Genomic DNA, 57,794 nt, shown 5'->3' on the forward strand with positions numbered 1-57,794 from the left:
TTATTGATTAATTAACTAACTGCTAACTAACTACATTCAGTTACTTAACCAACAACAATACCCCCTCCCCTCAAGCTGGATGGATTGAACAGATTCAAGAATCCAAGCTTGTCTACTAAGGAGTCATGTTGAGTTCTTCCTAGTGCCTTTGTCAAGTATTTTCTTGTTGATCTTTAGTGTGGATATAGGTGGTTTTGATCAATCCTTGTTGAACCTTCTCGTTGTTGACACTCAATTTTGGCTTTCTGTATTCAAAATTAGCGTCTTCAGACTTTGATCGTTAAAGAACACGAAATAATTTTTTTACACATTCTTTTAGTTTTTTTAAAATAAATGATTAATAACTATCCTTATATTAAATTTTTCATTAATTTATTCTCATCTTTTTACTTTTTAATAATTTATGGATAAACAATCTTAGTTTCGTAAAAAATAGAATTCCTATCCATTTATTGTCATTGTACAATTTTAATAAAATTCTTAAAAGTAAGAACTTTGAAAATATCAGGCCAAAACTTGGTGTCAACTGTTCCGACTTTCTATATATGCAGACTGTGCTAAAAGTATAATTAATGTAAAAATAATAATGTATTGATATGTAACACAAAAAAATAAAAAAATAAAAAATGTAAATGATATTTTGGAAGATATACTATGCTGTAAAGAATAAATTGCAGTGCTATGTTGTGTACGTTTGTTGATGACTATAAAAATAGTGTGACTATTAAAATTTTACAATGACAATAAATGGATAAAAATTTTATTGTTTACGAAACTAAGAATGTTTATCCATAAATTATTAAAAAGTAAAAGATGAGAATAAATTAATGAAAATCTTAAAATAAGAATAATTATTAATAATTTGTTTTAAAAAAAACTAAAAAAATGTGTAAAAAAAATATTTTGTGCTCTTTAACGATCAAAGTTTGAAGACGTTAATTTTGAGCACAGAGAGCCAAAATTGGGTGTCAACAATGAGAAGGTTTAACAAGGATTAATCAAAACCACCTATATCCACACTAAAGATCAACAATCAGATATCTTGACAAAGGCACTAGGAAGAACTCAACATGACTCCTTAGTAGACAAGCTTGGATTCTTGAATCTGTTCAATCCATCCAGATTGGGGGGGGGGGGGTATTGGAGTTGGTTAAGTAACTGAATGTAGTTAGTGAGCAATTAGTTAATTAATCAATAATTAGCTTCATTGATCCAGCTAGCTAGAATGGCGTCAGAGTTAGTTAGAAAGGTGTTAAAGTTTGTTAAATGAGGTTAGTTATTGAGCTTGTTAGCTCGTGTACACATAGATGTAGCCTTGTGTAGAGTATACAAAATGAATAAGATTTTCAGATTCTCCCCAAATTCTCTCTTCTTAGCGTAAGTTTCCATATTTTTGTTAGTTGATTCATATGTATATGAATCTGCCAGAAGATCACTCTTGAGGTGATTAGCTCACCACAATGTTGTAATGGAGGTAAGGCTTTGACGGAAAAGAAGATTATTTTGCAATAATGGAATTTGGGTCAAAAATATCCTTAACGTATTGTAATGGCTTTAAAATATCCTTTCATTCACCTATTTGGCCTGATATTTTCAAAGTTCTTACTTTTAAGTATTTTATTTGTTAAATAGTTTAAAATTGCATTTTTACAATTTTAAATCAATTATATCAATAATTAACCTTAGATGAGGATTTATCAGTTTTTTTAAAAAAATTTTAGTTATAGCTATTTTTTATCATAGTTCGTTAATTTGCATTTTATATGTCATTTGTTATATTTGTTTATATTTATTTTAATATTTTTAACATAGTTTATGAATACATTAAATACAGAAATGAAGCTCCGGAGGTCGGTTCATTCTTTTTCTACATTAACGTCATCTCTTTCCAGCAAGCACAACCATATATTCTTAGATTTTTCTTTATTATTATTATTTTTAAGTTATTCTAATTGGTTCATTTCAAAATTTGGCTTAACTTTCTTATTTGTAAAATATTGTGGTGAGCCCCATCTTTAAATCTTTCTTTTTAGATCATTTATTATTGTTATTGCTTTTGTGTCATTATTTTATCATTTTCGTTGTTATTCACTATGTTCGAAGGATAGCTTTTTTTTATTTTATTGTTGTTGTTGCCTTGATTTTATTGGTTGTTGTTGGGCAATAATTCTAATTTTCCATTAGCATGCAATGTTTATTATTGTTATTTGGTTGTGAACTTCATGAACGGCTTTGTGTTGATTTGTTACAATCTTAGATGTTCGCTAGTTAAATTTATTTATAAAAATTGGTCAATGAAAAAATTTCTCTGTCAGTTTTTGAGATCTCTGTATTTTAAAAGACGAAAATTTTAATTTAAGTTTACATTATGTATTATATATTATATATTACAAGTTGAAATCGGCTGACGAAGATATTATCGTCGATTTTCAAGGCCTCCAATATTACCTTACTAATATTTCTAATAAGTGTCTTTACAGGTACCCAGCCCTGAATTACTTTTCGAGGAAGCTATTCGAATTTAATAAAGTTCGAATACTATTTTTAATTTATTATTGATGTTAGGCAAAACTTAGGCCGTAAATACTCATATAAAGAAATTTAATTGATTTAACTATTTAATCAGTTAATTCATATTTTTAGAAAATATTGAATAATTTTTTTCCTTTAAAATATTTTTCATAATTTATCCTCTCATTGATATTGTAAGTTAAAAATGTTATTTGTGTTGTAAAATAAGACTAAATTAACAATTTAATAATGAAAGAGAGAGTAAATAGGAGAACAGAAGAGGAAGCAAAGCAGAGAACTTGTCGTGTATCTATATTTTTGTGCGTCTGTGTGTGTACATTTTGTTGCCAAAGTTGGCAATATATAGGCAGAAATGGTGAGCAAATTGCCAAGAAAAGGTGGGCAATTTGCCCAAGTGGACATTCACATCCACTGCTCTAAGTGGACATCCATATATAATTGCATAATACTCCCCCTTGGATGTCCACGTGAAAACACTTTACAAGAAATAATATACATAGCGATTGTAAACATCCATAAATATTGTGTCTACATATCTGGTAATACGCCTTGATTGCTTCCTCATTAAAAACCTTACCAGAAAAACCCAGTGGGACAAAACCTTAGTGAAGGAAAAAAGAGTGCAGCGCGTATTTTACTCCCCCTGATGAAAGCTTCATTTGATATTTTGGAGACGACGCATTCCAACTTTATATCTTAATTTCTCAAAAGTTGATGTTGGTAATGCCTTTGTGAATAAAGCTGCAAGATTATCACTTGAACAAACTTGTTGTACATTAATATCACCATTCTTCTGAAGATCATGTGTGAAGAATAATTTTGGTGAAATATGTTTCGTTCTGTCTCCTTTTATGAAGCCACCTTTCAATTGAGCTATGCACGCGGCATTGTCTTCGAATATAATTGTGGGTATTTTAACATTATTTTCCAGACCACATCTTTCTTTGATGAACTGTATCATCGATCTCAACCACACACATTTTCTACTTACTTCATGAATTGTTATTATTTCAGCATGATTTGAAGAAGTAGCAACAATTGACTGTTTTGTAGATCGCCATGATATAGCAGTCCCTCCGTGTGTAAACAGATAACCTATCTGAGATCGAGCTTTATGTGGGTCTGATAAATAACCTGCATCTACATAACCAATAAGGTTTGCGCAACCTTTGTTAGTATAAAACAAACCCATATCAATAGTACCCTTCGGGTATCACAAAATATGTTTGATACCGTTTCAATGCCTTCGCGTTGGGGATGAACTATACCTCGCTAGCAAATTAACAGAAAATATTATATCAGGTCTAGTTGCGTTAGCAAGATACATAAGTGCGCCAATAGCACTGAGATATGGTACTTCAGGACCAAGAATTTCTTCATCCTCTTCTGGAGGTCGAAATTGATCTTTTTCTACTTCAAGTGATCGAACAACCATTGGAGTACTTAATGGATGTGCTTTGTCTATGTAAAATCTTTTTAAGATTTTTTCCGTGTAGGCAGATTGATGAACAAAAACTCTGTCTGCTAAATGTTCAATTTGCAGACCTAGACAAAGTTTTGTCTTTCCAAGGTCTTTCATTTCAAATTCTTTCTTTAGATATTCAATTGCCTTTTGTACCTCTTCAGGGGTTCCAATGAGATTTATGTCATCAACATAAACGGCGAGTATAACAAAGTCTGATTCTGTTTTCTTAATAAAAACACATGGACAAATAACATCATTAATATAGCCTTCATTTATTAAGTACTCACTTAGGCGATTATACCACATGTGCCCTAATTGTTTCAGACCATATAATGATCTTTGCAATTTTATTGAGTATACTTTCCAAGACTTTTTATATGTTTCAGGCAATTTTAATCCTTCTGGGATTTTCATGTAAATTTCATTATCAAGTGAACCATAAAGGTAAGCTGTAACTACATCCATTAGATGTATATTAAGATTTTTATGTATAGCTAGACTAATGAGATATCGAAATGTTATTCCATCCATAACAGGTGAATATGTTTCTTCATAGTTGACTCCGGGTCTTTGAGAGAATCCTTATGCAACAAGGCGTGCCTTGTATCTTACAATTTCATTTTTCTCATTTCGTTTTCACACAAAAACCCATTTGTAACCAACTGGTTTTACACCTTCGGGGGTTTGGACTACTGGTCCAAAAACCTCACGTTTAGCAAGTGAGCATATTTTTGATTGAATTGCCTTTTGCCATTCTGGCCAATCACATCTACGTCGACATTCTTCGACAGATTTAGACTCGAGACTTTCACTATCTTGCATGAGGTTAATTGCAACATTATATGCCAAAATATTATCCACCGTAATTTTCGATCGATCTAGATTTATCCCATCACCGGTAGAACTTATTGAAAGTTCTTCATTCACTTGAGTCTCGGGTTCACTGATTTTTTCAGGAATATCATGAATACTCAAATCTTGACCTTCTTCAGGAGGTTCTTGTGTAGTATCATCTTTATTATTTCTTACGCTTCTCTTTCTAGGATTTTTATCCTTTGAACCCAATGGTCTACCACGCTTCAGGCATGTTTGGGATTCAGAAGCTATGATACTAGTAGATGATCCTTTTGGGACATCAATTCGGATAGGCACATTCACTGCAGGGATATGTGATTTAGTTATCCGTTTTAAATCAGTAAATGCATCTGGTATTTGATTTGCTATTTTTTGTAAGTGGATGATCTTCTGGACCTCCTACTCACATGTGCGGGTACGTGGATCAAAATGTGATAGTGATGAAACTTTCCATGCAATTTCTTTTTCTTTTTCGGGTTCCTTTTTCTCTCCCCCTAATGGCGGGAAAAATGTTTCATCAAACTGACAATCTGCAAATCGAGTAGTGAGTAAGTCTTCAGTCAACGGTTCAAGGTATCGAATTATTGAGGGTGAGTCAAACCCAACATATATGCCCAACCTACGTTGAGGACCCATTTTTGTACGTTGTGGTGGTACTACAGGCACGTATACCGCACAACCAAAAATTCTTAAATGGGCTATATTTGGTTCATGACCAAATACTAATTGTGATAGAGAGTATTTATTATAATGTGTCGGTCTGAGACGTACAGGTGCTTCTGCATGTAAAATAGCATGACCCCAAACAGTAATTCGCAATTTTGTTTTCATTAGTAGAGGTCTTACTATCAATTGTAGGCGCTTTATAAATGACTCTGCAAGGCCATTTTGAGTATGAACATGAGCAACAGGATGTTCAATTTTTATCCCAATTGATAAGCAATAATCATTAAATGCTTGGGATGTAAATTCTCCAGCATTATCAAGGTGAATGGCCTTAATTGGATAATCTGGGAATTGCGCTCTCAATCTTATTATTTGTGCTAACAACTTCGCAAACGTCAGGTTGCGAGATGATAACAAGCACACATACCATCTAGATGATGCATCTATTAGGACCATAAAATATCTAAACAATCCACTAGGTGGATGAATAGGTCCACATATATCTCCACGTATATGTTCTAAAAAGCCAGGAGATTCGATGCCAACCTTCAGGGTCGATGGTCTGGCAATTAATTTGCCTTGATAACAAGCAGCACATGAAAATCCATCATCTGTAAGAATCTTCTGGTTCTTTAACGGATGTCCAGTTGAATTTTTAAGAATTCATCTCATCATTATTGATCCGGGATGACCTATTCGATCATGCCATAGCACAAATATATTTGGATCAGTAAACTTCTGATTTAGGATCATATTTGCTTCAATTGCACTAATTTTTGCATAATATAGGCCAGATAACAGAGTTGGTAATTTTTCCAAAATATATTTCTGGCCTGAGATACTCTTGGTTATACCAAGATATTCAATATTCATTTCATTTAATGTCTCAACATGATATCCATTTATGCGGATATCTTTAAAACTTAACAAGTTTCTTGGGGATTTAGAAGAAAATAGTGCATCTTCTATAATAATTTTTGTCCCCTTAGGCAGAATTATAGTAGCTCTTTCGGAGCCTTCTATCATTTTTGAATTACCAGAAATTATAGTAACATTAATTTTTTTTCTAAGTAAATTGGAAAAATATTTCTCGTCTTTAAATATAGCATGGGTTGTTCCACTATCAATTACACAAATATCCTCGTAATTTATCATTGATCCAAACATGATTTGAGGCATTTCCATATTTTCTTCAATAAGAAATAAAATACGTATTAATACATGGTATATTATACAAATTTTTATTTATTTACATTGATTAGAAAAATACAAACATCATATTTAATACAGATAAAAAAATATTTACATATTATTAGTCCTGTCAATATTCATATTTTCGTCTGGAAAATTAAAGAAATCAGGTACAACCAGATGCATAGGCTCAATATTATCTTCAGAGATAAAATTTGTCTCTGAATTATTTTTTGTCCTTTTTAATGATGCCTGATATAGCTGAACCAGACGTTTTGACGACCGCCAAATCCGCGACCAGTGCCCCACACCTCCACATCTATGACATATTGTTTCTGAATTATTCTTCGGTAAAGTTTCTGGCTTTTTACCCTGCCTTTTATATTGCTGGTTATTTCTCGGTGACAGCCGATCATCATAATTAAAATTTCTTCTTTGACTATGACCACGACCACGACTGGGGCCATGGCCTCTTTCTCGTTGGTTAGAATTTGTCTGATTCACTTCAAGGAGTGGCAAAGAACCAACTGGCCGACTATCATGATTTTTCATTAATAGTTCATTATGTCTTTCAGCAATAAGAAGGTGAGAAAATAATTCAGAATATTTTTTAAATTCTTTTTCGCGATATTGCTGATGGAGGAGCATATTCACGGGTGGAAATGTGGAGTATGTCTTTTCAAGTTTATCTTGCTCAGTGATCTCTTCTCGGTATAAATTTAACTGAGTTATAATTCTAAATAAAGCAGAATTATATTCAGTTATATTTTTGAAATCCATTAATCTCAGATTTAGCCAATCATGACGAGCATGTGGAAGCATGACCAACTTCAGGTGGTCACATCTTTCTTTTAAATTTTTTCACAATTTAAGGGGGTCTTTTAATGTAAGATATTGTAATTTTAGCCCCTCGTCAAGATGATGACGGAGCAATATCATGGCTTTAGCACGGTCTTGATTGGATGCCATATTGTCATCTTTAATGGTGTCTGCCAGACCAATTGATTCTAAATGAATTTTGGCATCAAGTTCCCAAGATGAGTAGCCTTTTCCAGAGATATCAAGAGCAGTAAATTCAATTTTGGAAATATTTGTCATTTTATAAAAATAAAATTAAATAAAATTCTTACCACTTTTGTTACCTTGAAAAATTAGCCGGAGCCCCGTGCTGATAACGTGTTGTAAAATAAGACTAAATTAACAATTTAATAATGAAAGAGAGAGTAAATAGGAGAACAGAAGAGGAAGCAAAGCAGAGAACTTGCAGTGTATCTATATTTTTGTGCGTCTGTGTGTGTATATTTTGTTGCCAAAGTTGGCAATATATAGGCATAAATGGTGAGCAAATTGCCAAGAAAAGGTGGGCAATTTGCCCAAGTGGACATCCACATCCACTGTTGTAAGTGAACATCCATATATACTTGCATAATAATTTGAAAATATATTTTTTTCTTCCATAACAGAAATAATTTTCTTTTCATACATTACAAAAGGTTTTTTTATATGGTAAAAGAGTTCTTTTTTGTTCATATTAATATAGACCAATTCTTTTAATATTGCATAAAAACTACCCCTTTTTTTATACATTTATATCGTCTTTCTCATATTTTTATATACATAGTTGACAATATTATACATTACTTACTTGGTACATACTCTTTTATACATATATTTTTATACAATTTTAGTACATATTTCTGTATATATATGTGTGTTATACTTGCAAATAATAATTTTATCTTCTCCATTTTTGATAAATTAAATCTAGCCGGGTACCACATTTTTTGGATTTCGCAGGATGCCTAACACCTTTCCTTTGGATTAATGTAAACTCTTACCTAGAATCTAAACTGGTTTTTCGTATATTGAAACGTGAGTCATAAAAGTCATGCATCAAATAGGTTTTCCTTATTTTCCTTAATCAATTAGGTGGAGACTCTATACAATAATTAATTCTTTTAGAGTCTATATATTGTGCTTTATCTAACCTCGGTAAAAATAGGGTATAACAGTTTGGCGACTCCGTTGGGCAATAAATTCAGGTTTTAACCATTATAGACCCAATTTTTTAATTTAGGGAGTTATTTGTATTCATATTTTTTTTTACATGTCAATTTTTTAAAAGTATTTTTTGATTCTTTTCGCACACTCTGAATTATGTATTTTGTCCATAAATTTTTGTTCATTATTTATACATAAATTCTTTACATTATTATCAATTTTTAAATTCATTATTTATTTATAGAGCGTAGTTGTATATTTATTGACACTCTATTTATTTTTCACTTCATTTTTATCGAGTCCTGATGGTACACTATCACACATTGAACATGCGATGAATTATCTTGCCCTTTTCCGGAATCTTTTCAAACTCCTTAGTTTCAAAGTCAGCATGTTTACATTACTACGCATCTTCTCGCACTTGTCCAAATATTCTTTATCAACTTAGGAGAATTTACTTTTAGAATCCTTAGGCCGTCCTACATATAGATTTGAGCCGGATGAATTTTTATATTTACTTGATATATTCTTATTTGATACATATTTTGTATATTCTATATTTTATCTTATATTTACTATACATTCTTTAGTTGTACATATATATTTTACACATTATTTTCAGTCTCGTCCACGTTGTTCAATGATTTTGGTTGACTTATGTTGAGCATGAATTTTTTTTTCAATACTTCACATTCATTTCAGTCTCTACGACTGTCTTTCAAAGTCATATCGTTTTTTTATATCTACTTTGATCTTTAAGATCATTCTTTTGAACTTTACTATCTAGTTCAAGAATTATTAACATTATCCTGTACATTCTTTACATTCTAAAAATACAATAGTTCGGAGCTGAACTCTAACTCATAGCTTCACCTTTTTTAAACATAATCATTAATCCATAGTAATCATACAATACACGCATAGGTATATGTATGTCTGACCTGCATTTTGACTTGATTTTTGTCCTGGCAAAATACATAGGCAACCCTATATAAGGATTCATTCTTTCACTCTTTCAAAATAATTTCTTCGGAATCTAAAAATTTGGGGCAAAGTTTTTTTTGAAACAGTTCAAATAGGCTCTCCAAAGTTCTGCTAAGATCGCAAATCAACAATTCTCTCAAATTCAAATCTCCCTAACATCGGTTTTAATATTGGCCTTACATTAAAACCATCACTCGACTTTGATCCCAAAACATAAGACATAGGTTTTTTTCGATCATCGTAGGTTATGAAATATGGAGTTTTGGCCTTCACTTTCAAAATCAAGAGTTCAACACTCCCTCAATCATTCAATTTTTCTGACAGCGACAAATAAGGAACAATATCATCCTTGAAACTAATGGGAGAATCACACTAATATTGATTTCAAATTGGGCGCATCACTTGGCCGCATGGACTAACTCTAATCCCTCTTAGTCTCATGATCTAGGAGCGACTCTAATTCTTTGTTATTTGACTCTTGCAGGTTAAATTTTCACGCCTCGGGAGGATACCCTAGACATAACCGGCATCAGAAGGCCATTTCTAACATCCAAAAAAACCACCTAGTCTAGTCAAACATTCATTCAATCACATTCTCTTGGCAGAAATTTAATTAATGAAATACTATTCACAATATGGGGCCCGAAGGCTAAACATTCATCAACTCAACAAGCAAATATACTAAGACTCCTCAAAATAACCGTTCGACCTCCCCACACTCCAATCTATGAAGCCTCTATCAAAGTCTAATAGGTGCCAATGACAAGTCCATGGCTACCAATAATCAAAATAAAGGGAACGACAACACACTATACAAGAAAGCTCAACATCCTCCGGAAACTAGGAGGACTCACCAACTATCTGGGAGTGTATGTGGATCTTCAACGGAGCACTGGTTCATGATCTCTAGTACCTGTCTCTGCATCATGAAACGATGCAAGTCAAATGGCGTCAGTACATGGAATGTACGAGTATGTAAAATGACCGAATACAATGAACATCAAGGAAGAATCAAATCAACTCAGAATCTCAACTCAAGGGAAATAACAACTCAATCAAGTGTCCTAAGTCTAAACAAGAATATGATTTAGACGGGACCAATCACATACCATTCAACTCACTCTGACTCAGAGTACTATCAAGACCTATTTCGGAGTTTATCTTAACCGACAACTATCACTTATGAGCTAGTGAAAGTACAACAAACCAACGTTGTTGCCGCGACCGTTCATACTTTGCCAGGGTATGAACGAATCAACCAATCATGGATCTAATTCAACCAAGTCCTATAATGTCAGGATAAATCTATCGGGGAAGCATCCGACTTTAACGGTTCAATCCTCCCTATGTTTGGCAACACAGGTATTAGGTTCGGTTTTGGACTATACTCTTGCCCAATTCGGTGCTCAATACTCCTCCCAAGACTCAATGCTCATAAAACCCCATCCAATCAACTCAATCAACTTATATCGACAAGTCTCATTACAACCTTGTCAACTCATAAACTCTATAACAATCAAATCTCTTTCAATCGTACTATCTGATCAATCTCAATCATCTCTTCAAAAGAAATTTAAATGCACATTTATAGCAACATATAGATATAATCAATCATTACCTCCATCCATTTGACAAATCTTTGTGACTTATCACAACTTCAAGACTTTAAATCGACATTTTAAAATCGACAACATTTTTAGGAAAATAACATCCTTTATCACAATCTAAATAATTAAAAGGTCAATAAAACATATTTAACAACTCATCTTTATCAACTCATACTCACATAAAGGCCCATTTTAAGAACTTTTTAGTTCAACAACATCAACACATATAGAGTCAAATAAATAGGGGGACAAAGCTCATACAAACATAACCATATCAAGGAAACTCCATTTTTCATGAACATCTAACCTCAAAGCAAGAGTATGGCACATGGGTGCACTCAACCCATGTTTTGGATAGCCTTACATATCTTAGAATAGACTCTTGAAGAAACCGTGTTGTTGGGTCTTCAATGGAAAGCTTGAAGTCTTGAAGCTCTTGGAACAATCTCTTGTTGGAAATAGAGAAGAAGAAGAAGATGATGATGATGATGAAGAGGAGAGAGTTTTCTAGGGCTTTTCTAGAGAGAGAGTGGGGGATGAAAATATGTTCCCAAATTGGCCAAGGATGATACATATATAACTTGGGTAAGTTCCCAAATTACCCCTCCTCAAAATTTCTGAAAATAGGCTAAAAATGCACCCTGTGCGATAGTGGCGCGTCGCGCCCTTACAACGCTAAGGCCATATTTTCTGGGTTCTGGAAATTTGGCCTGAAAAACCCTGCACAACCTTTAGTGGCGCGCCAAGCCAGAGCCCAAACTATTGAGGCATATTTTTGGTGCGATAGTGGCGCGTCGTGCCACTGCGGTGCCAAGCCCAGTTTTCCAGCAATTACAACCCAGGCCTGAAAATATCTACTATTCTAGTTCATCTTAGGATCATCATATCTTTTGACTTCGAACTCCAAAAATTACATTCTTGGTGGCGTTGGGAAGAAGACTCGACGACCTTTAATTTGATGGGTTGTGGGCCATCCAGATTGTCGTCTTTCAAAAGATAGGATTGTTAGAAGTCGACCCCTCATATGAACTCATCCTAAAACTTAGCCACGATGAATCTTTTGGACTTAGCTGGGTCCTAGGGGTCCTTCGTGACCCCACATCACCTCTAGCACTTCTCAATTTCTCAAGGACTCATCTTAACTCCTGCAAATACTCTACAATGCTCGAGTTTGACCCTACCCGAATACAAGAAGGGTCTGAATCTTAGGGAAACATTTTGAGGGGTGTTACATTATCTCCCCCTTGGGATTATTCATCCTCGAATAACGAGTAATCAAGAATGGACTCGGGGTACAAATCACAATCAAAATTCAGTCATTCAATCAATCAAATTCTCAATCAATTATCAATCAACACTCAAAATGCATAAATGAATTCAAATCGAGGAAATGGGCATTACCTTCAACATTCTCATCGGTAGATAAGAATAGATGTGGATATTTAGATTTCATGGCTTCCTCCGCTTCCCATGTGGCTTCCTCAACAAGTTGGTTTCTCCACAGGACTTTGACTAAGGCGATCTCTTTGTTCCTCAATTTGCGAATTTAGCGATCAAGAATTTGGACCGGAACCTCTTCATAGGATAAGCTGTCCTTAACTCCAATACTATCAATGGGGACTACCAACGAAGGATCGCCTAAGCATTTCTTCAACATCGAAATATGGAATATCGGATGAATAGAAGCTAGCTCTGAGGGTAACTTCAACTCATAGGCAACACTCCCAATCCGCCTCAAAATTTGGTAAGGACCAATATATCGAGGACTAAGTTTCCCCTTCCTTCCAAACCTCATGACACCCTTTATGGGTGACACTTTCAAATACACCCAATCATCCACCTCAAACTCTAAGTTTCTCCTCCTCACGTCGGTGTAAGATTTTTGGCGACTTTGGGCTGTCTTTAGCCTATCTTGAATAATTCTCACTTTCTCCATGGTTTGGTAAACAAGGTCAGGCCCAATCAACTCGGCTTCACCAACTTCAAACCACCCAATAGGTGATCTATACCTCCTCCCATACAAGGCTTCATAAGGAGCCATTTGAATGCTTGCATGGTAGCTATTGTTATATGAAAACTCTATGAGAGGTAAGTGATCATCCCAATTTCCCTTGAAGTCAAGCACACATGCCCTCAATATATCTCCCAATATCTGGATGGTGCGCTCTGCTTGGCCATATGTCTAGGGATGAAAGGTCGTACTCAAGTTCACCTTCGAACCTAATCCCTTCTGAAAGGATTTCCAAAATTGGGAAGTGAATTGGGCTCCTCTATCTGAGATGATAGACAAAGGGACCCCATGCAACTTGACGATCTCCTGAATGCACAACTTTGCATAATCCTCTGCAGTGTCAGTAGTCTTAACCGCCAAGAAATGAGCTGATTTCGTCATTCTATCCACAATCACCCAAATGGAATCATATTGCTTTCGATACTTTGGCAAGCCTATAATAAAGTCCATGTTGATCATCTCCTACTTCCATTATGGAATTTCTATATTTTGGGATAAACCACATAGCCTTTGATGCTCTACCTTTACCTATTGGCAATTCAGGCACTTGGAAACAAATTTCGCCATATCTCTCTTCATTCTACTCCACCATTAGATTTCCCTCAAGTCATGGTACATTTTTGTGGAGCCTGGATAAATAGAGTATCTGGAACTATGCACTTTGGCCATAATCCTCTCTCGAACATCATCGGCATCAAGTACACACAATCTACTTTGGTACCTCAACACACCATCTCCCCCTTTGGTGAAAACCATCACCCCTTGTTTGTGAACAACTTCTTTCAACCAGAAGAGGATGGGATCCTAATCTTGTTTCTCTTTTACCTCTGTTACAAGTGAGGACGTATCCCCATCTCAAACGTTTACTCCACCTTCATTGTTCTCTTCGAGTTGAACTCCTAATTGGGCTAATCGATGTACCTCTTTTGCCAATTCCCTCCTTCCCTTTCCCACATGGACAGTGCTATCTATGGACAACCTGCTAAAAGCATCAGCAACAACATTAGCTTTACCTAGATGGTAGAGGATGCTCATGTCATAGTCCTTGAGTAGCTCGAGCTATCGCCTTTGCCTCAGGTTGAGTTCCTTCTAGCTGAATACATATTGTAAGCTCTTGTGATCAGTGAATACATCAACATACACCCCATACAAGTACTGGCACCAGATTTTAAGCGCAAACACCACAGTGGCTAGAGATGATGCCTCAGACTACCATTACTCATCTACCCTCTATGGGTTCAGATCACTGCCCCTTACTGCTGGAGATGACTGATCAAAACCACCAACACACCAAATATTTCAAATTCCTTAACCGCTGGACAGAACAACCACCTTTCTTGGATACTGTTAGTAATTGTTGGAACAGGACCATGGAGGGTAATCCAATATGGTGTTTCCATCAGAAAATGAAGAGGTTGGCAGCCATTGGGCTGGGCCACCAGCTTGAGGCTGTTCTTAATGCTGGACTTCAGCAATGGTAGCCACTGCTTCTTCAGTCTGAGAATCTGCCTCTTTGTCGCTTGCGGCCTGGGCGGCTCGGTTCGGCCGAGCCTGTGGGCGTGGTGTTTTGTCCGTAGTTGGATCGGCAAATCGATTGGCGATTTGCCTTGCTTGGATTACTTGCTTGATTGAAAGAGTTTTCCCGTTGGACAGCTACTATGATCTTAGTACTTGGTCCAGATTGCAATTTAGTGGTATATATGCCAAAGTTAAAGAATATGAAGACAAGACTAGACATGCAGAGGAAGAGCTAATCTCTAGTAATTCTGAAGAGAACAGAACAAAGCTCCATGCCATTAATGCAGAGTATATAAAATACCTGAAACTGGAGGAATCCATGCTAAAGCAAAAAACTCAGTTGCATTAGTTCAAAGAGGGTGATGTGAATTCCAAGTATTTTCATGCCTTGATAAGAGGAAGGAGGAGGAAATATACATCCATAAGATCCAGAATGATGATGATAATTGGGTACAAGGTTAAGAAAACATAGCCAAAGCTGCATGTGATCACTTCCAAGCCATTTTCACTGGTGAGGAAACACAAATTCAAGAGCATACCCTCCAATGTATTTCAGGATGGTCACTGATGATCATAACAGAAACCTGAAAGCTATCCCTACAATGGAGGATTTGAGAACTGTAGTGTTTTTAATGAATCCCAATTCAACTGTGGGACCTGATGGAATGAATGGCAAGTTCTTCCAAGCATGTTGGAACATCATAAAAGAGGACCTCCTTAAAATGATTCTATCTTTCTTCTGTGGACAAGCTATGCCTAAATACTTTACTCACTCTTGTTTGGTGCTGCTCCCAAAAGTACACCATCCTAACAAGCTCTCTGAGTATAGACCAATTAGCCTTAGCAACTTCACAAACAAAATCATCTTCAAACTCATTTCCCTTAGACTGGCACATATCCTACCCAACCTCATTTCCCTTAACCAATCTGGATTTGTCAAAGGTAGGAACATTTCTGAAAATATTATGCTAGCCCAAGAGATTATACACCAGATCAAGAAGCCAAATGTAGGACGCAATATAGTTATCAAACTTGACATGGCTAAAGCCTATGATAGGGTATCTTGGTCCTATACTTGTCTAGTTTTGAGGAAAATGGGATTTGAAGAAGGTTTCATTGATATGGTATGGAGAATTATGACTGATAATTGGTATTCCATCATTATTAATGGTTCAAGGCATGAATTCTTTCATTCCACAAGAGGCCTTAAGCAAGGGGATCCATTATCACCAACTTTGTTTATCATAGGTGCTGAAGTCCTCTCCAGGCTCATGAATAATCTTCATAAACACCCCCAATATCATGGTTTCCTGATGGCTAAAAAGGGCCCTCAAATTAATCATCTCAGTTTTGCAGATGACATCATCATATTCTCATCTGGAAGATCTCATACCTTGAAGATTATCATGGAGACACTACATACCTATGAGCATGCTTCAGGCCAATTGATCAACAAAGACAAGAGTAACTTCATGGTACCCTCAAATGCCTTCAACTCTACTGTTAAAAGAATCAAGAAAGTTACAGGCTTCAAGCAAAAGAACAGCCCTATCACATATCTGGGGTGTCCTCTCTACATTGGTAGACAGAGGATCATCTATTATTCTGAGCTTATAGCTAAAGTTGTGGCTAGGATAGCTGGATGGCACGCAAAGTTAATTAGTTATGGAGAAAGAGTTACTTTGATTAAGCATGTCATCCAAGCACTTTCTATTCACTTGTTATCTGCTAGTTCCCCTCCTGCAACTACTATCAAGCAAATTCAAAGCATCACAGCCAATTTCTTCTGGGGGTGGAAGAATGAAAGGAGGAAATATCATTGGTCTTCTTGGAAGAATCTGAGTTATCCCTATGAAAAGGGTGGTATTGGAGTGAGACTAATATCAAATGTTGCCAAGTCTTTCCAATACAAACAATGATGGATATTCAGAACTAAGAATTCCTTATGGAGTGAGTTTCTCAAAGCTAAGTACTGTCAGAGGTCAAATCCTATAACCAAAAAATGGCATACAGGATAGTCTCTGATATGGAAGCACCTCATGAAGAACAAGCACAATGTTGAGCCTCATATCCAATGGCAGATACAGTCTGGTTCTTGCCTCTTTTGGTGGGATAATTGGTTGGGAGTTGGCCCCTTAGCTAATTTCAGGTCTGCCAGTAGTAGACAGAATAATACTAAGGTGTCTTCTTTCATGATTAATGGTCAATGGAATGCAGAACTGGTCTCTCAGAAAGCACCTCCTCAGTTTGTACCTAGCATCCTAGCAAGTAACATCAACTATCAGCCCCACAAACTTGATTAGGCCTCTTGGAAGCTTAATAGCAATGGGGAATTTAGTTGCTCTTCTGCCTGGGAACTTATCAGGGACAAAAGGAGTAAAACAAGAATTAACTCTCAAACATGGCACAAACACATTCCTTTTAAGTGTTCCTTCCTACTCTGGAGAGCACTTAGAGGGAAACTACCTACTACTGAAAAGCTTATCAGCTTTGGAGAAGCCCCAGCCCAATGTTACTATTGCCATAGAGCTGGTTTGGATACCATTGACCATATATTTGTTTCTGGAAACTTTGCCAGGAAGGTTTGGAGTGTATTTTCTGATTCTCTGGGTATTAGTAAAGAATACACACCCCTTAGAAACCTGATGATAAGGTGGTGGTCTAGTAATTACAGTAATGAGGTCCATAAACTTATCCTACAAGCAACTCCAATCTTCATATGTTGGAACCTATGGAAAAATAGATGTGCCATCAAATATGGAGAGAAGCAGTCCAATATTACAAGAGTGATCTACTCAGTCTTCAAGGATAACTTCAACCTTCTAAGCACTACCTACTCCTATATCAACTGGCCAAATAGCTGGAAGGAACTGGTCCTTCTTGTGGAAAAATGTACTAATAAAGTTAATGTTAGTACTGTCTACTGGAGGAAACCTTCAGCTCACATGGTGAAGCTGAACACTGATGGTAGTGCACTTCACAACCCTGGAAAAATAGGAGGGGGAGGATTGCTAAGGAACAATCAAGGAGATCTTCTCTTTGCTTTCTCAACCCCTTTTGGAGAAGGCACAAACAACCAATCTGAAATATTGGCAGCCATTTTTGGTCTGACTTGGTGTCTCCAATTAGGATATACTAAAGTTATCCTTGAAGTGGACTCTGAGCTAGTAATCAGATGGATAAAACACCTAAATCAACAACCATGGACTGTCAAAGCACAACTCCAGCAGTTGCAGGACATCAGCCATCATTTCAGGTATTCAAGTGCAGTCACACTTACAAAGAAGCCAACTTTACAGCTGATGCCTTGTCCAAGCATAGCCACAAGTGCACTACTCCACAGATATATCTCACTAAGCAAGAGCTACCCAAAGAGGCAAGAGCCTACTTTGAGCTTGACAAACTGGAAATGGCCAACTTCAAAAGAAGAAGGCTTAAGAGAATCAAGAAGCCACCATGACCTTTCAGCCTCATTGGTCCAACTTACTCTTCAAATTACATATTGTTATGCATAGCTTTAATCAATTTGAAGGTTCTATAGTTAGGACCATGGTAAAAGGGAACACCTCCCTTGTTTTATGCTTTCTTAGAATAACCAAATTTCTTTTACAGGTTAGGATTAGAATAGAACCTTTCTTCTTTCTCTTTCTCCTTTTTGTCCTTGTAGGTATAAATACACAGACACCATATCATCCAACTAGTGGAGGGCCAGTGAGGTGTATACTGGAAATTCACCACAGCTGTTCCAAGGTTGGACTTGCCTTAGAGACTCAGCAGTCATACAACACCTGCACAAACAAGCATTTCAACAACAACAACAAAGGCCAGGCACTCAAAATTCCTGTACATGCCACAACTGCAACAACAAACAAAAGCACCATGCAACATCAAAAGGAATCCATACTGCACAGGATCACAACAAATATTGTAGGGGCAAAGCCCAAGAAGTCTCAGTTCAAACGGATAATTGGAGACGTTAGTCGAGCGACCTTGAAAAAGTCAACCGACTTAAGTCCCCAAATGGAGCACTTCACAAATTGGAGCTTCCAACTTGTACAAATGACCTCCAAACTTTGCAGGAATACAGAAAATACTATATTTGAACAACCCAAGAAGTTTCATCTCCAACAGATAATTGGAGACGTTAGTCGAGTGACCTTAAAAAAGTTAGTCAACTTAAGCATTCCAATGGTGCACTTCATAATTTGGAGCTTCTATCTTGTCCAAAAGACATCCAAATGTTGCAGGAACACATCAAATATAGTAATTTAAAAGTCTAAGAATTTTCACCTCAATCGGATAATTGGAGACGTTAGTCGAGTGACTTTGAAAAAATTAACCGATTTAAAGCTAACAAGCTCCAAAGAACTGTTTGAGGTCTTTTCTTTTCTTTGCTTTGTCTTTGTTTTTGTATGTAGGTGCAGGTACCCTAAGGAGCTGATCATGAGGAATGATCTCCTCCTGAAGATAGCTTGCAACAACATACAACTGAACAATTCCACTATGAAGACACCAAGTAGCTGGCTACAGGTTTGCAGCAGCCTATACTTCCCCCACATTTGTGTGGGTCTTTGGCTACTTGTTTTTACAGGTCCACAGATATCCAAACAAAGAGAGACAAATGCTAGACATGCAAGAGACTTACCAGCCCCCAACAACAATTCAAACATGACAGATTCCACCCTTTATTACTTGCATCAGCCCAATTATATCCAACATACTTGGAATTCCTTGTGTGGTTATTTCTTGGTGTGCAGGCACATAATACATCAGCAATGGAACATTCCAAACTTCAAGTCACCATCACTTAAACATCTAAGCCAGAGCTACATCCCCTACAGCAATATACAACAGAACATGGTGATAACCAAGAACCTACAGCAGACTATGACCAAAATACAGCAGGGTCAGATGTGCAGGGTGTTTTGCAACCTAAGGACCTACACCAAGGCATCCAAACTTTGTAGGAGTACAGTATATATTATTTTGACAAGGTCCAAGAAGTTTCAACACAAACGGACAATTGGAGACGTTAGGCGAGTGACCTTAAAAAAGTCAGTTGCCTTAGGCCTAAAGAGGGTGCCTTTTTTCCAACTTGTGCAAAAAGCTTCCAAATCTTGCAGAACTAAAGAAAGGGCTGTTTGTGTATACCCCAATAAGTTTCAACTCAATCGGATAATTGGAGACGTTAGTCGAGCGACGTTGAAACCCAAAGCTCTCTTGGAGGTCCTTTCCTTTTTGCTAACTGGTGCAAGTTCCTTTTTGCCTTTGGTTGTTTGTTGTATTGTTGCAGGTTGCTGGATTGACTCATCAACATGCACTAACAACAACTACATAAGAGACAACACAAATACAACTATCAAATCAAATAGAAAGCCCCTTGCACAATGCCCCTGTCTGGTTGGATATTTGTTTTTCTGTGATGTTTTTTGTGCAGGTACAACAACTGTTGGGGAACCTTGGAAAATTAAAGGCATTAACATAGAGACTACAGCATTCCAAGAGAGGACCTCACCAACACACCAGCCCTACACCCATACATATTCCATCCCTGCAACACCTACAGCAGCCCCATTGCATCCCAAAATTCTTGAATCTCCTTGCTTTCTTAATTGTTATGTGCAGGCACATAAGATACCTTCAAATGAGCTACTCATCTCTCCATTGGAGGCAACAAGAAGCTGTCTACAGGTTTGCAACAACCCCCACTACTATCACACTTGCTTGGTTCTTTGTTTGCTTGTCTATGCAGGTAAACAAAGTCACAGACAAAGGGACATAACAGCCACTACTGCAAGGGCCTTTCCTAATCCCACCAACTATCCATGCATACCTGTTGTATTCATCCAACACCTGCAACAGCCCCCTTTCATCCAAGTCCTTTGGGACTCCTTGACTGCTCTCGTTGATGAGAAGACAAGAAGATGGAGCTCCAACAAACACAATGCTGATTATTCAACTTTCACCTGGAACTCTCTGTTTGTTTACTTGCTGCTGTGCAGGCACATTGAACAACAACAATGGCCCCTTCCAAAGTCCAAGGCACCTTCAGTCAAATATCTAGGCCAAGGCTGCATTGAACTCTTGCTTGGTTTATTTGTAGATATGCAGGTACCCCCCGGATCAGTAGACAACACTGGAACCATCCAACCATCTGTTCAAGTCAGGGCTGCACCACATACAAAATGCATATTATACCTATTCTGTCCCTCAGGTTCCTTAACTATAATCCCAAGCAAGCTGGTTGCTATGGCTATATTTACTTCCTATCATTTCATCCCCCTTAGCTGCGATTGTTGTTGCTGCAAATTTCCTTGGACCTACTTGGTACAACATGTCTAAAAAGAGCAAAGATGAAAAGAATTTCCCCAACCCATGTGAGATAGAAGGTTCGTATACTTGTTCTTCCTCAATATAGCTATGCCTGAGTCATAGCATAATTGAATAGGACTAGTGCAGGCTGCTTTCTTATATTCTCATGGAAGGGAAGAGTCTCCCTCATTTATGCTTTCTTAGTTGATTTGTACCGAGAGGAGTCCTCTTACAGGTTTACTGCTTTCTAGTTATAGTTAGTCTCTTTTTTGTATCGGGGATGAGTTAGCCGACCTTAATAGGTTAGCCGACTTATGAACCACCATAGGATCAGAGGTAAGGTTTATGTCCCCTCCTTGTATTTTATTTTGATTATTTATGTTAAGGATTAGGGGTGTTGCTCAACCCCTGACTGTGCATGAGAGGTGGGAGCCTTGTGTAGGGTCTGTTCCCATAAAAAAAAAACACCACAACTGCCAGCTCAAGGTCATGAGTTGGGTAATTCCTCTCATAAACCTTAAGTTGTCTTGAAGTATAGGCTATCACCTTCCCCCTTTGCATCAAGACACAACCCAAACCAATTTTGGATGCATCACAATAGACCACAAAGTCCTCTGTTCCATCGGGCAAAGCTAGAACAGGAGTAGTAGTTAGCTTGGTCTTCAATTTCTGGAAACTCTCCTCACAGGTATCGGACCATTGGAACTTAGCCTTCTTTTGAGTCAACTTAGTCAATGATGATTATATGGATGAGAATCCCTCTACAAACCTTCGATAATAGCCAGCCAAACCCAAGAAGCTTCTTATCTCTGTCGGGGATGTGAGTCTAGGCCAATTCTTCACCGTTTTAATCTTTTGAGTGTCAACCTGAATACCATCTCCAGATATAATGTGGCCTAGGAAGGCCACTGATGCAAGCCAAAATTCACATTTGGAGAACTTTGCATACTATACCCACTCTCTCAAGGTTTATAAAATGACTCTAAGATGATAGACGTGCTCCTATTCATTCTTGGAGTAGACCAGAATATCATCTATGAATACAATCACAAACATATTAAGATATGGTTTAAACACCCAGTTCATGAGATCCATGAAAGTTGTGGGGGCATTTGTCAACCCAAAGGACATGACCAAAAATTCAAAGTGGCCATAACGAGTCCAAAAAGCAGTCTTCGGAATATTACCTTCCCTCTTCTTCAACTGATGGTAGCCGGATCTCAAGTCTATCTTTGAGAAACACGTGGCACCCTAAAGTTGATCAAATAAATTATCTATTCTGGGGAGAGGGTATTTGTTCTTTATGGTGACCTTATTCAGCTTCCTGTAGTCAATACACATTCTAAGGGACCCATCCTTCTTTCGCACGAATAAGACTGGAGCACCCCATGGTAAGACACTCGGCCTAATGAATCCCTTATCTAACAAGTCATTCAACTGTTCTTTCAACTCCTTCAACTCAGCTGGGGCCATTCTATAAGGAGGAATCGAGATAGGCTGGGTATCAGGAAGAATATTAATCCCAAAGTCAATCTCCCTATCAGGAGGGACTTCAGGCAGATCTTCAGGAAAGACATCCAAAAACTCATTGACAATCGAAACTGACTCAAGGGATGGAGACTCAATATTGTCATTTTTCACTCAGACAAGGTGATAAATGCACCCTTTTGATATTAGCTTCCTGGCCCTAAGGTATGAAATAAACTTACCCTTAGGCACAATAAGACTACCCTTCCACTCTATGACAGCCTCATTCGAGAATTTGAATGTGACCATCTGAGTTCTACAATCAATAGAGACATAACAGACATAGAGCCAGTCCATGCCAAGGATCACATCAAAATCAACCATGTCTAACTCAACCAAGTCAGCCAAGCTATCTCTGTGATGAATTGACACAGTGCAATCTCTATAGACTTTCTTAGCTACAACAGAATCACCGACAGGGGTAGCTATATAGAAAGGCTCACTAAGACATTCAGGGATTTTATTGAACTTACTAGTCACGTAAGGAGTTACAAAGGATAGGGTGGCATACAGATCCATCAAAACATAACAGTCAAGAGAAGAGACTCGAATCATACGCGTCACGATATTTGGAGAGTTCTCCTGATCTTGGTGACTACCCATGGCATATAGGCGGTTTGTACCTCCACTCGTACCTGAAGTAGTGCCTCTCTAATTACCCCTAGCTGGCGGTGCAGTGGTAGAGAACTGGGCTCTGTTCCCCCATGCTGGACACTCCTTCTAAAAATGGTCTATTGGGCCGCATTTATAACAACCAACCCTTCCCGCTCTGTATTCTCCCAAGTGGAGCCTACTATACTTGCCGCATGGTGGCTTCCCTTGCAAACCATGACCCATGCTAGCTTGTGATTGAGAACCCTAGGGTCTGAAATTCTGGCGACTCTGACCCTGCCGATCGTACTTGTTTTGCAGCATAGGTGCACTGGTGGTAGATGAGGCATAGTTAGGAGGCCTCTTCTGGAAGAAGGACCTGTTGCCCTTGTTTTGCCTCTGTTCACTCTCATGGCCCGCAAATTTTACCTTTTTGCTTAGGTGCTCTTTTCTATCTCTTCTTTTCTCATCCTCTACCTATTGAGCATACACCATTAATCTGGAAATATCCATATCTGAGATCAACAATGCTGTTTTGCACTCCTTCTTCACATGCCTCCCTAATCTGAAGACGAACTTACTCATCTTTGACCTCATATTTGGGATCATTTATGGAGCATACCTAGACAACTGGATGAACTTCAGTCTATACTCCTTAACTGTCATACCTTCTTGTTTCAGATTTACAAATTCCTCCTCTTTCACTTTCCTCAACTCTCGAGGAAAGAAGTGGTCAAGAAAGGCTCCCTCAAATTCATCCCACCTAGCAGGTTCAGCATCCTTACCTCTACCTTGCTCCCATTAGTTATACCAAATGTTTGCCACATTCTTGAGTTGCTAAGACACCAACTCAAACACCCTCAATTTCCGTAGTATGCATAGCTTTCAGAATTTTTCACATCTCATCAATAAAGTTTTGAGGGTATTCATCAACCTTAGAACCCATGAATACTGGCGGATTCATCCTTAGGAAGTCTCTAATTCTAGTGGAAACACACATCTCTTGGGAATTAGAGCTAAGAGTCGGCGAACTCTAGTTACCATTTCATCCAGCCATTAGTTGCGTAAACATTGCAATTGCCTCTTGAAATTCTGCCTCTGATGTGGTTGTAGGCGGAGTAGCAGGCACTTGGGGTGCCTCCGCATATCTTGCAGGTCGGCCTCTAGCCCTTGCCGGGCGTACCTCAGACTGAGGTATCTCTGTATTTTTGGTATTTCTCTGGATGGCAGTACATTTTGGAGGCATTATCTATAACATACAAATGCACGAATTAGAAAGGAGTTTTATAAAGTTAACTCTATCGCACGAAGTCAAAGTATGAAAGAAAGGAAACAATTCCTAATGTTATATAGCCTCTTGATTATACGTGTGGTGCACAACACGCTCATAAGCAAGACTCTACTAGACATGGCTTCATAGACTCCTTAGGACACTTGAACTCTGTGCTCTGAAACCATATTTGTCACGCCCCGGAAGGGTACCCTAGACATAACTGGCACCCAAAGGCCATTTCTGACCTCCGAGCAAACCACCTAGTCCAGTCACACATTCATTCAATTACATTCTCTTAGCGGAAACTCAATTAATGAAATATCATTCACAATATGGGGGGCCGAAGGCCAAACATTCATCAATTCAACAAACAAATATACTAAGACTCCTCAAAATAACCGTTCGACCTCCCCACACTCCAGTCTATGAAGCCTCTATCAAAGTCTAAAAGGTGCCAATGACAAGTCCATGGCTACCAATAATCAAAATAAAGGGAACGACAACACACTATACAAGAAAGCTCAACATCCTCCGGAAACTAGAAGGACTCACCAACTATCTAGGAGTGTATGTGGATCTTCAATTGAGCATCTGTTGATGATCTCTAATACCTGTCTTTGCATCATGAAACTATGCAGGCCAAATGGCGTCAGTACATAAAATGTACGAGTATGTAAAATGGTCGAATACAACGAACATCAAGGAAGAATCAAATCAACTCAGAATCTCAACTCAAGGTAAATAACAACTCAATCAAGTATCCTAAGTCTAAACAAGAATATGATTTAGACGGGACCAATCACATACCATTCAACTCACTCTGACTCAGAGTATTATCAAGACTGATTTGGAAGTTTTTCTTAACCGACAACCATCACTTATGAGCCAGTGAAAGTACAAAAACCGACGTTATTGTCGCGCCCGTTCATACTTTGCCAGGGTATGAACGAATCAACCAATCAAGGATCTAATCTAACCAAGTCCTATAATGTCAGGATAAATCTCTCGGGGAAGCATCCGACTTTAACGGTTCAATCCCCCCTATGTTTGGCAACACAGGTATTGGGTTCGTTCATACCGTGGCAAAGTATGGACGGACGTGGAAACAATGTCAGCTTGTTGTACATCATTGGCTCATAGGTGATATTTGTCGGTTAGAGAAACTCCCTTATTGAGTGGATTGTGCATGATATAATTGTTTTGACTGAGATTGTAAATGATTGAGTTGAATTGTAAAACATTGCTAAATTCTAATTTACATATTTATTGAGTTGAGTCCTTTGACTTTATTGTTGATTTGATTGTATATGATTGGATTGGATTGGATGTTATGTGATTGGATTGTAAACGATTGGATTAGATTGAATTGGATTATACATGATTGGATTGGATTGGATTGAATATGATTCGATTGGATTGGATGGTATGTGATTGATTGTACAAGATCGGATTGTATACGATTGGATTAGATCGAATTGTATATGATAGGATTGGATCAAATTGTATGTGACTAAATTGAATTGGATTGTATGTGATTGAATTAGATTATATATGATTGGTCTCTGTCTAAACCGTATTCTTACTTTAGACTTATGATACCTTGATTGAGTCTCTCTTATCTTTATGATTTGAGATATCTGAACTGATATTATTCTACCTTGATGTATGTTTCATTTTGCTATATTACATACTCGTATATTCCATGTACTAACGTCTATTTGGACTTGCATTATTTCATGATGCAGAAACAGGTTTAAGAGATCATCAATAGGCGCACTATTGAGGATCTGTTCACACTCAGCTTATTGGTGAGTCCTCCCCTATATTCGGAGGATACCACTTATATTATTCTTGCGTTGAGTTTAGACTTTTCATTCTGATTTGAGGTAGCCATGAACCTGTCATTGGCGTCAATTAGATAGTAGTAATAGAGGCTTCATAGACTAGATAATGATGGGTCGATTGAGTATTTTATTTTCTTGAATTGTTCTTGTCAAACTATTTAATGACATAAATTGGAGTTCGATTTGTTGGCCCATGGCCTTTCTTCCTTGAGCTAGATTGATGATTTGAGTTGCCCACTAAATTATTTCTATATTTTAAGCCTTTCGCTAATTGATTGAATGAACGGATGTATGATTAGACTAGGTGGTTCACTTGGGGACCAGCAATGGTCTTCGAGTTCCGGCCACGTCAAGGGTACCCTCCCGAGGCATAACATATATGTACTATCTCTCTCTTGGCCTGACCTTTTGGAGTGCACTGAAGATATCTGAGTTACAAAATAGTAATCAAGGTTCAAAGTTGTCAAAGATAAAAATTAAAAATTCCTTCAAAGTTTAGGATGTAAGAATGACTTCAAAAGAAAAGAAAGTCGAAAACTTCCACAAGTTCAAGCAGGCAAAATTGCAACAAAAGAGAAGAATACTCCAAACAAATAGGAGAAACTTCAAAAAATAATGAGAAGGGAAAAACTTAGACAAGTTAAGATTTAAAAGAAGTCCAAAATACGCAAGAAAGGAACAACAATGAGAATCAATCGCTAAAAGTATAAAAACATTGAAAGCACAAATATAGTGCAATTCTCAAGAAGGAATTAAGCCACTTTTATCCCAAATTAATATCTTACCCTTCCTTAAGCCTACATTACAAGCCCTACAAGATTTCATTTCAAATGTTCTCACATTAATGGAGATTTACGTGAAGTCCAAGCCTATGGTATCATAATTGCATGTATAAATATCTTTTTGAGCGTGAGCGTACTTTTCAAAATGTCCTAAAATTAAAATATTCAAATATGTGAAAATTAGGATTTTCTTTGTGGTGAGGGCACTTGAAACATGAGGGACAAATATAATTCCAAACTTTGTTTTGAAGACAAACAAATTGTGTCGACACATAGGTATGTTTGAGGTACCACTTGAAACTATAAGAATTATTATGCACAATGTTAATTGCTGGTACAAACTGAAGTCAAGATGTGATTCTGTCTTGTTTACTTTTCAACATTTCTTACACAAATAAAAACAAAAAAACTCATGTTTTTTGCCTCCAGATACAGGCATTTTAAATTCAAATGCAGGTGTCCACCTTCTAATATAGGTATTTCAACACATCTCACAGGTGCCCACCTTCTAATGTGAGTATTTCAATACATCTCACCGGCGTCCACCTTCTAATACGGGCGTCCACCTTCTAATGCGGGTATTTCAATACATCTCACAGACGCCCATCTTCTAATGTCGGTATTTCATTACATTTTATAGTCACTCACCTTCTAATACGAAAATTTCATTATATTTTATAGGCACCCACCTTCTAATACGGGTATTTCAGTACATCTCATAGGCATCCACCTTCTAATGTGGGTATTACATTACATTTTATAGGCACTCACCTTGTAATACGGGTATTTCAGTACATTTTGCAAGGACCCACCTTCTAATACGGATATTACAGTATATTTTATAGGCGTCCACTTCCTAATGCGGGTATTTCAATATGTTTTTATATGCACCCACCTGCTAATGCGGGTATCCACACTCTAGCTTTTACATTTTTGTCGTCCTTCCAATAAAAGGCCTTTTACATTACATGCTTGCCTCGCCAGTCGAAGGCCCTTTATATCACATTTTCAGCCCTCCATTTGAACTAAATTCTTTCTACTATTATCACAAAAGAAAATATCATCATCACGATTCAACACTGGACAATTTTGAGAGTCAATCAAAATTTACCACAATTTTGCCTTTTGAACTACATTAACTTTTCTCATGACACTCGAAATATGTAGGAAGCTCGATGCAGAGTTCGATCATCACAAGGAAGTAATCATTCTTTCTCTCCAGCAAGCGGACAATCTTTCTTTCCCAACTATCACAACTCGATATTAGAGCAATATTGGAAGAGACATCGGGAACATATAAAATCTTTCACTAGGACCAGAGTTGTCAACTCCAAATAACAAGACGAGAGGTTATTTGCCTCAACTTTCAAACTATACATGGCCTGATCCTCATGCGGCTCGAGGTATGAAGGCAACTCCGAATCAGAGTTTAATCAATTTATTCATTTTTTTAAATAATATATATATATATATATAAACTTTTGTCGAGCAAAGTTGGATGCATGTCAATATTTTCGCCCAAAGACTTCTACGTCATCTTCAGTCGAAAAGGGGTAAACTGTTGACACCCAATTTTGGCTCTCTGTGCTCAAAATTGACATTATCAAAATTTGATCGTTAAGAGTTGAAACGGCTGCCATGAAAAGGGATGCTGAACATTACTCTCGCCAGGTGATTAAACTCTTGCTTTTGCCCTTACTGATAAGATTTGGGACCTCCTGATCTTCCACACAGTTCGTCTTCTACTTAGTTTAACCTCGATTTTCAGCTTTTAAGTGGGTATTAACTTATCCAGTTAGATACAAATAGATTATCATCAGTTTTGGTTCCCTCTTTCTGGATAAGGACCATTAGTTTCTGTTCCAATAGTACCCTTCGCTTAGCTTAATTTGCAGTCCTAATATTTATTAGTCTCAAAAGCTAGAAATATAAACTAAACTTTAATAGTGTACTTGATTATATCCCAAAAATAAAAATAAAAAACTTGAGGTTCCAATGCCCAATTCAATGTTTACGAATAGTAAATTAAAATATAGAGTTTGTATAGTTTTTGCGGCGTAGTAGTAAATTAAGCCATGCCAAAGTTGGTGAATAGTAGCATGATCAAAATACTCATGCATGTTGTTTGAAAGCTATGTTGCTCTGACCCCTCCAAAAATTCTCCCGCATCCTTGTCGGATGCATCTTTGGAGGATCCGACACATCCGACAATATTTTTGAAGAGTCCGAGCAACTTAGCTTGAAAGAATTATGAGGGTGTTTAAGGTGTTTCTATCATGATTGGAATACCTATGCATGTTGCCTGGAAGAATTATGAGGTGTTTAGAGTGTTAGATTCCTCATTGACTTTTCTATGTTTAGGAAATCGTTTAATCCATGTTGGCACTGGGAGTTTCCCATTTGTCTAGTGTTTCCATGTTGATTATCAGCAATCAGCATAGGAAGAGGGAGATTTGCCTAATTTTAGATCAAGATTATGACTTGCCCCTCCAAAATCAGCCTTTCAACTAAAACCCTTTCCTCATGTGCTTAGCTCAAAATTGGTAACTGTGTCCCTTCCATTGCACTTTATAACAGTATAATCGTATGCCCTTGCAGCTTCTATCTCACTGTCAAATTATAGATATACTTCCCACCCCATACGTGTTTCCCATCGTCCATTTTATGCAGAGTGACCCCCCTATATTCCAAAAATTCTTCTTTGGTAAAGTTGTTCATCTACTTCATACCTTCTTCATAATCACTGATGTTAAAATGGATAGCTGCATCAACTCCTCATAATTTAATTGCAGCATAGTAAAAAATGTGCCCTAGCAGCAGCATATACAGTGTCAATCCCCCCCTACACACACAAAAGTAAACTTGTGCGCTTCAGTGTCATCATCAACGTTCTAAGACATACTTTTCCTTGCCAATGAACCTCATTTGAAGAGACAACACTAAACAATTGATATTTCACTTTATCGTAATTAATTTTCAATTTCACTTTATAGTTCCACCTATGTCTTGTTTTCCTTGTTTCTCCTCTCTTGTTCTTCTCTCTTAAGCCGAGGGTCTTTCGGAAACAGCCGCCCTACCTTTCAAGGTGGGGGTTAGGTCTGCGTACACTCTATCCTTCCCAGACCCCACATGGTGGGACTATACTGGGCTTGTTGTTGTTGTTGTTGTTGATCGTTAAAGAGCACAAAATATTTTTTTACACATTTTTTAGTTTTTTTAAAACAAATTATTAATAATTATCCTTATTTTAGAATTTTCATTAATTTATTCTCATCTTTTTCCTTTTTAATAATTTATGGATAAACATTCTTAGTTTCGTAAACAGTAGAATTCTTATCCATTTATTGTCATTGTAAAATTTTAATAGTCACATTACTTTTATAGTCATCAACAAACGTACACAATATAACACTGTAATTTATTCTTTACAACATAGTATATCTTTCAAAATATCGTTTATATTTTTTATATTTTTATTTTTTTGTGTTACATATCAATACATATATTATTTTTACATTAATTATACTTCTAGCACTGTCTGCATATATAGAAAGTCGGAATAGTTGACACCAAATTTTGGTCTGATATTTTCAAAATTTTTACTTTTAAAAATTTTATTTGTTAAATAGTTCAAAATTGCATTTTTATAATTTTAAAATTAATTTTATCGATAATTATCGTTAGATGATGATTTTATCTGTTTATTTTTTAAAATTTTTAGTTATAGTTATTTTTTATCACAATTCGTTAATTTGCATTTTACATGTCATTTGTTATATTTGTTCATATTTATTTTAGTATTTTTAGCATAGTCTAGAAATCAAGATAAATATTAAATTTTTTCATAATTTTATCTATCACACTAGTAACACAAATTTTTCATATAATTTTACCTAATCCACTAATCACACAAATTTTTTCAAACTCTCTCTTCTCACTTAATAGTTCCCCATACTTTTCTCCAGCAAAGGATCCATTTTGATTTTTCTGTCTTTCTCCACATATATTTTTCTCCTTCAACAACACACTGCCCCACACGATTTTTGTTGGATTTTCTTCTCCGCTCTTTCCATTAATGAAATGATGCTAAAATTAAATCAAAAATTACACTTTTACTACTTTATAAAAACTATTCTCGTTATTTCATCGGGGGAGGGGGGAAACTCCATTTTTCTACTTAGCCGCTTATCTCTAAACTCTCTCCCATTTTTTCTTACCAAAGCCGCCACCCCACCCATTTCACCTTTCTTCTCCAATCTGCCTCCACAAGTTCAACCAAAAAACCACTGGATCTTCTTATTCACCCAAACCATTGCCACCCCATACCTATGTCACAGTCATTTCCCCCTCACAACCCAATCTCCGGCGAGCAAACTCCTGTCGCGAGGTCCTCTTGAAAAGGAGAAATACTAAAAGAAAATATGGGGGAAAGAGCTCTGTGCAATTGATTCTTTCACTAAAATGGAAAAATCTTTGAACACATGGATATGAAAGTAAATGAAGCAATTTCAAAGAGCAGAATCGACAAATACTCCAAATTGGAAGCTATAAAAAGCACTTTTGCTAGAGAGTTTCGTATTGGAATAGCAACGTTTCTTACGATGGCTTATATAATCACTGTCGACACAAGCGTTTTATTGGATTCCGGTAGAATTTTCACCGATCTACTCATCACTGCCGATAAACCTAACACCAGAGCAGTCATTAGAACTCGACTCCGGCTAGGAGCACAAACCAATAATCAGATCTGGCCGGAATTGTGACATATTTGATCTCACCGAAAAAAGAAATGAAGCTCCGGAGGTCGGTTCATTCTTTTTCTCCATTAACGTCACCTCTTTCCAGCAAGCACAACCATATATTCTTAGATTTTTCTTTATTATAATTATTTTTAAGTTATTCTAATTGGTTCATTTGAAAATTTGGCTTAACTTTCTTATTTGTAAAATATTGTGGTGAGCCCCATCTTTAAATCTTTCCTTTTAGATCATTTATTATTGTTATTGCTTTTGTGTCACTATTTTATCATTTTCGTTGTTATTCACTATGATCGAAGGATAGCTTTTTTTTATTTTATTGATGTTGCTGCCTTGATTTTGTTGGTTGTTGTTGGGCAATAATTCTAATTTTCCATTAGCATGCAATGTTTATTATTGTTATTTGGTTGTGAACTTCATGAACGGCTTTGTGTTGATTTGTTACGATCTTAGATGTTTGCTAGTTAAATTTATATTAAAATTGGTCAACGAAAAAATTTCTCTGTCAGTTTTTGAGGCCTCTGTATTTTAAAAGACGAAAATTTTAATTTAAGTTTACATTATGTATTATATATTACAAGTTGAAATTGGTCGATGAAAAAATTATCGTCGATTTTCAAGGTCTTCCTTGTTTATAAGACATTTTATTATTATTATTATTATTATTATTATTATTATTATTATTATTATTATTATTATTATTATTATTATTATTATTTATACCTTACTAATACTTCTAATAAGTGTCTTTACAGGTACCCAACCCAGAATTGCTTTCTGAAGCTATTCGAATTTAATAAAGTTCAAATATTATTTTTAATTTATTATTGTATATATTATTGACGTAAGGAAAAACTTAGGCTGTAAATACTCACATAAAGAAATCTAATTGATTTAACTATTTAATTAGTTAATTCACATTTTTAGACAATATTAAATAATCTTTTTTAAAAAAATATTTTTCATAATTTATCCGCTCATTGATATTGTAAGTTAAAAATGTTATTTTAGTATACTTTTTTTTCCATAACAGAAATATTTTTCTTTTCACACATTACAAAATATTTTTTTTATATGGTAAAAGAGTTCTCTTTGGTTCATATTAATATATAGCAATTCTTTTAATATTGCATAAAAACTATTCTTTTTTCTATACATTTATATCGTCTTTTCTCATATTTTCATACACATAGTTGACAATAACATACATTACTTACTTGATACATACTCTTTTATACATGTATTTTTATACAATTTTAGTACATATTTCTTTATATATATATATATATATATATATATATATATATATATATATATATATATATATATATATATATATATATATGTGTGTGTGTGTGTGTGTGTTATATTTGCAAATAATAATTTTATCTCCTCCATTTTTGATAAATTAAGTCTAGTCGGGTACCACATTTTGTGGATTTCGGAGGATGCCTAACACCTTCCTTTTGAAATAATGTAAACCCTTATTTAGAATCTAAACTGTTTTTTCGTAAATTGAAACGTGAGTCATACATGTCATGCTTCAAATAGGTTTTTCTTAATAAATTAGGTGGCGATCCTATACAATAATTAATCCTTTTAGAGTCTATATGTTGTGCTTTGTCTAACCTCGATAAAAATAGGGCATAACACTCACTAATGAAGTGACAATCAATTTCTATGTGTTTACTGCACTCATGAAATACGGAATTTGCAGCAATCTGGATATCTGCCTTACTATCACAATGAACAATAGTTGGTCCTCTGAGCTTCACTCCCAATTCTTGGAATAAAATAGTAACCTAAACTATCTCAACAGTTAAAGTAGCTAGGCTCCCGTGCTCTGCTTCTACAGAACTCATAGACATTGCACTTTGTTTCTTTGATTTTCATGAGATCAAAGTATCACCAAAATTTAGAAGAAAACCAGTGACAGATCTTCTAGTATTTGGGAAAGTAGCCCAATCTACATCACAAAAACCTGAAAGATGGAACTTCTTATCTAAACTCATCAACAAGTCCTTTCCAGGTTCTGTTTTAATGTATTTGATCACCCTCAATACTGCATTTCAATGTGATACTTTAGTGTCTGCATGAATTGACATAAAGATGGTGTTTGTGAGATACAAAAGCTTCCCAACAAGCCTTTGATATTTGGTAACATCTGCAAATGGATCATCATTAGTATCAACCCTTTCATCATGTTCCACACTAGTCAGTTTCATATTGCATTCAAATGGTGTGATTGTTATCCTTGTATTAGCCATCCAACTTCAGAAATATAATGACCCTTAAGGTCAATTTTAGAAATTTTGTAAAATGATCATTTTACCTCTTCCTTTTGTTGTCCCTAATCATTTTTGATTGATACCGGGTGCTGATTTTTAGAAAATCTTGTGAGAAGCTAACTCTTTAGAAATTTTGAGTTTTCATAAGCTTTCATGTAAAATAGTGTTATTTGGGGTCAATCGGAGGTACAGGTCTCAGAACAGAATTCCATCGATTCCAGCAGCTACGAAATATCGAGATTGGCTTAGGAGACTTTACGGAATTAGTGTTGAGATTGTAACGAAGATTTGAGGCCTTGAGTTGAGAATTTGAGGAATTTTAAGACAAGGTTTGATTTGGTCAACTTTTGGAGTTTCTTTGCTCGAAATGGAATTCCGACGACTCTGTTGGGTTTTGGAGTGGATTTTTGGTGTAGAAGAAATGCTGGCTGAATTTTTAGAGGTCCTGAGCCCATTTTGATATTTTGAAGGTCTATGTTGGTATCAGAGCCCCAGGTTCATTGATCTCACTTGTACAGAGCTAATGTCTAGTAGAGTATCGTGAATGGGTGCGGAGATGTCCAAACCTTGTCTTCGGGAGGCTACAGGATGTCATTAGGCACATTCTCTATGTTATATCATTTCATGCAGTGTTATGTCTTATTAATTTTCTAAAATCTCATTTTTTCCACTCTTTTGCAGGGATGGTTCGTACGCGTGGTACCACGGATCGTGATAATGCACCAAGGCCTGGCAGGCCTAGAGTCCATCCTCGTAGGATAGGTAGGGGAAAAGCACCAGCTCCCGACTCAGAGATAGAGCCGAAGCTGGTAGAGGAGCATCAGGACACTCCAATTCTTCCTTAGCTAGAGGGACCACCACCAGCAGCACCCATTATGACCTTAGCACTATAGACAGTGATTGCGAAGCTCCTCACGGCTATTGGGGTTGTAACACAAGCCCTGACCCTAGTAGCTAGCATACCATCACCGCGAGATCCTCCCGGCCAGCTAGCACCTGAGGTTCAGCTACCTCCAATAATTATTGCACCCCCGCCAATAGTTCCAGAGGGTGTGATGTCATTATAGGATCAGAAGATGTTAGGGGTATTTTAAAGTCTGTCACCCTTAATATTTTCTAGACTTATTGGTGAGGATGCTATAGAGTTCTTCACTAGTTGTCAAGAGTAGCTCCATTCCTTAGGTCTTGTGGAGTCTAGAGGCACCAACTTCACTGCTCACCAGTTTAGAAGGGCGGTCAAACAGTGATGGCGCTCTTATTTGTAGTCTAGGCCAGTTGGGTCGCCACTATTGGCATGGACCTAGTTCTCAGAGGCTTTCCTAACTCGATACATCCTTAGGGGTATTAGGGACCGACTCCGAGATCAGTTTACTCAGTTGGAGCAGGGCCACATAACGATTGTAGAGTATGAGGCCAGATTTCATCAGTTTTCCTGACATGCCACTATGATTCTACCTACTGAGGAGGAGCAGGTATGATGTTAGACCTTACCTGAGGTTGGGGACTGAGCATTTGGTTTCTATGGGCCATTTTTTGTAGAAGTGATGGATCATGCCCGCACGATCGAGATTATTCGTCGTCAGGCCCAAAGAGGCAGCGATAAGAGACCAGACATCAGGGCAGCTATAGTGGGTACCAATCTAGAGGTCATGATAGTTGTGACAGGCCCCGTTAGCGATTCCAGCATAATAGGTAGCAGCAAGGTCAGTCCAGCTAATCAGTTTAGGCCGCCTTTCCAGCAATTGAGGGTAGTCATCCATGTTTGGGGGGTTCCACTGTAAGGCAGAGCTCGAGGGTATCAAGTCTGCTTTCTTCCTACCGCGAAAAAGTTATCACGGGTCATTCAGCTTTAGGGTGCTTCGATTGTGGCTTACTGGAGCAGTGGTCTAGGGAGTGTCCTGGCCGGGCTAGACCATTGGCAGTAACATCACCTCGCTAGTGTTCGGAGAGGTTCCCAATAAGGCAAATCAGGTGGTAGGGCAAATTTTCGTAGATGAGGCCGACAAGGCCACTTCTATGATGCTCGAATAAGGGCAGAGGCTGAGGTATCATATGATGTTATCACAGGTACTATCTTTATTTGTAAGTAGACTTCTTCAACTTTATTTGATCCAGGTTCCACATATTCCTATGTGTCTATATATTTTTCTCTACGTCTGGGTATTGCTTGTCACTTGAGATCTCGTTGCATGTTTCAACCCTGATAGGGGATTCTTTAGTAGTGGATCAGGTTCGTAGATCTTGTGCGGTGACTATTTAGGGGCATGAGACTCGGGCAGATCTTATTTTACTTGATCTGCTCGACTTCGATGTTATTCTGAGCATCGATTGGTTATCCCCTCATCATGCGGTTTTAGACTGTTATGCTAAGACCGTTACATTAGATATGCCTGCTATTCCCCGGTCTTTTGGTAGGTTATTTATAGTCGCTTACCTACTGGGATCATATCTTTATGCGGGCCCGATGGCTAGTTACGTTTGGGTGCTTGGCGTACTTAATATATATCTGTGATGTGTATAGCAAGGCCCCTACTGTTGATTCGGTCCCTGTGGTTAGGGAGTATACTAATTTCTTCCGCACAAACCTATCTGGCCTACCCCTAGAGAGAGATATTGACTTTGCCATAGATTTGGAGCTGGGAACTTAGCCCATTTCAATACCACCTTACCGTATGGCCCCCGCAGAGCAAAAGGATCTCAATATGCAGCTTAAGGATCTTCTAGGTAAGGGATTTATTCGCTCGAGTGTGTCACTGTGGGGTGCACCCATCCTATTTGTTAAGACGAAGGATGGGACTATGCGGATGTGTGTTGATTACAGGCAGCTGAACAAGGTGATAGTGCAAAACCGTTACCCCATTCCTAGTATCGATTATCTATTTGATCAGCTTTAGGGTGAGACCATGTTTTTTAAGATTGACTTGAGGTCTGGCTACTACCAGTTGCGGATTAGAGTAGTCGACATTTCTAAGACTGTTTTCCGGACTTGCTATGGCCACTATGAGTTCCTTCTAATGTCTTTTGAGCTTACAAATGCCCCCACAATTTTTATGGACCTTATGACTTGAGTATTCAGGCATTATCTTGACTCCTTCGTGATTGTATTCATCGATGATATACTAGTATACTCGCAGAGTATGGAGGAAAATGCATAACACTTGAGGGTTGTGCTTCAGACTTTGAGAGATCAGCAGTTTTATGCTAAATTCTCAAAGTGCGAGTTTTGATTGGAGTCTGGCATTTTTGGGACACATGGTGTCCATAGAGGATATCAAGGTGGATCTGGCGAAGATTGAGGTTATTTATGGTTACGCTAGGCCTACATCTGTTACGTAGATTTGGAGTTTCATTGGATTAGCTGAGTATTATAGATAATTCATTAAGGGTTTTCCACCTTTACAGCCTCATTGACTCGTTTGACTCGCCAAGATGTTTCCTTTGTGTGGTTCGAGGAGTGTAAGTCAAGCTTTCGAAATATTAAGGAGTGTTCAGTTCCAGAACATCAGTTTCATTTTGAGTTCTTCTTTTTTAATATTAAGATTGGGATTTGGGGCCTTGCACTGGGTGTCCTTGTTTCGGTTGTTTTCATCCTCCAATATTCAGATAGAGTATGTAACTCCTTTGAGGTTGGTGTTGTATGCTTTGGTTGGTAATTCTTGAATTGCATTAAAGGTTTACAGGATAGCTAAGGACTCGTAAAATGCCCTTAGTGGCTTGGAGAAAAGGATTTGAGAACATAAGATAAATATTTGAAATTTTGAGTGAGTTATATCTACCATGGTCGTATATTACTCATTTCAATGGTTTTGATTGTTTGATCATTTTTCATTATTTTTTCACCCCAAATTATGTTATAATATGATTTGTGAGCTTGGGGTGATGTTTGGAACCTGTTTGGGAGGTCAAATCCAAAATTTTGTATGCGGGTTCCATAATTCTCGTTTTAGACCCCAAAATTGGTCCGTCTTAAAAAATTATAAAATTAGTGTCTAAACGACTGTATTAACACCATGGTTCTATTTTTGACAGTGTGACAACATTCCGAGGCAGTTCGGAAGGGAAAAACTCCGTCACAAAAATTTAGAGCCCGCGTATTTAGCCTACAGGTAGGCTACAATTTACCTTTCTTTAGATTGAGTTGAAATGAGTGAAAGCATGATGAAATATTTGGAATTTGGATTGGGTAGTTTGGTTGTATATTTTAGTTGTTAGAAATTATGTTTTAGGCTTGTTATCGAGTTTTTCGGATATTTAGAAGCATGTGTATTTTGTCGTTGTTTGTTAGTATTATAAGGAGAGTTGAATGGCATGTTGTTGATATTGTGGAGTATATTGGACTTACTATAGGATGTAAACTTGTTTTAGATGCCCCGGCATCGCTCCGACGGACTTAGATCCTTGTAGAATGGTATAGTGGGCTAGTGTCTGGTAGTTTGGTCTTAGTTAGGTGTTACCCTTGCTCTTAAAAATATCCTCATCCATAAATCGGTATAATACTGACTTTTGTGATGTGTAGGCAATACTAGATTTCGTGATTATTGACTTTCGCTTTGGTTCTAGTTTTGGCAGCATATCGGTTGACTCATTTGGGAAAAGAGTTTTGGTACTGTTGTATTCTAGTTGGGAAGTAGAATGTTTGCCATCATGGGATAAATTATCTGTGAGCATCTGGGTACCAAGTCCCGGCCTCCATTCTGAATTATCGAGGAGAATCTGGGTACTCAGCCTCAGCCTTTACTGGCTTGCAAGTATGACGAGAATCTGGGTACCTAGTCTCGGCCTCGATCATACCGATGTATTACAGCGAGCATTCGGGTACCCAGTCCCGACCTCGACTACACTTATGTATTATGGAAAGCATCCGGATACCCAGTCCGGCCTTGGCCACTTTAAATATTTGGGTAAGCATCTGGGTCCTAGTCCCGACCTTGACCCCTAAGTCACCCCTAGATCGATTGACTCTTGGAGATTCTGGGTTTGAAAATGATACAGTACTTTGGCTCCTGATATCGCAGATTCTTGGTTCCTAGCCTTGGTAGTTGTAGCTATTCTATGTACTCGGCGGGCTTATGAGGGTTCATCTAGATTTTTATTTAACTTGTGCACGAGTGTCTCTGCTGGACTTATGGGAACCTAGTTGGGTATAGTTAACTATAGTTCTCATAGGTAGTACTCTTTTCCCTTTTTGATGCTTATATTGATTCCTATTTAGACTATTCCTCTTTTTCATATTGTTTTTATCTTTTATGCTCATTCGGCCTATAATGCCTACTCGGTACCTATTGTCTTGGTACTCATACTACACTCTGCATCTACTTTCGTGATACAGGACCGAGCACCAGCTACTATCATGGATAGATCGAGCCTGTTGCTGTCAGCTTCGGAGAATAGGGTGAGCATTTGATGTTTTTGGATCATTCATGTCTCCTTCAGTATGGATGACCTGTCTTTTGACTTTTGAGGCTAGCCAGTTGTTGTATATATTTTTGGTCCACTTTTGAGACTTGTACTCGTCTTTTATTTTGTAGAAGCTCTGTACTTGTGACTTCCAGGTTTTGAGAGGGAATTTTGTAACACCCCAAAAAATTCTTCACTAGGATTTGAACCCTTCTTCGTATACGTGTAGAATCGAACCCAACTATTGTGAAGTGTATGCATGAGTTAGGATGAGTTCCCAAGGAATTAAAGAGTGTTAGAGGTGATGTGGGGTCATAAAGGATCCCTAGAACCAAGCTAAGCCCAAAGAATTCGTCCTGGCTAAGTTTTAGAATGAGTTTGTATAAGGGGTCGACTTCTAGCGACTATATCTTTTGAAATAGGACGATCTAGTGGCCCATGACCTATTGAATTAAAGGTCTTCGAGTCTTCTTTCCATCGTCACCAAGATCGTACTTTTTAGAGTTCAGAGTCAAAAGTTATAACTATCCTAAGATGGACTAGTACTGTAGGAATTTCAGGCCTGGGTGGCAGCTGCTGGAAACCTGGGCTTGGTGCCATAGTGGCGCGACGCGCTACTATCGCAACAGGAACAAGCCTCAGCGGTTTGGTCTCTGGTGCGGTGCGCCTCTAGGAGATGTGCAGGGTTTTTAAGCCTATTTTCCAGAACCCAGAAAATATGGGCTTGGCGTTGTAAGGGCATGACGCGCCTTAAAACAGCCTTAATAGTTTGGTCCTTCGCGCGATACGCCAATATTAGATTTGCAGGTTTTAAGCCTAAATTTGACTTGGCGCCGCAGTGGCGCGATCCGCTACTATCGCGCCAAGAGTGTTTTAGCCTCTTTTTTTCCAGATTTTTGAAAAAAGGGCAATTTGGGTATTTTTCCAAAATTATATATACACAAGCCTTGAACGTTTTTGGACCATTTTTCAGTCCCTCTCTCTCTCTCTCTAAAAGCCCTAGAAATTTCCCTCTCTTTTTCTTCTTCTCCATTGCCAACAAAAAATGCTTCAAGAACTTCAACTGAGGCAGTTAAAGTTCTAGATATTGTATTTGAGGCAGTTGTTCGAATTCCTTACGATATGCAACTGAAACAAGTTCTTGCTAATGGTAAAAAAGGGGGGTTGAACGCTCATGTGCCCTATATCTTCTTTGAGATTTATTGTTCATAAGAATGGAGTTTAATGATAGATTTATGTCCAACTAGGTCTTTTCATCTATTATCCTAACTTTTTATTATGTTGATGTTGTGGAGTCAAGAAAGTGATGTTGGTATGAGTTGATTGAGATGAGAGGTTGAATATATATATTTCATTGATTTTTCTTAACTACGTTGACTATTCTAAATATGATAATTTCCTTATATGTGAATTCTCACTTTGAATTGTTGATTTAGAACCTTGGAGTTGTGTTGAGTCTCAAAAGATTTATTTAATGAATAGAGGAATGATTGGATAGGTTTGTATGTTATCATAAATACATATGTAATCTACTATTAAAAGATATGGTTGGGATTGATCGGATAGTATGATTGGGAGAGGTTTGATTGTGATAGAGTTGATGAGTTGATAAGGATGTAAATGAGACTTGTCGATATGATTTGATTGAGTTGATTGGATGGAGTTTTATGAGAATTACGTTTTGGGAGGAGTATCGAGCACCGAATTGGGTAAGAGTAAGTAATAACTCGAATCCAATAACTACGTCGCCAAACATATGAGGGGATTAAATTGTTAAAGTCGGATGTTTCCCCATATTTATTGTCCTGACATTATAGGACTTGGTTGGATTGGATCCATGATTGGTTGATTCGTTCATACCCTGGCAAAATATGAATAGATGCGGCAAAAACGTCGGTTTGTTATACTTTCACTAGCTCATAAGTGATGGTTATCGGATAAGAGAAATTTCCATATAGGTCTTGATAGTACTCTGAGTCGGCTTGGGTTGAATTGTATGTGATTGGTCCTGTCTAAACCATATTCTTGTTTAGACTTAGGACACTTGATTGAGTTGTTCTTCTTTCTAAGTTGAGATTTCGAATTGGTTCGATTCTTTCTGATGTTGTTTCATTCGGCCATTTTACGTACTCGTACATTCTATGTACTGACGCCATTTGGCCTGTATCATTTCATAATGCAGAGACAGGTACTAGAGATCATCTACCGGCGCACCATTGAAGATCTCCTCACTTTCAGCTAGTTGGTGAGTCCTTCCAGTTTCTGGAGGATACCGAGATTAGCTCTATAGCTTTGTTTTATCTCCTTTATTTTTGATTATTGGTAGTCATGGGCTTATCATTGGCACCTCCTGGATTGTTGATAGAGGCTTCATAGACTAGAGTGTGGAAATGATGATTCGTTCGTTTTGATTAGTTTTATTTTAGCTGATTAATGATTTGATGGTTGTTCGGCCTTTGGCCCTATATTATGGTTAGTAGTCCCATAATAGAGTCTTCCGCTGATAGAATGTGAATGAATGAAAGTGTGACTGGACCAAGTGGTTTGCTTGAAGGCTAAAAATGGCTTTCGAGTGTCGGCCACATCTAAGGTACCCTCCCGAGGCATGACATCTTTAGTTGTTTGTATCATATTTTGGTTTACTTCCTCTTATTTTTTATGCCTATCTTTATAATTCGCCACTCTTATTTAGTTTCTACCATCAAACCCATTACTTGAAGTTTCGGGTTAACGGGTTGACTTATCTACTGGTAGGTTATAGTAGGTGTCATCACGACCTAAGGAATTTTGTCGTGGAAAGAAATCCACTCCAATGCATATTTTTTTTGAGTCATTACTATCCTTCTACTGGTCCTAAGAAACTCAATCCCCAAGAAGTATTTCAATTTCCCTAAATCTTTGATCTTGAAATGACAATGGAGAACATATTTGGCTTTTGCAATCAGTGAAGCATCATTTCCTGTTATTAAGAGACTATCCTATTCCCTTTTCTCTTAGTAAACAAAGAATAATCTAAATGAATCGTAATATACCCTGAGGTACCTAAGGCATTGGTCAATTTGGCATTCCATTATCTGTAAGCCTGCTTAAGTCCAAATAGGAATTTGACTAGTTTTGCACACCATATTATCCCCCTAAATTCTGAATCCCTTAGGCAACTTCATGTATACTTCTTCAAACAAATATCCTTGCAAAAAAGCATTGAACACATCCATTTGGTGAATAACCCAATGTTCAGCAACAACCAGTGATAGAATTAATCTAACAATAACCATTTTCACCAGTGTGAGAATGTCTCTTGAAAATCTATCCCCTCAGTCTGGTTGTACCCTTTAGCCACTAATCTTGCATTGAATCTTTCAATCTCCCCATCAGCTTTATATTTAATTTTGATGACCTATTTACATCTTATGGTAGACTTTCCAGCTAGTAAGTTAACTATCTCCAGGTGCCATTGTCTTCTAATGCCTGAATTTCCTGTTTCATTGCTTCTACCCATCTCTTATCTTTGAAAGCCTCTTCATAAGTCTTTTGCTCCATCTCAGTGGAGAACTTGAACAAGTATGTGGCATAGCTAGAGGAGACATCCTTGTAGAAGATGTATTTCCTTAGTGAATAAGGTTGACCAGAGTCCTCACTAACCTGAGCGATTTCGATCACCTAGCAGGCCTTTAATTTGGTAAGTAACATCACCAAAGCCTATCATCATATTTGACTAGATCCTGATACTTGTGTAACATAATCCTTCATCCAAATTGGTGGTAATGACATTCTAAGAGACTTTCTTGATCCTTGAGTGAGATCAGGTGCATGTGGTACAATATCAGTAGTACTATCATTATTTGCACCATTATGAATATCATTTGCAATCTCAACATTGTTCACATCATGATGCACATTCATATTATCATCATGTATGTCAATCTCAAGAAATGTTTCTTCTTGAGTTAGAGGTATTATCACATCTAGTAACAGTATTCTCATCATTACCAGGTAGTGTTATATCATTGTTTTCATCATTTAGAAGGGTTGAAATATTCTTATCATTCTTTTTTTTCATACCAGGAAGTGGGAAGAGGGAAAAGTAATTTCTAACCATCTTTTGGAAAGAAAAACATGTCCTCTTTGAAATTAACTTCCCAGCTAACAACCAATCTCTTGCTACACAAATTGTATCTAATATATCCCTTTTGAGTAACTGAATATCCTAAGAACATACATGCATCTGACCTAGGAGATAACTTTTCACCTCTAGGCAGCCTGGCAACATAACCAAGACATCCAGAGTTCTTAAATGATCAAGTTTGTCCTTGACTTTATGAAATACTTCATATGGAATTTTCCATTTAGCACTGATATAGGCAAGCTCTTTATCAAGTAAACAGTTGTAAGAACATATTCTCCCTAGAATCTAAGAAGAATACGTCCATGAAACCTTAATGCCCTGAATAATTCAAGTATATGTTTATACTTCCTTTCTGCAACTCTATTTTGTTGTGGAGTGTATGGACAACTGCTTTCATGAATAATACCATGAGCTCTAAACAAATCATTACATTCTTTATTAAAAAACTTAAGTACCATTATCATACCTCATCTTCTTGACCTGTTTACAAAACTGAGTTTGAACAAGAGCATAAAAGCACTTTAAAATTAGATATATATCATTCTTTAATTTTATCAAATAAACCCATGTCATTCTGGAATTATCATCTACAATAGTCAAGAAGTACCTATAACCTCTGTGAGTTTCCATCTTATATGGTTCCCAAACATCTAAGTGGATCAAATCAAAAATACTACTAGTTTTATACATACTTGAAGGAAATGCTAGTCTAGTCTGCTTTGCAAGTGGGCATACTAGACATTTATTACCCACATCATTTATATCTTATAATGTTAATGACAATCTTTTTTAGTACTTTAGCTGATGGATGTTGCAATCTATTGTGCCATAGTAGCTTGTTATTTAGATCACCACTATGTACCATCAACAACATTTCATTTATCTTCCCTCCTCCATAGGACTTTTGATAGAAAGATAGTATGGCCCTTTTAGCTCCTTACCAATCCCCATCACCTTCCCATTGAAGAGGTCCTTAAAAAATTCAGAAAAGAAGTTAACTGAGAATTGCAGTTGTCTTGTTAGTTGTAATACTGAAAGCAAGTCAAAATTAAATGCAGGAACTACCAAAACATTGTTTAACAAGTCACCATCAGGTGTTTTACAACTACCAGTATGTGTAAATGATGTAGTTTCTCCATTAGGCAAGTGAAACTCTCTATTCAGATAACTTGCTAAACTAGAAGTTGAGCTCAACCTATATAGCTTAGAAGTCATGTGACAAGTAAACCCTGAGTCGACTATCCATCTCTTCTTTGTAATATTGTTTACAGACAATGCTGTAGTAATAGAGTCAATCATACCTTTCATATTTGCTACATTTATGTCCGAGGTTCTTGCTTCTTCCTTGTCTATCTTGTTCAAAATCTTCTTATATTATCCAAGGGTAAAAGTAGGCTGAGCCACAATATTCAGATCCTCTTGCAGTCCTTGTTGAGGGCCTTCCTGCCTGTAAACTGATGCAAAAGAATCATTCATCATTGCTCCTTGATCAACTTTCACTTGATTGGCTATGCCTAGATATGGTCTTTCAGTGTTTTGCATTTACTACATCTTCAATTTTAAATTCTGATCATATCCAGATCCAAAATTGTCATGTTGTTTCTTCTTAAACTTTCAGTCAGGTGGATAACCATTCAATCTGTAATAATCAAGTTTGACATGTCCCTGCAGCTTGCATTAGTCATAGACCTGATCCAGTTTTTCTTCTTCATTTGAGAATTCCTCCCATTGTTTCTTTGAACATGTCCTTTTCCTGCGTACAAGGCAATTGATTCCAATATTTCCTTTCCAGACAGAATACTTACAGTTAATCTTTGACTCTCATCTGCCATTATCATTGTATATGTCTTATTGACATTTAGTAAAGGGCTAATCATCGAGATTTGGCATCTATCCTGACTGTACACTTTATTTAATCCCATTAAAAAAACAAATAATCTCTGGTATGCTAGGTGATCTATATAGGTTCTCGACTTGTCACAGTTACATGAAGGTGGATGCATAAAAACATCAAATTCATTCTATAATAATCTCAATTTTGTAAAATATCTAGATACTGTCAAATTACCTTGATTTATTGTGCATATATCTCTATGTAACGGTAGATCCTGGATCCTTCAACTTTGTCAAATCTCTCTTTCAAATCTATCCATACTGTGGCAGCATCATCTGCATACATGATCCCATTGAGTATCTCATTTGATACTCTGTTCATAATCTAGGAAAGTACAAAATAGTTGTATTTTTCCCACTATTCTTCCAATTCCACTTTATAATCACTCCTCTTGCATGTTCCCAGCATAAATCCCACTTTACTCTTTGCTCGAAGATTGATCAACATAAAACTACTCCATAGCGAGTAGTTCTCCATGCCTGTGAGCTCTGCTATAGTTAGAACACACCCAGGTATGTTTGGTGGATAAAGATACAGTGGATGATTGCACTTCTTCTTGATATCCTTGAGAGTATCAGCTCAAACTACAACTGCTCCTGAATCTTTAGTATTCATCATCTTCTCTACTTCCACAAATGATCAACAATGGCAAAAAAACTAAGTAATTGAATCTAATCTGGTTCACAACTCTGATACCATATTGAAACTTAATCTAAGAAAAGAGAATTTGGGGAGAATCTGAAAATCTTATTCATTCAGTATGTTCTACACAAGGCTACATCTATATGTATATATACACAAGCTAACAAGCTCAATAACTAACCTCATTTAACAGACTCGAACACCTTTCTAACTAACTCTGACACCACTCTAGCTAGCTGGATCAATGAAGCTAATTACTGATTAATTAACTAACTGCTAACTAACTATATTCAGTTACTTAACATGCTCTAATAAAAAAATAGCCTTATCAAATTTTATTCTAATGCAAGGCATTCGACACTTATACAGAAAGTATGCACCTTTAGCAAATTTGGCAACTTTCCTAAGAGATGGTAGAATCCTCATTTTGTTCAGCCTAACAGTCCTTTTCACTAAAAGTTCGCAACTTAATTACTTTCTCTAAAATAGTGAGTCACTTAGGAATTTGATTGATCCACTATCTCAATAATAGTGGATGATTTACTTGAGTTTGAAGTTGTTGATGTGTAAGACCCCGAAAGTCAGAAAGTTGGAACCAAGGAGAAATTTTCGAAAATGTTGATGGGATCCAAATTTATGACCCACTATATGATCCGTCGAGGTTTCTATGACTTGTAGAGGGAGCCTTTATTCTTGTTCAGGATCAAACCTAAAAAGAGGTTCTACGACTCAACAGGATGAGTCATCATCCTATTGAAGAGTCATAAGAACCACTCATCCCAAAAGATCGTAGACCTTCAAGTTTTTAGGTTTTTAGACCTGTAGGACGAGCCCAAATACCAACTCTTAGACAAGAAGATGAGTCATAGAAACTACTCGTATGCAAACTTCAGAGACCTAATTTTCAGGTCTTTTCCAAAGACTGTAGGACGAGTCGTCTTGAAGACTTGTCATCTTCTCTACGACCCGTAGAGTCAATCCGTAGGGCTAAAAAAACAGGTTTTTAATGAAAGATATTTGTGTCATTTGCCAAGTTTGGTTCAATGAACCTAGACACAATTACAGCTAAATTCAATGATATATGTACCCCATTCTTGGATTTGTTTCTCATTCAAAATCATTCTTCTAAAAATCTCTAAAGCAAGGACCAAAATTCTATCAAGGATTTCTCCTCAAGCTTTAAGCTAGTGTTTCAAATTTTACCAAAGTTTCTTCTTCAATTTTGAGTAATTTCAATTAAGGTATGTGCAGAATGATCCATGGGTTCCTTTCATCAATGGAGTCCCAAATATTTCACAAAGTTTCTTTTAATTTTTAATTGATCATGAATCCTAGTTTTGATGAATTACATTGGGCTATTTTAATATTGTTTTGAATTGTTATCAATGATTATTCCCAGCATGTGTTCTCCATTAATTGCAAGATTTTAAGTTGAATTATGGATGCCCATGCATAAAGCTATCTCAATTATGATTTTAAGTTTTCAAGATGATTTTCATAAGTTGATTATGAGTTCAATAATTTTTAAGCAAAGTTTTCATGATGTAAAATTGAGAATATGATTTTTAAATGATGAAGTTATGATCAAAGAAAGTTATTCTAGAGTGATAAGTACAATTCTCACACAATTATGTTAAAGCTGGTGATAAGTACAATTCTCATCGAAGTTATGGATTCTTATGAATCACTAAAGTTAATGAGCTACTCCTAATATGTTTTATAAAGATGGATTGATAGGTAGTTACTATCTTTCCATATTATGCTATGATCATATTTTTATGAGTTTCCGTTGGTATATTCACTAAGCACCGAGAGGGCTTCTAGGTGGGGTTCGATTTGGTTTGGTAACATGGTTAGTTATCCAAGGGAATAGCAATCTAAAGCCCCAAGCTACATTGCCCGCATAGGACTGCCTTAATGTCCTAGCTAGTGGATCCATATATAGCATAGTTGAATTGAGTTGAGTATTATGACATAGTATACCCTAGCAAGGTATCCTCCCCCTTCTCGATATGGGTTACATCGAATTCCATGTTATAGCTCATATGGTCTTCAAATGTCAGTTAAAGGTCCCATCCCACACAATTTGAAATTTAAACTATGAGTGTTGTGATGAAGTTTTATGATATGCATTGACCATGAGTTTTCATATATTTTCAAATACTTTTAAGCCTTACTTATGTTCATTATGATTGGTCATGCATTTAATGGTATATTCTTTACTTTTACTTGTGCATGCGTATCTCACATACTTAGTACCATCTATGTACTTAAGCATATTTTGCATATATTGTCTCATAATATAGGGAGGACGACACTCACGATTATCATATTTGTGGCTAGAGTCGTCTGGGTATCAAAGAGCTGGTAAGTTGTCAACTTATTGAGGGCCATGAATTTCTTTCCATGTTGCTACTATTTTGACTTCTTCTATTGTTTACGATAAGCTGGGAGCTTGTCCTAAGCCCCATTCAAAGACTAGACTAGAAACATGTTTAGACGGTACTATGATGTAGTCCATTTGGACGTTGGTTGATTGATTCTATTCATTAGACATATTCCCTTGAATTGTTACTTATTCTCTTATTATCATATTTCTTTACCTTATGTAATTGATGTATGCTATGATGCATTGGTTGGGGTCCCTTATATCTGATTCTCATATCGCAGATTGGCCCTAGTTTGGGCCATTACCAACTTGGTATTAGAGCACAAGGTTTGGAAGAGTCCTAGGAAGTCTAATATGCTGTGTTAAGTAGAGTTTAGTTCATCGGTGTGAAGCTCTCCATATCTATAAATAGGAGGCTACGAAACGTCTTAGGAAAGTATTACTTCTTTCATGATCTATGTCGTGTGGTAGAGTGGTTAAGTCTTTCCTTCTAACGCTTGTTCTTTATAATTTTCAGAATATGCCTTTACAAAAATACCCCTCTAGAAGGAATGTGGCTGAAGAGAATCAACAAGCTCTGAATAATCCTTTTAATGATCAAGTCTCCAATGCTGAGTTCTGAGAAACTTTCCAAGTACTTTCTCAAGCCATTACGGCTCAAGCCAATCATGAGGTGATTTCTCCCGTGAACCCAAATATGGGTACGACAGCGACAAAAGTTCATAATTTCATAAGGCTAAATCCTTCAAAGTTTTGGTGTTCTAAGGTTGAAGAAGATCCATAAGAGTTTGTTGTTATCATTCACAAGATTGTGTATATCATGGGGGTTATCCCTATTTAGAGGGTGGAGTTGGATACCTATCAATTGAGGGGTGTTTCCAAAATCTAGTTTGATCAATAGAAATGTGAGAGGCCTAGAGAGGCAGATCTCGTGACTTAGGATGAGTTCAAAGAAGTGTTTTTTGATCACTTCTTTCTATCGGAGTTGATGGATGCCAAAGTATAATAGTTTATCAACCTTAAGCAAAGTGGTATGAATGTGAGGGAGTATGCCCTCAAGTTCACCCAATTATCGAAATATGCTCCATTCATGGTTGTCAACTCAAGAGCTCGTATGAGCAAATTTGTGTCTAGTGTGTCAGATATGGTCTCAAAGGAGTGCAAGATGGTTATGTTGATTCGGGAGATGGACATCTCTAGACTTATGACCTATGTGGAGAAAATAGAGAGTGAGAACCTACAGGAGAAAACTAGGAATTCAAAGAGGCCAAAAACCGACGGTGGTGATTTTTCTCATGGTAAGTCCAGAGGTGGTGGACGTCCTTATTTCTGCCAAAAGTATTCAAATACCACTACTCCAAGGTTTTACAAAGATAGGGAGATTGATTTTGTTATAGACCTTCTTCTGGGTACTCAAACCATTGTTATTCCTCCTTACCGAATGGCTTCGATGGAATTAAAGGAGTAGAAGAATCAATTGAAAGACTTGTTAGACAAAGATGTCATCAGACTAAGTATATCCCATGGGGTGCTCCTATTTTGTTTGTGAGAAAGAAAGATGGTGCATTACGCATGTGCATTGACTATCAACAATTGAACAAAGTAACTATCAAGAATAAGTACCCAATTCCAAGGATAGATGATTTATTTGACCAATTGGAAGGAGCAAGTCACTTATCGAAGATTAACCTCCATTCCAGTTATCACCAACTAAGGGTAAGAGAGTGATATTCCTAAGATGAAATTTCAAATGAGGTATGGTCATTATAATTTCTTAGTTATGTCATTTGGTTTGACTAATGCCCCCACGACATTCATGGGCTTGATGAATCTGTGTTCAAATAATATTTGGACATATTTGTAATTGTGTTTATTGATGATATTTTGGCTTACTCTAGGAATGAGCAGGAGCAGGCTAATCACTTGAGGATTGTGTTGCAAACTCTAAGGTATGAATAATTATTTGACAAGTTCAACAAATGAGAGTTTTGGCTAAGGGAGGTGGCTTTTCTTGGTCATATTGTGTCCGGTAAAGGAATTATGGTTGATCCTAAGAAGAATGGGACAATGAAGAATTGTCCTAGACCGTTTTCCCCTTTGAATATTAGAAGCTTCTTGGGCCTAGCCGGATACTATAGGAGATTTGTGAGAAGAGTTTCCAAGAGTTGAAAGATCGTCTCACTATCGCTCTTATTTTGACTCTACCGGAAGGGTTTGATGGTCTTATTGTGTATTGTGATGCTTCAAGTTTTGTTCTTGGTTGTGTTTTGATGCAACATAGTAAGGTAATAGCCTATACCTTTAGTAAACTCAAGGTTCATAAACGAAATTATCCAATCCATAATCTTGAACTAGCGATGGTTATGTTTGCTTTGAAGATTTGGAGACACTATCTTTATAGTGTCCATGTGAATGTATTTACCAACCAAAATAGTTTATAATATGTGTTTAAGCAAAATGATTTGAACATTCGGCAAAAGAGATGGCTTGAATTATTGAAAGAGTATGACATGAGTATATTTTACCATCCGGACAAGGCTAATGTGGTTGTCGATGCACTAAGTAGATTGTTTATGAGTAGTCTTGCATAAGTCGAAGAAGATAGGAAAGAATTGATCAAATATGTTCATAGATTGGCACGCTTAGGTGTGCGTTTGGTTGATTCTAGTGATGGAGGTATTCTTGTGCATATTGGTTCGGAATCATGTATTATGGCAGATGTTAAGGCCAAACAAGACCATGATTTGGAGTTAGTCGAGTTAAAGAAGTCAATTACTAAAAATGCCATTGAGGCTTTCTCCCAAGGGGGAGAATAGTGTGCTTCGTTATCAAGGACGATTGTGTGTTCCCAATGTTGATGGATTAAGATAGTTGATATTGAATGAAGCTCATAGTTCTCAATATGTGATTCATCCAGGTTCCACCAAGATGTATCGTTATTTGAGGGAAGTGTATTTGTTGAATGGTATGAAGAAGGACATAGAGGAATTTGTGGAAAAGTGTCCGAATTTCCAACAGTTAAAGTTGAGTATCAAAGACCGAGAGGTCTTGCCTAAGACATTGAAATTTCTACTTGGAAGTGGAAAGATGTGAATCTGGATTTTATAATGTGTTTGCCTCGTATTAAGAAGAAATATGATTCCATTTGGGTTATTGTTGATCAGATGACTAAGTCAGGTTATTTTCTACCAGTTAATACTTCTTATAGTGCCGAAGATTATGCTAAGTTGTATGTTCATGAGTTGGTAAGACTTCATGGTGTTCCCTTGTCCATTATATCGGATCGAGGTACTCAATTCACTTCGCACTTTTGGAAGTCATTTTAAAAGGGTCTTGGTACAAAGGTTAAGTTAAGTACCGCTTTCCATCCTCAAACCAATGGTCAAGCCGAAAGAACGATCCAATCTTTACAAGATATGTTAAGGGAGTGAATTATTGATTTCAAAGGAGGTTGGGACGAGCATTTGCCATTGATTGAGCTTGCCTATAATAATAGTTATCATACCAGCATCCAAATGGCTCCTTTTGAAGCATTGTATGGGAGGAGATGTAGGTCCTCGGTGGGATAGTTTGAAGTAGGTGAGATAACCTTAATTGTTCCAGATTTAGTAATAGATGCTATGGGAAAGGTCAAACTCATAAGGGAGATATTAAAGACTGTTCAAATTTGTCAAAAGTCCTATTAGGATGTGAGAAAGAGAGAGCTTGAATTTTAGGTGGATGATTGGGTCTATTTGAATGTTTCACCCATGAAGGGTGTAATGTATTTTGGAAAGAAAGGGAAATTGAGTCCTAGATACGTTGGACCTTATAAGATATTGAGACATGGTGATAAAGTGGCGTATGGGTTATATTTTCCATTTGAATTAGCTATGGTTCATCCTGTGTTTGATGTATCTATGTTGAGAAAGTTCGTGGGTGATCCAAATTTCACTGTACCATTGGCAGATGTAAGCGTTGAAGAGAATTTGACTTATGAGGAGGTTCCGGTAGAAATCTTAAACTGGCAAGTTAAGAAGCTACAAAACAAAAGCGTTGTATCCGTTAAAGTATTATGGAGGAATCAACAAGGAGAAAGTGGTAGTAGGGAAGCAGAGGCGGATATAATGAAACGATACCCGTACCTATTTCCCTCTACTCAAGCCTAAAGTAATAAGTTGTTCATATTCAAAGTTAATTGAACTCTTACATATCCAGTTCCTCCTATGTCATTCATATGCATGCATGTTCATGAAGTTGATTTCAAATCATGACTTATGTAAGGTCTTCATGTTCTATGCATTTTAAGAGTGTTATTATATTCATGTTGGGTTGCTAGTTCTCTTTTCGTGTCTTTCCTATGATAAGTCGATCTCATTCGAGGATGAATGTTCCCAAAGGGGAGATATTGTAAGACCCCGAAAGTTGGAAAGTTGGAACCAAGGAGAAATATCAGAAAATATTGACTGGATCCAAGTTTATGGCCCACTCTATGATTCATCGAGGTGTCTATAACTCGTAGAAATGAGTCGTAGAGGGAGCCTTTATACTTGTTCAAGATCAAAACTTAGGAGAGGTTCTACGACTCAACAGGATGAGTCGTCATATTGTTGATGAGTTGTAAGAATCACTCGTACCAAAAGTTCAGAGACCTTTAAATTTGCAGGTTTTGAGACCTGCAGGATGAGTCTAAATGATGACTCGTAGACAAGAAGACGAGTCGTAGAAATGACTCGTATGCAAGCTTCAAGGACCTGATTTTCAGGTCTTTTCCAAAGCCTGTAGGACGGGTCATCTTGACAACTCGTCATCTTCTCTCCGACCCATAGAGTTAATCCGTAGGGCTAAAAATTGAGTTTTTTAATGAAGGATATTTGTGTCATTTTACAAGTTTAGTTCAATGAACTTAGACACAATTACGGCTAGATTCAACCCTATATCTACCCAATTATTTGAAATTTCCTTCATTCTAAAACATTCTTCTAAAAATCTCTATATCAAGGACCAAAATTCTCCTCAAGCTTCAAGCTAGGGTTTCAGATTTTACCAAAGTTTCTTCTTCAATTTTGAGTAATTTCAATTAAGGTATGTGCAGAATGATCCATGGGTTCCTTTCATCAATGGAGTCCCAAATATTTCACAAAGTTTTTTTTAATTTTTAATTGATCATGAACCCTAGTTTTGATGAATTACATTGGGCTATTTTAATATTGTTTTGAATTGTTATCAATGATTATTCCAAGCATGTTTCTCCATTAATTGCAAGATTTTAAGTTGAATTATGGATGCCCATGCATAAAGCTATCTCAATTATGATTTTAAGTTTTCAAAATAATTTTCATAAGTTGATTATGAGTTCAATAATTTTTAAGCAAAGTTTTCATGATGTAAAGTTGAGAATATGATTTTTAAATGATGAAGTTATGATCAAAGAAAGTTATTCTAGAGTGATAAGTACAATTCTCACACAATTATGTTAAAGCTGGTGATAAGTACAATTCTCACCGAAGTTATGGATTCTTATGAATCACTAAAGTTAATGAGCTACTCCTAATATGTTTTATAAAGATGGATTGATAGGTAGTTACTATCTTTCCCTATTATGCTATGATCATGTTTTTATGAGTTTCTGTTGGTATATTGACTAATCACCGAGAGAGCTTCTAGGTGGGGTTCGATTTGGTTCGGTAACACAGTTAGTTATCCAAGGGAATAGCAACCTAAAGTCCCAAGCTACATTGCCTGTGTAGGATTGCCTTAATGTCCTACCTAGTGGATTCATATATAGCACAGTTGAATTGAGTTGACTACCATGACAAAGTATACCCTGGCAAGGTATCCTCCCCCTTCTCGATACGGGTTACATCGAGTTCCATGTTATAGCTCGTATGGTCTTAAAATATCCGTTAAAGGTCCTATCCCACAAAAGTTGAAAGTTAAACTATGAGTTTTATGCTAAAGTTTTATGATATGCATTGACCATGAGTTTTCATATGTTTTCAAATGCTTTTAAGCCTTACTCATGTTCATTATGATTGGTCATGCATCTAATGTCATATTCTTCACGTTCCATTACTTGTGCATGCATATCTCACATACTTAGTACCTTCGATGTACTTAAGCATATTTTCCATACATTGTCTCATAATGTAGGGAGGACGACACTCAGGATCATCATATTCGTGGCTAGAGTCGTCTAGGTATCAAAGAGCTGGTAAGCCCTCATCTTATCGAGGGCCATGACTTTCTTTCCATGTTGTTACTATTTTGACTTCGTCTATTGTTTAGGGTAAGCTAGGAGCTTGTCTTAAGCCCCGTTCAAAGACTAGACTAGAGGCATGTTTAGACAGTACTATGATGTAGTCCATTTGGACGTTGGTTGATTGATTCTATCCCTTAGACACATTCCCTTGAATTGTTACTTCCGCCCTTATTATCATGTTTCTTTACCTTATGTATGTGATTTATGCTAAGATGGATTGGTTGGGGTCCCTCGTATCTGATTATCGTGTCGCGGCTTTGCCCTAGTTCAGATCGTGATGTAATGTTCTTGATGTTCACAATATTTACAATGATCTTGAAGTCTAGCTCAAGAGTGAAATTAGTTAAGCCTTGTTGGCTACACCATTTCAATGCTTCTACCATGTTGTTGTTGGTACATGACACAGGAATTGAAAAGGCCATCATCATCTCTCCGTTGCTGTCCTTCCAATTCCAGCGTTTCCTATATCTAATAGAAAACTTTCTCAGCGTTAACTTTAATGGTTCCTATCTAAGGCGTGCTCCATTTGACTTGAGTCAATTTTTGTATTGGTTTGATTGTTTGTACAATATCACAAAAATCAGTCCACCGTGTATAAAAGGGAGGAAAAGTTTAGAAACAATGTTCCTAATGTACCATATCCTTTGAAACACATAGTAGTAATATGAAATTTTCTTCCTGTTTCATATCGACAGTGTAGAGATCCATCCCATGGAACAAATATTTTTTACTTTATTGCAAGGTTTAAAATTAGATAGTAAAAAATATGGACTTGGTAGTTGACAAATTTCAACAACCAAAATATCATTATTTTTATCCAAACCAAATCTTACTTATAAACCTAACAAAATTTGAAATAATTGTTTCTTCGTGATGTCATCTGATGACATCATAGGATAATTTTTTTCTATAAATAGAGCACTCTTGCTTATTTATAAGAACACGCCAAGATAGAGAGAAAAAATATTAGAGAGCAAAGTAAGGTATATCATAGACTATAAGAAAATAGTATGAGAAGAAAAATAGAATGTGAGCGATATTTTAGTACGGTGGGAAATCGAAACAGTGTTATTCTTTTTGAGTGTGTTGTGGTCACTTTGAGTATTGTACTTGTGACTACCCAGTATAAAATTCTTTACTATAGTGATATTAGTTGCTCCTCTTAGCCCGTGATTTTTCCCTTATTTAAAAGGATTTCCACATAAAATTTTGGTATCATTAATTTTTCCTTTTTTTATTATTTTAACCATATATATTTTGTGTTAATCCGCGTTTTTCCAACTAACAAGTACATCTTTGCTTCCACAATTCGTAAAATATGAAAATGGGTGTGATGTGCAAGATCCATTGGTGGACTTTAATATTCTTGGATTTTATGTTCCACCACTTTATGAAGACACTTTTAACAGGCTCATTGTTGTGAGTGATCCCAATAGGATTTCCAATAGTGTCCCAAAGAAAAAAGGCCGCTTCTCTAGCAACAAATACATGTTGTAGTATTTCTGGTCGTGAGCTCCTAACAAAAACAAGTTAAATTTCTGTTAATTCCAAATCTATATAAAGTGTCTTCAAAGGGCAGATTTTTTTTTTAATAATTCTCCAAGTCAAAAAGGAAACTTTCAAAGGGACTTTAGAGTGCCAAATCTTGTTCATGAAAATATTCTTAGATTTGTGAGTTCTAATAAGTTCCCAGGCAGCCTTGTCAGTAAAGAAACCATTATCGGTTGTGTATATGGATCCCTGTGATGTCGTTTATAAGCTGATCGGGAAGAGTTTGATTCAACTTCACAATATTCCAGCCACCATTAACAATAGAAAGTTCTCTATTATAAGATCCCTAGTAAAGCCATTTTAATTTAATGGTCGTTTATCTTATAACTTATAACAAGGAATGAAGTACTTACAAGTAGAGAGAGAAGATCCCCCTTCTCTCTAAGAATAAGATAAGGTGATGTCCTCAAATAATGCAACAAGACCATTACCATCAGATGTGAGGTAATGGTCCGATGTGAGTTCTGCAATGACCACAGGAGTTCATAATACATTATGAGCCAGAAAGACCTCAACTCGAGGCAATGTCGGTGGATTGAGCTCCTGAACAACTACGACCTCTTTATTCTCTATCATTCAAACAAAAGCGAATGTAATAGCGGATGCCTTGAATTGAAAGCGGTGAGTATGGAGACTCTAGCCTTTCTTTTTTTTCCAGAGAGACCTTTAGCTTTAGACATTCAGTCTTTAGCCAATAGGATGATTCGGTTGCATATTTCAGATTCTAGGCTGGTGTTGGCCTATGTGGGAGTTCAGTCTTCTCTTTAGAATCAGATTCGTAGTCATCAGTTTGAGGATAAGGACTTAGTAGCTCTTTGAGAGCGGGTTCTGCAAGGTGACGCCAAGTAGACTACCTTAGATTCTAATGGGGTTCTCCCCATGATCCTAGTTTGGCCGCTAATCCTAAATCTAGCTGACTTATTTCTATTCGCGGTTAAAGTCCCTGATTCATTCCACTAGATTACGGTTAAATTCCCCGCATCAGTTCTTCGCCTTGGTTAGAGTCATCGGCGTACCTTTCACCTTGGTTAGAGTCCATGGCATATCTTTCACCTTGGTTAGAATCCTCGGCGTACCTTTCTCTTAGGTTGGAATCCCTAGCGTATCTTTCGCCATGGTTAGAGTCCCTAGTATATTTTCCATCTTGGTTAGAGTCCTTGGCGTATCTCTCACTTTTATTAGAGTTCTCTGTCTACTTTTTTGCCTTAGTTAAAGTCCTTAGCTCATAATATGCCGCGGTTGAAGTCCTTGGCATCCAGTTGACTTAAATCAAGTTGTGAAAGTTCTTGTTAATACTGGAAGTATCCATAGATCCTCTTCGTAATTTTTAAAACTTCTGTGTACTTGCCG

At 36.9% G+C, this 57,794-nt stretch overlaps 1 long non-coding RNA gene and 1 pseudogene across 2 annotated transcripts; one reads left to right on the forward strand and one right to left on the reverse strand.

Moving 5' to 3' along the window:
- Positions 1–20,483: 20,483 nt before the first annotated feature.
- LOC129894625 (uncharacterized) lies at positions 20,484–46,239 on the reverse strand (annotated as a pseudogene).
- LOC129896921 (uncharacterized) lies at positions 34,890–42,031 on the forward strand. 2 transcript variants are annotated; one of them, XR_008768079.1, is made up of 3 exons: positions 34,890–39,370; positions 39,534–39,596; positions 41,784–42,031. It is a non-coding gene; the product is annotated as an uncharacterized LOC129896921 (long non-coding RNA). The 2 variants fall into 2 exon arrangements; XR_008768080.1 differs by having other exon boundaries at positions 34,890–36,271.
- Positions 46,240–57,794: the final 11,555 nt, after the last annotated feature.

The sequence above is a fragment of the Solanum dulcamara genome, chromosome 7 (genome assembly GCF_947179165.1).
Source record: "Solanum dulcamara chromosome 7, daSolDulc1.2, whole genome shotgun sequence".
NCBI lineage: Eukaryota > Viridiplantae > Streptophyta > Magnoliopsida > Solanales > Solanaceae > Solanum > Solanum dulcamara.